The 72,089-nt window shown below is 41.9% G+C and overlaps 1 protein-coding gene and 2 pseudogenes across 2 annotated transcripts; 1 reads left to right on the top strand and 2 right to left on the bottom strand.

Moving 5' to 3' along the window:
- Positions 1-16,583: 16,583 nt before the first annotated feature.
- Positions 16,584-24,772, bottom strand: LOC148665531 (E3 ubiquitin-protein ligase TRIM39-like). Its single transcript, XM_088632384.1, has 5 exons — positions 24,635-24,772; positions 24,101-24,160; positions 23,247-23,279; positions 22,990-23,016; positions 16,584-19,355 (listed from the first exon to the last, which is right to left on the bottom strand). The coding sequence occupies exons 1-5, from the start codon at positions 24,639-24,641 to the stop codon at positions 18,808-18,810; spliced, it is 675 nt and encodes a 224-aa protein (XP_088488510.1). The 5' UTR covers positions 24,642-24,772; the 3' UTR covers positions 16,584-18,807.
- A 16,655-nt stretch (positions 24,773-41,427) lies between these two features.
- LOC148665529 (E3 ubiquitin-protein ligase TRIM39-like) lies at positions 41,428-53,777 on the top strand (annotated as a pseudogene). The gene is made up of 8 exons (XR_015936880.1): positions 41,428-42,107; positions 45,649-45,743; positions 45,886-46,119; positions 46,246-46,405; positions 47,306-47,365; positions 48,686-48,718; positions 49,243-49,269; positions 52,271-53,777. The product of XR_015936880.1 is annotated as an E3 ubiquitin-protein ligase TRIM39-like (transcript).
- Positions 44,294-45,472, bottom strand: LOC148665530 (uncharacterized; annotated as a pseudogene).
- Positions 53,778-72,089: the final 18,312 nt, after the last annotated feature.

The following is a 72,089-nucleotide window of genomic DNA, read 5'->3' as shown; positions in this document are numbered from 1 at the left end:
AAAAATCACAAGCCAAAGAAAAATAGAGGTGAATGGTCTCACTGATTGAGTGCTTGTGACTTTTTTTGGATGTAGCATCTGCTTCGTGGTCTGTCTAGCAGCAGAATAACCAAAAATGAAGCAAGATGTCAAGATGTCAAAGTATGAAACTAAAAGCTGGAGGCTGGCTGGAGGCCGCGCAGATATAAGACCCCGGAGGCCTCTGAGGGTGCCGTGCAGAGATAAGGCCCTTATTGACTTAAAGTTGAAATTGCTGCCAAACACTGTGAGTCAGAAACAGGTACAGCCTCGAGTGCAGATGAGATGGACTGGCGAGCGTCAGTATCTGATGCACTGTCCTGAGGCTGCAGAGACTGCTGCTTAGACCAAAGACTGACTTCATGTGCTGGGCGACGCTGGCGCTGAAAACTTCTGCAGAGCTCAGTGAGAAGAGCTGGATTAAATCCAATACTGCCGAGCAGACCTACGTGCTATACTGAAGCCAAAATATCTGCCAAACAGTTTGCTGGACAGAAACAGGGAGCCCTTGCTACAGGTTCCTGAGAAGTGATAATAATAAACCCGAAAACTAACACTAACCCCAAACTCGTGAACTCCTGAATAAGTAGGCTTGCACTTTCACATTTGTTGACCTGACAGCCTCGGGTGATGTACAGAAGGAGGTGATAAAATTTCCCCTTTTTCATCTTTCTCCATCTCACAGGGTTACAAACACCAACCAGGGGAGGAGTGTAACACAAAGATCAACTACAGAGAAAACACCACCACACAAAGACAACACATGAATGTCTTCACATTTGCCAGTCTGGGGCACAGGCTTTATATTAACACTGACAGGCTGGAGGAACTCAGTCTCTTTAGTCTGAAGGAAGTGTCCCACACTGACAGGATGGAGGAACTGAGTCTCTTTAGTCTGAAGAGAGTGTCCCACATTGACAAGTTTAAAAAACTTTTTGTCTTTACAGCAGGCAGAGCAGAACACAAAAGGAAACATATTTACTCATATTTTCCATTTCTCCACTTCAGGAGAGTTTTAAAGAGCTATACTGTACTAATTAAAACTATATTAACTTCATAATTGATTAAGAACAAACTTATAAATATCTACCCTAAAGTATCTGTCTGTAGGAACAGTAGTTTATAAGTATTAAGTAATAATGAGATTTTTACAATACAATTATTTATGTTTCAAGCATAAGATTTTTAATTAAATATACACTATATACAGTTCCTCTCACGCCTGGAGTTGATGGGATACAGTGTTTTGATCAGGACGTCTCTGAAGAAGGAACACAATTATTACAGGTAGACATGATTAATACTGTAGGTGCCAACTGAACTACACTGGCTACAGGTCTGACAGAACCCACTCATATGAGCAGTTGAGCACAAACAGAAGAGTAGTTACAGTGGATATAAGAAGTCTACACACCCTTATTGAAATTGCAGGTTTTTGTGATGTAAAACCAGAAATCAAGATAAATCATGTCATACATTTTTCCATCTTTAATGTGACCTTGCAAACAAAAAATAGATAAAAGAGAAAAACAAATAGATAATTATTAGGAAAAAAATATTGAAATTAAAAAACCTACAACACCCTGGTGGCATAAGTGTGCACACCCTTTTATAATGGGGGCTGTAGCTGTGTTCAGAGTTAACCAATCACATTTAAAATCATGTCCAAAGGTAAGCAGCATACACCTGCCATCAATGAAAGTGATTCTGATTAACCCCAAATAAAAATCAGCTGTTCCTGTAGGATTTCCTTGAAACTTTCAGGTTGCATCCTACTGGGATAGCCTTGGTCTGCAAGGAGCTGACAAAACATCTACGAGATCTTATTGTTGAAAGGTACCGATCAGGAGAGGGGTATGAAATCTCTCCCACTCCCTCCCATCATATTATGAGGTCTCCTAATGTCTTCCTATACCCACAAGGACTGTACTCCTACACCACTACACACACATGTAAGTCGAAATTGTACTGTCCCCTCGATAGCCCAGTAAAACTGTACCGGTCGAAATATTTATTAATTAACCATACTATTTTTAACCATACTATTTTTGCACTGTTCCAAGAATTACCTTGCACTGTTTTTGTCCTGTTATATTTTCTCTGTTTGCACAGTTTTTGATTACTTTATTACATATTATTTATGTTATGTTATTACACGTTACTGTTATTGCTATTGTGTTACTGTCTATTGTCTTATCTTCTGTCCTATTTATATACTGCACCTGAGTGACTAATGAGGAACACTTTTCATTATACTATGCACCTTTGTAAGTATAATGACAATAAAGTTGAATAAAGTATAAAAGAATATCATAGGCATTGGATGTACCATGCAGCACTGTGAAGACTATCATCAATAAGTGGAGACACAGGGACATTGCCAAGATGAGGATAACCCTCCAAAGTTGATGTTAGGACAAGGAGAAAACTTATCAGGGAGGCTATCAAGAGGCCTACAGCAACATTAAAGGAGCTGCAGGAATTTCTGGGAGGTACTGGTCACTCTTTGCATGTGACAATGATCTCATGTATTATGTACACGTCTGGGCTATGGGGTGGGGTGGCAAGACAGAAGCCATTATTCACAAAAAAGAACATCCAAGCCCATCTAATCACCCCAAACCATGTGGGAAAATGTCTTATGGTCTGATGAGACAAAGGTTTAACTTTCTGGCCTTAATTCTAAAAGATGTGTTTGGTACAAAGACAACACAGCCCATCATCCAAAGAACACCAAACCTATTGTGAAACATGGTGGTGGCAGCATCATGCTCTGGGGCTGCTTCTCTTCAGCTGGGACAGGGGCTCTAGTCAAGATAGATGTGATAATGACTAGCTCCAAATATCAAGATATTTTGGCACAAAACCTGCTGGCCTCTGTCAGAAAGCTGTAGATGAAGTGGAATTTCACCTTCCAACATGATAACGACCCCAAACACACATCCAAGTCAACCAAGGAATGGCTTCAGAAAAAGATCAAAGTCTTGGAATGGCCTAGTCAGAGCCCAGACCTCTATCCCATAGAAAACCTCTGGAATGATCTAAAGAGGGCTGTGCACAGGAGATCTCCTGGCAATTTGAAGGAGCTTGAACTTTTTTTGCAAGGAAGAGTGGCATAAAATCGCAAAGTCCAGGCCTTTACATGATTTATCTTGATTTCTGGCTTTACATCACATAAACCTGCATAATAATATTTCAGAAGGGTGTGTAGACCTTTTATCTCCACTGTACATAACAAATCCCACTTAACCAGTCTGACACCCAACGTGTCTGTTCATGTCAAAAAACAGCTCTCACCTGAGCCAATGGAAATGGGACAGAGAGAAAATGAATTCCAATAAGCACTGAGAGAACTTGAAAGATAAAAGTTATTTTAACCTCAGCATTTGACTAACTTGGTAAAATGTCAACTGAAGTTGCTGATAAAAATTCCCATCTTCTTCCCCCATCTTAAAATGCAGATTTAAATTTTTAACACCTTTTTTAATTTTACTGTGATGACCCCTCCTATCTCAGAGATGAAAAACACCCAACCTTCACCTTCATTAGAAACGCAGATGAGAAATTAGTTTAGATTAGAATTCAATTACAAACTAAATTTCATCAAAGCAGACCAGCTTCCAGAAATTCACAAAAAACAACCATTTGTCTCCAGAAGTGTCTCTACAGGTCTGGGCTCTGAGGACAGTCTCAGGCAGGACTATGCAGAGACACTGCAACACATTCTGCTCAGTTAGTTTTAATCTAAATCTCACTACTTGATTGTTACCAAGAAAACCCCAGCATTCTGACAGCCCAGTGACTTCATCCATCCTGCTTGTGTTTTCTGTTTTTGTAAAGTTCTACTTTCTGTACTTACAGGAATCGCTTCTCCGTGTCTGGAGTCTGGTGTTCACTCCTGAAGAGCTGGGCTCACACTTTCACATTCGTTTACCTCCACAGCCTCTGGTGACGTAGGAGTGTGAACATGTTACTGCAGCTCCTAAAACTTCCCTGACAAGGAACTTCTGCTTCAGGTAAAAGACACCACTCGGTTTGAGCCCCTGTTAATTAACATGAATTATAAGTATTAATACTACGTATTAGCATCCTTCAGCGTTTCCATCTGCTGTTCATGTTTTAACAGTTCAGTGCCAGGGGGGCTAGTTTACTCTGACTGCTTTGTCGGCTCAGTCCCAGACTTGTCCCATTCCACTGTGCCACACAGGTTCTAAAGCACCACTGGAGCCCAGTTGGGCAGGAGGGAGGTGGTTAGGTGGTTTCACTGCTCACAGGGTCTCGGACACCAACCAAGGCAGGAGTGGAAGTAAGGAGATCTGCTACAGGGGAAACACCACCACACGTTTGTGAGCTCCTACCCAGCAGCCCCTCTGGGGAACAGGCTGCATCACCGCCTGCAGTATGCCCGCAGTTCTTGTCTTTCCAAAGGTCTAGAAGGCGATCGAAGATCCTGAAGAGTGCTTGAGCTGGTATCGCTCTAGGTTGAGCCTAGGGGGTTAAGGCCAAGCAGCAGCTGAGCTGGGTGGGATCCGGCAGCAACGTTCTCTCTCTCTGCTCTCTCCTCTCCCCTCCCCCTTTCTCATGCTCCGCCTCCTTGGCCTCTTGGCTGGGAGTAGGTACTCGTGGCCTGCCCGCGGTGCTTGCTTTCTTCCTCGAGACTCGGAAGCGCTATCCGCTCCCTCTCTCTCTCGCTCTCTCTCTCTGCCTCCTTGGCCTCTTGGCTGGGAGTAGGTACTCGTGGCCTGCCCGCGGTGCTTGCTTTCTTCCTCGAGACTCGGAAGCGCTATCTGCTCCCTCTCTCCCTCTCTCTCTCTCTGCCTCCTTACTGCCAAGAGGCCAAGAAGGCAGAGAGAGAGAGAGAGCGAGAGAGAGAGAGGGAGCGGATAGCGCTTCCGAGTCTCGAGGAAGAAAGTGTTTATAAAGTTGATACCCTGACTACTCTGAAGAAATACCCAGATGTCCAGTCTTCTCTTCTAATGTTTTGGGAAACAGCTCTCAGTTGTTGTAAACAGTACAGTGAAGACTGCCTCTGAGAAACACCCAGGTAACAACCATGACTGATAATGTCTGCTGCTGTCATTAACACTCATGTGAACACAACACCATCAGCAAACAGCCATGCTTCACACCCCTGAACACCAACAGTGAGCCACTGGGGTTCATATCACTAAACACCTTCACCGAACAGTCAACATTCACATCACTGAAGACCATCAACAAAAAGCCAGGGTTCACACCATTGAACACTGTCAGGGAACACTCAGTCAGGTTTCACATCACTGAACACCATCAGAAAACAGACAGGGGCACACAGCATTGAACACCGTCAGAGAACAGTCAGGTGTTCATATCACTAAACACAGTTGGCAAACAGTCAGGGTTCACATCACTGAACAGCTTCAGAGAACAAGCAGGGTTCACACCACTGAAGACCATCAGGAAACAGTGTTTGTACATATTAAGTGAAGAATCAAGTTTTACAACTTCTGATTAAAAGCCAGTGAAATATTCACAAATCCACGCACATCAGGTTTTATAGTTTTATGACAGTAGAAACTAAAAGTAAATCAGTTCCCATCTGTCTCCTAGTTCAGACCCCGTGCGTTTAACAGGCACAACAAACTCTAAGCAGACAGAAATAAACTATTCCAGCTGTTGCTGTGCTCTGTGACAGAGAAGAAACCCCCTGTGACTCCCTTTCCAACACTCTGACAGTTAGAACAAGAGAAAACTCACCAGGGCTGAGCACTGAGCTCTCAGATGCCATTTCTCCTTTTTTCCAGTTGATCTGAGCGAGTTGTTTCCCGTCTGCTCTGTGATGCTGGTTTGGCGCCACCTGGTGGAAAAGTAACACTGCTACATAGACTGATGGATAAATTAAATAATAATTCCTTACTCTTACATAGCGCTGTTCTTGACACTTCACTCAAAGTGCTTTACAGGTAATAGGGATACCTAAAGACAGAAATGAATCAATGATTATTATGTAATCAGAATACTGAAGTCATAGCACTTCAGTCGACACCCCTACTCTCACACACAGCATCCTGGATCTGTACTGACCAGCAGTCAGGACACTGGGGTCCACACCCCTACTCTCACACACAATGTCCTGGGATCTGTACTGACCAGCAGTCAGGACACTGGGGTCCACACCCCTACTCTCAAACACAGTGTCCCGGGATCTGTACTTACCAAGCGTGTCTCTGGTTTATAACCTTTCTTATATCCAGACAGATAAGGAAGGGATATTGACTTTTACATAAGAATAAAAGAGGAAAACTGGTGCCAAATCCTGCTCCCACAGCCCAGCGCGAGTCCAGACACTGGCCGTCAGGCTCGAGGAGAGAGCACCGGTTGCTAGGCGACGCTCTGAGTTGGAATATCCCGGACAGAGCGCTCGAGCTCCTCAGTGCTGTTTTATTCCCAGGTGAAGAACTGCGTCTTTCCTGGAAATCCCAGGAATGACTGGGAATCCCCCGCCAGGTCCTTCCAGCGGGAATCTCCTGTTGGCTGGGAGGGATGGTGGAGGCTCTTCCCTGGTGTTTCTGCAGACGAGGGGAGTCCCGCTGCCTGTGTGGCGGCACAGCTGGTAAAAACGCTCCCTGTGCTGTGGGTGTTGTGGGCTGCCGGTGTTTCTGAAAGAAACGGGTTGTTTGTGTGGGAAGATGCTCTTTCTTCAGGAGGGAAAAAGTCCGTCTGGGGCTCAGCTGGAATAACCGAGCGGGAAGGAAAGTTCTGGAAGTGCGCATCTCCTCTCCGTCTGCTTCAGTCCCAGTTACTGCGACACCGGGACAGAACAGGAGTGACGAGCGAGCCTTCTTTCCTACACGGGGTATTAGTGGGTTTTTTTTAGGAAACAGGACAGAGATATATAAAAGGATACCAGTGGGAGAGAGTCCTGAATCTCTCAGTTCTTGTCTTGATCCGGGTTGTACCCAGTTCCAGTTTAAACTGGTTTAATTAACTCTTTAAACTGAGTGTCTTCAGTCATTAACAGATGTCCGTCCAGTTTCTATGTGCTTTATCCAGTACAGGGTCGCGTCTTTCACACTAATGAAATGTAAAGAGTAAAAACTCATTGAAATGAGCAATAAAACCTGGATTTACCAAAGAAACAGGGGAATTTATTAAAACGAGACTGTATTAAATAGGAGTCTACTTCATCAGTGTGAACAACGCTTTCTAATATCACTTCCAGCTTTTTTTAAGCTTCTTTGATCCTGTAGTTTATATATACATATTTATTAATACCTCATATTGTATTTCGGTACCGCAGCAGTGATATGAGCCTGGTATGTTCACCCACGGCTATTTTAAAGAAGAATAGGAGGAGAATAATGGAGCCAGGTAGTTCCCTCTCGTAACCCTGTCTGAACGAGTAACGTGATGAAAGCTTCACTAAGAGACGCTGGCTTGGCAGCACCTTTCAAAATAAAAGTCCACTAAACCTGCCTCAGAAAAAAAAATAGTTCAAACTTATTCTACAGAGCCACAGCTAATAGAAAATCACCATGGTTTTCTCAGATAAATGTCTTTTCTGAAGTTGCTGGGGTTTGTAGAGCACCTCCCATCCTCAGACTGGGACTGTGCAGCCATGGACAGGGAGTGGTCTCACCCCGCTCCCGACCAAACAAACATCTGTGCCTCTTCAAAAATACATCAGATCTATTCTACGGACCCTCAGCTAATAGAAAATAGCCATATGTTTTTCAGATAAGTGTCTTTGCTAAAGCTACTGGGGTTTATCAGACTACTTGCTGTTCCCAGACTGGGACCGTGCAGTGATGGTGCAGGGATTGGTCTCATTCCCCTCCTGACCAAACCAAAATTTGTGCCTCTCCAAAAGTGACTCAGATCTGTTCTACAGACCCCCCAGCTAATGGTATATAACCATGGTTTTGCCAGATGAGCATCCTTTGCCAATGTTGCTGGGGTTTATAGGGGCCTTTTAGCACCCGATACTAGATTTGTCTCGAAGGGCATGTTATCGCAATGTGGGCATTGTTAACACTTCACCAATGGATCATCCTTTCTGGTTTGAAATAAAGTGTCAATTTCACACTTTTTCCCTACTGTCTATGGGATAATTGTTTGGGTTGTAAATGTAAGACATATTATAAAACTTAGGAATTTTGCTATATTAAATTTATTAGAGTGTATTGAAACAGCCAGAATATTGAATAGACCTTCAATGGTGATGTATCTTTTCTGGGAAGGTGGCTCTGCCACAGACATGGTATGCAGCCTTTTTGAGTTGATGTAATGTGGAAACGATGGGTTACATGGTGCCCAAGTACCAGATGATAACTGATCCCCCCCCATGCGTTCCGATAGACTGGGAAGTAAAGATACCTTGCAGGTGTTCTGTATCAAAACACTACACTATGGTATTTTTTCTTAAATCAGGTCAGCTTTTATTATTTCGAGTGTAGAACTACTCAGACAACATTCAAGTGCTGCTTTAGTTATCTGGCCTATTATCCTCTGGACACAAAAATTCTGCAAAGCACAGAGGGGAGGAAAAACCTCATTTAACTGCAAGAAAACCTCCGGGAGTCCACGGCTTGGGAGTCCAATTTTGGATGATAGATGTTTCACAAGAAATTCTCTTATATTAGATTCTATTTCAATTTTACATGGTTCGGCACATATGGGTATTTTTGAAAATCTGAATAGCTTTAGATCCCAGAAAGGTCTTGAAAGTCTTGTGTATTGTTACAGGTAACGCTGCCCGTTTCTTCGTCACTGATTGCAAGCTATTCAAAGACTCTTTCAGTGCCTCTTTACTATGCAGTGGAGTTGATATGTAACTGTTCAGTGGCTCCAGGTTTTTTTGTGTTTCATGAGTATTGACATTCTCAACTGTGAGTACATAGTTTGACCAACATATGTCTCTGTCTGATGCCTCCTTTATTTCCAGAAAACAAACACAACATTAGTTTAGTTTATGCTATGTGTTGGCTGTGTTGTGACGTTTTGATCATTTACTTTAATTCTAAATTTCTGTCCAGTGCACAAAAGTACCGCCCAATAATGTTCACCTCTGTTCATAGACTTTCCTTCATGGCATATTGTTGATTTAATAGTACATTGCACTTTACCAACACCTTCCAATTCCAACTGCAGTTCTCAGTGGAATGTGCTCTGGGAATCAGAATCACAATAGTTTGTGGACAAGAGCTAAATCGTTGCTTCCAGACCACTGTTTAATGATAAGTAGCTTGTTGTGATCATTTGGATGACCATCAATTTTGCATTTATCATTTAGACTAAAAATGTGTGATTATATTGATAGGGGTTTTTTGGAATGAATGCCTGAGATGTTGAGGAATTTTCTTTTCTTGTTCCATTCCTCCTCTTTCACAAGGGCAGGAGACTTACTTATTCTAGACAAATTCAGTCTTATCTTATCACAACATTCCCTTTTATGTGCTTTGTAAAGAGTTCCTAACCTTTCCACACATTCATTTTGAACTTTACCTCAGAAGTTGATGTAGTCCATCCATTCTTTGGTATTGCTGAAATCTGCCTATTAGTATTTCTGTCCATATTGGGATTGATGACAGAATTTCTTTTTACAAAAAAAGGTTTCGAACCAGAATAGGCATTGGGATCTTTGTTCTCCTGTCTGTTTATATCTGCCATTGCCTTAATGTATTTTTTTAAACAGTGAAGAAATTGAATAATTTTAATTCTCTATGCATCCAAAATCAATATCTGAGTCCTCAGCACCTGTAACAGTGGAGACACTGCTAGTGCTCAGCTGTGACACTTGACTTTTGAGATTGGAAATAGACTGGGTGATAAGTGTGTTACTGTATCTACTACCCATGAAAATGCAGGTGTCATCAATATGAGTGGACAGGTCTTTGAATCCCGTGGAATTAACTATGACACTGAAGATATACTGTATATGCCAACATTGTGTCTTTGACGCTTTTGACTAGACTGCTTTTTCACTATTTTGCATCATAACATGTCTTTAACTGGCCCTAACTAAAGTACACCTTAATTCATGGTCAGGTGCAGTCCTTTTGAGATAGCTTTCCATAGTGTCCCCATTGAAAATATTTAGTCATGCTCTGAGCAGCACTATGGAGTGGTCACTTTTAATTTGAAAAGGTAGTGTGTGTAAGATGACCAGAGGAAGGGTCATCCAGGACAGGTATTTCAGGATGAATTGCTCGACATACTCGACTTAGACCTAAGCAGGAGAAACCAGCTGACCCGTGTAGGGAAAGGGCTAGTTCCGAAAAACAACAGGAAACAGGTGTGTCCCATCAGGAAACAAAATATAAATGCCCCGGAAGCGGTGAACCAGTGCGGAAGTCAGAGTAATGTGATGCAAGCTACACTAAGTGACACAGAATTGTATGTCAACAGCTGAATTTCAATCAAAATAAATACCCTTCAGCTACCACAGTAGCTTATGAGGAGTATAGCAACATTAAGCGAAGTGACGGGAGATGAGTAAAAAACAAGGAAGGGCTGGAGTGTCCTTAAGAGGAGGAGTTTACGAACGTGACACAGTTAGCTTTAACAACCCCAGAAACTTCAGCAAAGACACCTATCTGGCAAACCAAGATGATTTTCTATTAGCTATACATCTCTAGAGTAGATCTGAGGTATTTCTGGATAGGCACAAATGTTTGTTTGGCTGAGAGGGGAGGGGTCACTACATGGTCCCAGTCTGGGAACGGCAAGTTTTCTTATAAACCCAAGCAACTTTAGCAAAGACACTTATCTGAGAAAACCATTGTGATTTTCTATTAGCTGTGGGTCTGTAGAAGAGATTTGAGCTACTTTTGGAGAGGCACGATTTTTTTGTCAGAAATTAGACTTTTTCCTGTCTAGAAAAGCACAGCTCTGTGTCCGTTTGCAGGAAGGAAGCAATATAAAAACGATTGCAAGAATTAAAAAATACTTATGAAGAACAGCTATTTCCTATTACCTGTGGGTCTCTTTATCACATTCCACCTAGTTTTGAGGATGGACAAAGTGTTGTGCTATAAATGTGACTTTACCTGGTCCAGGATTATTTTTTCTCAGGCAGGTTTTAGGGGTCTTTTATTTTGAAAGATGCTGCCAAGCCAGCGTCTCTTAATGTAGCATCACGCTACTCCAGGCGAATGCGCTACAATATTAGTATGGAATCTGTAAGTAAGCAGCTAAAATATCACAGGTGGAGATTTTGGTAAAGTTTGACATTCGTTTTGTTTTTTTAAACTTTTTTTGTCCCTGTAGTAGTAATGAGCACTGTAATATAGCAAGCTGCACTCAAAGCGCGATCAGAGCATTACTTTCGGTGTGTTTCTCATATAGCCGAACACATAAAAATACTCCACTATTATGCAGTAGCTTATTATGAACATGTCTCTTTCAGGTTTGAGAAAATCTGTATTTTGCCTTAATCCAAATATCAGCAGCCAGTAATCAGCCAACAATTAAAATTTAGAATTTAAACCTTTAACCCGTGCTGTATATTGCACTGCACAGTATTGCGCAGTCCAAAGATTTACTCTGGGAGGCTGCTGCTGGTAAAACTGGCTCTGGCTTGAGTGTGTGTATCTGGATGAATTGTGATGCGTGATGGTTTTCTGATGGAGGATTTCTTCACGCGTTTCTTTAGGTTAAACAAAGGAGGGAGGAAGGGTTATTTCTGCAATTGCCAGTAACTGGAGAACAGCTTATCAACATGCTGAAACCAACCATAACTGAAGACAGACGGGTTACACCTTTAATAAAACACACTCTGTTTTATTAACAGACACTCCGGCTCAAACCTGTGTCCTACAGTGGGTAATGTCACTCTCATTAATCAACGTGCTTATCACACAAAACCTGCTAAACTAGAAGCGTTGCAGAAGGTGATATACTGTACATGATTTAATGGAGCACTGTTTAATTCAAAGAAGGAAATGAACGCTAAACTCCACCAGGAATCGTGTGTGCTGTTCAGCTATGAACAAGTTTAACTTTAGACAAGGACATGTGCTCTGTTCCCTTTTGTAACAGGGTTATTAGACACAAGAAGAGCAATGTTGGACAATGTTGTGTGGCTCAGGGGGATTTTTTCTCTAAACATAAGAGTTATAGAGGAGACACATTGTGTATCGGGTCTTCTTACACTTGTAAGAATGTTCCAATTTTATTGAGATATGGAAGATATTATTTATGACATTAATAATAAATAATGAATGACAAGCTGGAAAGTGAAGAGTTACAGAGCAGACACGTCGAGTCTCGTCTTTTCAGCTTGGAATTTAACCTCAGAGCGATCCCTTTGGTTTTTATTTCTTACATGGAAAGTAGTGTAGTGCTCACAAAGTAGCTGACAACCAATTATTGCTTGAAGGATTTAAAATCTGTCCTGTAGCTTTATTTAATTGAATAGAAACCCGCCATCCTCTTCCAGCGGCTCTGTTGAGCAGAGTTTGTGTTGAGCAGAGTTGTGAAAGAGTTTTATCACCGTCGTCAGGGCGTGGGGGTGGGCAGAGAGATGGAAGTGAAAGAAAGTGCGCTGTCTGGCAAAACACGTGTTTTATTACCCTGGGAGTATGAAGATTGAGTGTTTATAATGTTTATAATGTTTCTTTATTAGCCCTATACAATTTCTTGCATTAGGAATTCGTCTTTTCGCATACCCCAGCTTTTTCTCCAAGGAGACACAGACACACAGACAGGGAGAGAAGCTTGGGGTCAGAGCGCAGGGTCTGCCTTTGTATGGCACCCCTGGAGCAGTTGGAGTGAGCACGGGGCGCACAGTGACATTAACACACTGAGATCACTGAGATGGACATTGTAGTAAATATGTTGACAAATGTCTGGATTTTGAGTTTCATGAAGCAAGGTAGAATTGTATCCAGCTGTGAATCAGCTACATGACTTTATCCCTGTGAAGTTCTGGTGGGCAGTGCCCCTCACAGTGTCCTGCCCAGAGAGAGTTAGCTTTCATATAACAGTGTATTATTATGACCTTGCAAGTACGTTGTAATCAATTTTTTTTTTTTGCAAATGGCAGTACTAAGAGACCTAACCTTGAAGTTTTGCAGTTTGGATTAAGCATGACTAGGATGAGAAAAGGTGGTGACCAAGTAAAGAATTGTTGCGTGTTTTGTTCCAAGGTAGAGAGAGGAAAACACACGAAAGGAAATATATACACATCCCAAAGTTACAGAAATAATCTGTCAGATAATGATGCTCATCCTGCTGAGTACATGAAATACTGAAGCAGGGCAGTAAACTACCGCTGCAATCTATCTCCATCTCCCACAGGAAAATAACCCCAATAAGAACATAAAACACACAATACAGAATATGCTGATGTAAACCCTGTCTTAAGGGGAGCCGGGTATTAGACTGGCTGTAGCTGCTCAGAGACGCAGCACTGCCTACAAACTACAACACCTATAAACACCCTGAGCCACTTCCTGACAGCTGCATCACAGTCCCTATTCCTCCTGGCTGTGGTGACGTCAGCAGGTCCCTCACCATTCTGGCAGCTTCACAGTCACCGCTGCGCACACGAGAGACTCACACAGGATTTCATTTTAAAAGTTTATTTTCTCAAAAATTAGAAAACAAAACACAGTAGGGTTTCCAGAGATACAGATGCAGCCATTCAAAGTGAGCGGTACAGACACGTACCAGAGGTAATTGGCTGCGGCGTCGCGCATCATGACGCAAGATGACACGGGGTACCGCGGTACGTGATTGGTTGACCGACAGGGGCACTCGTGGTCAGTTGGTCTGTCATAGAAAGATTTACAGTACAGTAAACGTCTTTACTGTGCCCATTGTAGATATTGAATTTTACCACTGAAGGGAAATCTTAGTAGCTGAGCATAAAAAGAATAGGAGCATACTGTAACGTGTGTGAAGGCCATAAACGATATTAATTTTGGAACATAAACATACAGTACTGTATATGGCTGGTATTGGTACTTTAAAGTAAAAAATACACACCAGTATTACATTTCTCCCTAAACATTTTAAGCATCGAAGTCTTTAACTAAAGAGATACCAGAGTCAACAAGCATACTTTTAGAATTTGATTAATAGGGAATATAATATGGAATCGCGTATCTAAAGAATTTAATAACGATATGATTATATTCGTGTACTGCGACAGGGCTGTGTAGGGCTGTTTTGCCTCCCTCTTCATATGACTTCCCCTGTAGCCTACTGGTCTACGTGCCTGACTAGCAACTCACGGGTTGTGTGTTCAAATCCAGCTGGTGCTGGACTTTTCTTTTAACAAACATTTCCTCGAAAAAATAGAATAGCGATATTATGGACAATCAATTGACTTTTATATTTCAAAATATTACAACATGATCGATTTTAAGTCATTTTTGATAACAATCATCAAACAAACATTTCTTTTAAAAAATGAGTTTCCCTTGGTCAGAGATATAAATATATAATATATAAATAAATTTAATTTAACTAACGTGAAATAGCGTGTGAAAAAGTGGTAGTTTTAAGCTTTTCTGCTAATATAATATGGAATCGCGTATCTAAAGAATTTAATAACGATATGATTATATTCATGTACTGCGACAGGGCTGTGTAGGGCTGTTTCGCCTCTCTCTTCATGCGACTGTACCAGGAAGAGGATTTCTTTCTATTTGAAACATGTATTTTAAAAGTTTAAGAAGTAAAAATCTTACAGCGTACACAGATTTCTAAACTGATCAGGATCGTTATCTTTGTCTTATGCATAATAATGTTCACCGCTCTGTCCAGCAAATTAATAATAAACTTTATTTTATATAGCGTTTTAAATGAATAAGTAATTAGATTGCTCATAAACCTAATCACTTGCTTTTTCTTTTTATTTAGGCAAAGATTTCAACTATAGATCGTATTATTAATAACCATAATAACAACCAACCAACAAAAACAACCATACAAACATAATACCAACCAAAAACATAGATAACGACCACAATACAAAATCAAATATATCAAACCATTAAACTCTCGCAAATTCCTCCAATTATCATAATCCCGCCCTTTATGCAAAACCAAACCCTCCTCCCATCCCAGTTTATCCTCTTTATCATAAACAAAATCCACCTCAATTTTCAACATAAAGCATTACTGCTTACTGGGTTTTGAGGGCGGGGGAGGTGTCTTTCGCTGGAAATCTCGCCTGCTTCTACTTTATGAGTACAACTCCCTCTCTGCCGGAGTGCTGGCTGTGACGAATTAAACCGGTTTCACAGGTGTTTTCAAAGTAGGAAGTACAGTGTTAACTGGTAGCTGGGCTCCTCAATGGAATCGCTTTAACATGCTAATGCATTGGTGTAACAGTCCGGGAGTGGCAAGCTTCCAATGTCAACTCGACTCGATTGGAAGACAATGAACGTATTTTAGCCCTAAATGAATTAATAGCAAACATGGTTTACATAAAAGACATTTTTCCAAGAAAGTTTATAATAATACGATCTATAGTTGAAATCTGAGCCTAAATATAAAGGAAAAGCATTTTCAGAGAGCAATCACGCTGTGTTTATGTAGAAAAAGCGATTAGGTTTATGAGCAATCTAATTACCTATTCGCTTAAAACGCTATATAAAATAAAGTTTATTTAGAGATGAATGATCAGTGTCGCAGTTTAAATAATTTTCGTAGGAGGGCTTGGACAGATTCCAAGTGCATTTTTGCAATTTATGTTGCATTGTCCAATGTGCTGTTGTAATACAGTTTAGAATACAGTTAGTCTAAGCTTTATCAGCTTTATTTATGGGTTGCAATTTAGAAAAAGTCAAAAAACCGCACTCAAAATGCAATTTAGAGCTTTCTGGCAAGAGGAGACACCCAAATTATAATGTATCATGCCACTGTTTGTGCATGAACAAAGTTATACTGCAATTTTCCTTAGATACGCGATTAAAAAAAATAATTTTTTTGAATCCCCGGCGGAACACACTCCATAAGAATCAGCGCTTTTATACAGTATGTCGCCTTTGAACACATATATTTAAACACGCGTTAACAATTTAAATCAAAACGCGATTCAAATCAATATAAATGTTTATTTTGTAACGTATAGGTGACTATTCATTGTTATTAAAAAGACTTAAATTCAATCATGTTGTGATATTTAGAAATATAAATTTGTTTGGTGCGAATGAGGTTTTATTTAATCTCTGACCAAGGGAAGCGTTTCATTTTTTCAAATAAATGTTTGTAAAAAAATAAAGTCATAGTTCCATGGGATTCAATCACAGACCATGTGACATGGGACTCAGGAAACTAACACGCAGCGCCACCAGATTTGATAATGCTATAAAAATGCTGTAAAATAATGTGACTAGGCACAGAACAAGTTTACAGCACAGTATAATAATAATTAATGCTGACCATGACTTTAGAAATGTAACGTTGCCATTGCAAAAATGTAAATGTAGTGGCTCTCTGAAGGCACCAGTTCTGTAGGGTTTGGGCATTTACTGAGACAATTATTAATTGTAGCATTAAATCACAAAGTTGATTCTTTTGATGGCTTTAGAATCCAACCATGCGACATAACTCAAACAACGCACACACACAGGTACCAATACACGAGGATACATTTATTAATACATAGAATATGCATATAAACCTAACAGATCTTATCGAGAGGGTTATCAGAATACAAAAGATATATATTCAGTCAGTTACAAAGTGTTAAACCTCAAGAGGACATACGTTCAGTATATCATTCATTAAGACCATTTCCTAAATGAACTTGGTTATAACTTCTACATTAGATACTCAAAACAAGTACATACTGTAACTCTTACGAATTAAATTGATATCAACTGGTTGGGATAACAATTGAATTCTCGAGCTGTAATGCATTGAAGTTGAATACTCATCCAATCTCTGGGGATTCAGATCTCCTGCGGGCACAAAGAAACAGTTGCAGGCTGTTGCTGTCCAATCCGCGCTCTCTGGCTCGGTGCCAGGCTGTGCTGTGCGGCTTACGACGGTGCGCTGCTGATGCTCACTGACCGGCTAGTTAGTGTTGGCTTTAACTAGCAAAGTTTGCGCACAGGAGAAAAGATGACTGTGGGTCCCAGCAGGTCAGGAAGAGGACCAGTTCGTTCCTGATGAAGAGCTAGTTCTGAATAGTGATTCAGCTGTCCACAGTTCCGACCTGTTCACGAGGCTTGCTGCTGGTGCTCACCTCGGGTGGATCCTCTGGTTACTCTCTGGCAACCTCCACTCTAGACTCTTAGAACAAAGGTTGTCCGTTCCGTGGTTGTCCGGGCTGAGTCTCAGGATGGTCAGGAGGAGCGCTGCGAGAATGTCCTGCCCTTGGGAGCCTTCTGCTCTTGGGCTGTCCTGCCCTGGAATTCTCCTTTGAATTCCCTTTAGGAAAGTCCACAGAATTCTCCTGAATCTCTTCTGAATCTCACTGAATCTCTCAGGCTCTCTGTGTTGCCTGTTTTTACCTGGAGGAACTTCAGCTCATTGATTGGCTGAAAGTTCTATGGGCATCAGAGTCCCACGTGGGTTACTCGGCCCTACCAGTCCCTGATTGGTTGATCAAGGTGAGATAGGAGTCACTTACTCCTGACACTTAGGAATGCAGTCCAGATGTCCAACTGGCACTCCCTAGACAGATAGGCACCAATGGATGACCATTGATCATGATAGCCAGGCTTAGCTAAGTGCATCCCCCTTTGGGAGCTGTCCTAGGAAACCTTAAATCAAAGGAAACCTTAAATCAGCCTGCATGAATAATTTCTCTGTGGCTGCACCACAGAGATGAACAGAGAGATGGGGCCTAATTTGGGAAAGCTCAGAAACACTTAATTCTGCCTTATTAATAAGCCTCGCCGCTACAGAAGCATAAATTACCTTACACTCAATTTAAACACAAGCTGTCTTTAGCCCTCTAAGCTGGTTCATACAGAAATGTAGAGATCCAGGCTCAGAACACACAGCTTCATTAGCGAATACATATGCAGGACAACTAGAGAAGACGTTTTACAGAGGATGGATTTTTAGAAACATCCCATCAGTGACATCACTGAAGTCAACTCCTAGGTACTGTAACTGTCGTGTGGATAGTTTCACAAGAATCACACAAAGGTTTAAGCATCGCTTGTTCTAGATAAAACTGCAAAAAAAAAAACAACAACCCATAATGTACTTCTTTGCGGTTCTGTTTGCCCAAATCATATATTCACAACGTGAAATTTAGAAAATAATATTACGTAACCAAAATCTGCAATATGGAAACAGAACCTGTGTAATTGTTGATAGATGATGTACTCGTAACATTTTTACAGGACGAACTACAACATTTAAAAAATGACTTGTATGTACTTGATATCTCTAATCAATCCACGGTGACATTGTTAAAAGTCCCAGCACAAAACAAAACTAAAACGCCCTGGGCATACCGTTTCGCGCTTCTTATTTGTTGCTCAAAAGTAATTTGACCGTATGAAATGCATAATATAAACCTAGAAACATATACGTGAGCAGTATTTACGCACTGTAGTATCGGTGTTAAGACATACCTCTCAAATACTGTAAATCAAGTTAAAAATATCTCAAGACCGATTTTGGTCATAATGAAACCATGTTTCGAGTTATATCTCCCTCTCTCGCACATGTTATTTTCCCTATTTAAAATGTTTACTGTAATTTAACACGTTTAAACGCAACATCGTCATTTCTAAAATGACTATTATATTTATGACATCATCTCACTACCCGCCATTAAACTCGTCTCCCAGTATGAGCAGTGGGACAGAGAGCTGGGAGAGAGTCAGCCTGTGTTCATGAGTCAGAGACGGGTTTAATCTCCACACTGACAGCAGGCAGCAGCTCAAGGTCTTTATCTGAATCCCCAGTACAGAAGACAGGATAGATCTTCTCCCCCTGAGTGAAGACCATGTCAGCGAAAGTGTAGAGATGAGCTCTGGACTCCACTGTGTAAAAGGAGACATTTCTCTGCTCAATATCCACACACACCCCCAGCTTTCTGGGCCGCAGACTGAGGGGGAGAGGGGTCTCAGGATCAGTGAGAGCAGAGAAATAAGGGTAGTAGTCCAGACACCAGTAACCCTGCTGGGGAGAGAAGCTGAACTCTCCTTTCCTCTCTGCAGACTCTCTGGTCACTCCTATTCTCCAGCTGTGATTCAATTCCACCTCCCAGTAGTGTCTCCCTGAGGTGAAGGCCTCCCTGCTTACAACACATTCCCAGTCATTGAATCTGTGAGGATTGTCAGAGAGATCCTGTTCCTCCTCTACCCATCTTACTCTCTTCCCATCCCCAGACAGGCTGAGCTCACAGTGAGCTGTATCAGGGTCCAGAGTCACAGCAGCTGGGGAATAAAACAGCAAACATCACAACAGGCTCCTGCCGATTACATTCCAGTTCAACTCCATTATGCTGTGAAATGTCTTTGTCCCCCAAACACACTGCGTGAGAAAAACAAGTAAATTACTCATTATATAATTTCCCTTCCAGAGAAAGGACATATTCTGTCATTGTTTCACTAAGTATTACACATGGAAGTGATCCCCAATATCCTCTAAATACAAACATTAAACATTTGTTTTCATAGCGATTAAACTTTATTTTTTTACACAACATTATTAATTAAGAATCTACAGCCCGACCACTCGCTTTCAAAAACTTCAAAACCCACCACAACGACCTGTATATTGTAAGAAACTGGACGACCTGTCTTTTAAAATGCTTTATTTCAAATCCCAATTCAGCAGCTCGTTCTTCTCTAAAACCATTTTCCTGATGACACAGAATAAAAAAGTGCTGAATTCAAAGACTGTATAATGGTCAGAAAAATCTAAAGTCAAAAGCAATAATTTGCTGAAATAAAGGACTTCAAACTTACTTTGAAAATGCCAAGAAATATCCAAAGTATTCAATTTAAACCAGAAATAACACATCCAGAAACCCGGAGAGAAAGACGAGAGAAACAGAGGCACTCATACTGACTTCAGACTGCTCGCGCTCAGCTGTCCGCCTCTCTGATAGGAGACACCAGCTGTCAATCAGTGAGCTCTGTCCAATGAGAGACGGGGGCGGGGCTTATACATGTTCAGACTGAATGGGGGTTTTGATCAATTCAATTCAAGAAGCTTTATTCACATGACTAATGAACACTGACTTAATACTCTCTTCATACTTAATACTTCAGTATGAACTCTTAATACTTAATATTGAGTAATACGTCCCTCTGCTTGTCTGCCTGTCAATCTAGTGAAGATCAAAGATATTCTAATCAGCTCTTATTTTTTTTACTCCTGGAGCCTAGGGAGGCTGACACAGCCACCTACATGAATTTATAAAAACACCTGAATTCATTTCTGGACTCAGAGCGCCTTTAGTTCAGTGATGAGAGAGGACGCACTCTTCTGGACACTGCAGCTCTGAAGCCGACACTACTACATCTTCCACTGATATTTCACATTTGTTCTGTGTAGAACAGGACACAGAAGAATATCATCACACTCCTCTTTCTGGAAAACAATAATCTAAAGGAGCATGTGTTCTGTCTTTTGCACACATGAAGTACAGCACTGTGTCAGTGAGTGTTCCCGGGTTAAATGTGTGTCGTTTTTACCATTTCTGTGACAAGTAGAATTGACACAGCTTTCCAAACGTCTGTTCTTCTTGATGTGAAACTGCAGAAACATGTCCTGTACAGGGTGTTTGCTCACTCTTTAAACACTGAACAGAATACATTTACGATTACTTATACCTCCTGTTGGGTTCCTGTCACTGTTACTGTTGGTCCCAGTAAACAGCAAGCCAACAATGGACAAACTGTATAACGGGCTGTGTGCTGTCCTGAATTATTTTTCTTTTTGTCTGTCATTCCTTTATCTCGTCACATTCATCAGCATAAAATACGCAGAAATACTGTTTCTTCTCCCTTCAAATTACACCTCCCCTGCATTTTACTGTGTAATTCCCAATTCAAGTGCATTTGATGTCTGCATACTGTAGTTTAAAAGCGTTTGAGGATTTTGCAAGTGACCAACAATAACATAAGACATTCTTATTTTAGTAGGAAACCAAAAACAACTGAAGGACACCAGAATAAGTTTCCACAGCTGAAAGGTTCTGTTTCTTCTCTTTTCAGCAGGAATAAACCTTTACTTGTAACTTTGCAGCCTACGCATGCTGACACAGCTACCTGCTTGAACTACTAACCAAGAATTTATTACTCTTGACCTACAAATAGTTCCTCAATTCAAACAAAATTTCCTTAACTTTTATTCTTAGACACATAGTCACCGTGTCACACTAAGAAGACACTGAAACACAGAAGCTAAATTTCCTCCTCCTGCCCTGTGAAGACAAACCCAAGTCTGAGGTAAAAACTACAATCATTGCTGACAGTAGTGATTACGATGAACTGATGTTGAAATGACTGATCTATTCTGAGTCAAACACTACACTGAGTCTCTTACTGAACCCACATCACTGCAGCCTGTCTCAGCAGAGCTCACAGCTCTCAGATGTATTCTCCAGCCCAGGAAACAGATTCCTTACTGACAGATAAACACCCCCAGCATCCCTCTCTTACCAGGACTAATAAGACACCTGATGGTCAAGAGCCTCAGACTCTGGAAGAGAAACAGGCCACAGAGTCTCTTACTGACTGGACCTGAGAGCTCTGTCAGGACACACAGATATGCCCCCTGTCCTGGGAAGAGCCCCTCATTCCCAGATAAATACCCCCTGACTGAGAGGCTACAGGCATCTGCCCCAGATCTGTCTGTAACCAGACAGGTGTAGTGACACCAAACCATGAACCTCAAATTACAGCTCTCAGTAAACACATCATGTTAAAATGTGCACATCAGAGTGATCCTCTCCTGGCTCCCAGATTTCCTGCTGTTCCTCTTTAGTAGAAGCATGAACAGTCCAGAACAGGAGAATTCCTCTCAGCTACTCCATGTCTCTCAGATACAATAATCACAAACAGAGACACCCTGGTGTACTGAACTCAGATTAACCCTTTACACCAAGTTTCCCATCTTCACCTAAATCAGTACCGGTCACCTTCCACAATGAGACACAAGTCCTTCACTCTTAAAACAAATTAAGAAGATGCCCTCTCTCCTACTATAAAAGGACACATGATTTTGCTGAGGTGTCCTTTGAAGGTGGCCTTCAGAGAAAATGCGTTTTCTACACTGTCAGTCCCTCCAGGTGTCACGATCTGGATCCCTCCTGTTAAGGGAGCTCTGACCCTTTCATATTTTAGTTGATTATGTGCACCTGCCCCCTGTGTTGTCTCATTATTTAAGCCTGGTATTCTCGCTATTCCAGGCTCAGCATTGGGAGATGGACGCCCGGAAGCCCGCTTACCAGCAGGTCCAGGAGAGACCTGACGGCATAGGCTTCATTATGACATCCTGACCATCGGAGCGCCTGGCCTCGGTATCCTGTTTTTATCTTCCTGGTTCCCTGTCCCTGTTCTGGATCCCGTTACGGATTTTAAATGTGTTTGTTTCGCCCTGGATGGATCCCCTAGTTTTGGACTTTGGACTGCGCCCCAGATTCCCCCTTTTGAACTTCCCTAAAACTGTTTGCCATTGTCACACCCCCCTGTCTGTGAACCTGCCCTGATCCTCTTCGTCTCCTCCACGATGTCCTTCTCCACTTACTTCTGGATTATACCGTCTGCCAGGGTCCTGAACTACACTTCACACACCGGCTCCTGTTACACCAGGACAGACTCTAGCCTTTAGACTGAAACACTGCATGGAGATAGAAATTCCCACCAAGAAACTTTGATTGATCTTCACAGCCCACATGTAGGATGTTACAGAAACATGAGAGTGAAATACATCTCCTTCTGTTTACAGACCATGAACAACCATCTCACATTAAAGAGACCTTCTGGTCTCAAGACCTCAATAACCCCAGACACTAGGGCTTAAAACAGCATCTCTGTCATCAAGAAGAGACAGACCTACCTGCAGCACTGCACAGCCACTGCCATTCTGAAACACAGAGATACAGACACTGTTAATCACAGTCACACACTGGAACACAGAGACACAGACACTGTTAATCACAGACACACTGGAACACAGAGAAACGGACACTGTTAATCACAAATACACACTGGAGCACAGAGACACAGACACTGTTAATCAGAGTCACACACTGGTAATAAGATGTCAGTACAGTCACTGCTGTCAGTCAGCAGAGTTTCACACAGTGTACATACGTGATTTAGGTAGAGGAACTCGCTTCACAGGATCTGCAGAGGAGAAGTAGATCTTTATTGTATTAAAGACCATTCTTGCTTCTTACCTGTTATTATAGCAGAGTTTATACTACAGTCTGAAGTCAGTACATTTCAGGATCCCCAGTCTCCACTGCAGTGTGAATCAGAGTGTCAGTGAGTGTGAGCATCAGTGGCTGTAAGACTGGAGTCTCACTCAATAAGACTGAGCAGCACAAGGCAATAAGACACACAGACACATCACAGGACACCCTGGAGTCCGGTGCTTGAGCCACTGAGAGAGATAAGAAAGAAACACAGTCTGTCCACAACAGCGAGCAGTAATTTCATAAAGAACCAGCGGTGATACTGAGAACTGATCATTGCTCAGCCATCATTGTCCTGTACCCACAGTGACCAGTATCACTGACTGAGTGACCTGTACCCACAGTGACCAGTATCACTGACTGAGTGACCTGTACCCACAGTGACCAGTATCACTGACGAAGTGACCTGTACCCACAGTGACCAGTATCACTGACTGAGTGACCTGTACCCACAGTGACCAGTAACACTGACTGAGTGCAGGACACATTGCTGTATTAAAGTGCATTTTCTTACAAAAATGACGCCCACTGGATTTTCTGTCTGTGTCCATCTGAATGTTTCTTATACAGTGTGTCTCTGATCCACACACAGTGACTGTCTGCAAGCTTGACTTTCTGAATTCGGACGTGTATCAGAGTGTGAGTCAGAGTGTGTGTCAGAGTGTGTATCAGTTTATGTATCACTGTTCCTGCTGTGTGTTTGAGCTCCAGGTATATTTCAGGGGGGAGCTGTTGTGAAAACAGACTCACAGTGTAAAAGCTCTGCTCTGGACCCGGGCTCTGGAGTCAGCAGACTGTAGACTTCAGTCACTGGGGAGACACACAGAGAAAGGGCTACAGTAACAGAGTAACAGGAATAACAGAGCTGTTCTACTGTACTGGGACTGTAGTTCCTATTGTAGCAGGACTGATCTACTGTACTGAAACTGTGGCTCCTATTGTAACAGACTGTTCTACTGTACTGGGGCTGTAGATCCTATTGTAACAGGACTGAATCTACTGTACTGAAACTGTAGCTACTATTGTAACAGACTGGTCTACTATACTAAGCCTGTAGCTCCTATTAAAATGTTCTTGTTAAGCTATATACAGCACAATATAACAATACTGTTACTGTCATAAAGATTTGTGAGACTAGAGCTTTTAAGATGTTTCACCTTGAAACTGACTGATAAGCTGCTCTGATAAATGCAGTCACTGCACAAAAAATCTATAAACAATATAAGAGAAAAAAAGGAAATTTATAAGCTATTCAGAAAGACATCAGTGTGTTTCTCCACCAACCTGTCATGGAAATCTTTATTGATTCCTTATTGCAGAGATCCTCCAGTCGCTCTTACAGTCCAGAGACAGCTCTCCTCACTGCCTCAGGGGAGAAGTGTGGACTGACAGGGATGCTGGGTGAGTCTCCAGCTCCAGGAGGGACACAGACAGATTGGAAATTCTGCAGTAGGGGAGAGAAAGAGGAGTTTCCAGTCAAACACAACACACATTCCTGGGGAGAAGCCAGAAGCAGCTCTGTGTGAGAGACACCCTTCTGTACTGCAGAGTCACAGAGCAGTGATGTTACCTGGAGGAAATGGATGTGATCCTCTGTGTGTGAGAGCTGGTTCAGCTCAGCATCTCTCTTCTTCAGCTCAGTGATCTCCTTATCCAGTCGCTCTAGAAGTCCTTCAGCCTGACTCACTGCAGCCCTCTCTTGAGCTCTGATCAGCTCTGTGACCTCAGATCGTTTTCTCTCAATGGAGTGGATCAGTTCAGTAAAGATCCTGTCAGTGTCCTGTACTGCTGTGTGTGCAGAGCTCTGAGGGAGGAGACACACACTGGATTATTACACAGGAAAACTCTCAAACTACATTATGTTTTATGCTTTGTTTCCAAAGGGTACGGTCCAATGTCTAGCTGGGGCAATGTGTGTCAGTGTGTCCACTCCTCTGGTCAATACTCACTCTGAGTGACTTCACAGCCTGTCTCAGCTTCTGCAGCTCCTTCTCTCTCTCCTGGAGTCTTTGCTGGGTTTGTGTCTGTGTCGCCCCCAGCTGCTTCTGTGGAGAAACAGACACTCAGGACATTTCTGCTGTAAGAGAATCACATCACAGAGACACTCCTTAGAGTCACCCTGGAAAATTCACACTCTGTATCCCTGATGTCTTATCCACATGAGATGTGTTTCCTGGTCCTGTCTGACACGCTCCTGTTTCTTGTCTAATCTACACCGGCAGCATGTGCAGCGCAGCAGAGCATGAGTCTCCACCTCCTGCTCAAGTTTTACACCTCACACCTGGGTCTGCACATCTGTATGTGAAGTGAAATGTTAAAATGAGATAATTGTGATTCTAATTATATATAAAACATAATCTAGAGATTTCAGATTTCATTCATCTCAATATGACCGGTCTTGGCATCTCCAAACAGAGGATTTCAGCACTACTGATGAGCCCGGTTGCTACTAGTTTCTCCTGCAGTCAGTGGAGACCCTGTGGCTGACGTGCTTGACTGCTGGATGAGGTTCTGGACCAGTAAGACCATGTGTCCGACCACATCTCACATCCTGTCTGCTTCTGGGAAAATTCAGATCATTTCAGAGGAGAAAAGGGAACATGTTCTGTGTCAGACCTGACTCCAGCTGAGCCCAGCGTGAGTCTTGTATTTAATAGCGCATGTGAAGGTATTATACCACAGTTTACAACTGGTTTTTGTGTCTGAGATAAACCACCTGCCTATTAGATCCCCTTCCCAGCACTTTATTTCAATCCTGTTTCTCTGCTTTCTACCCCATAGTCCTCAATATGATAAATGAATCCTTGAGCACTGATATCGTACCAGTGGCCTTCACAACTGCTGCTTTTAACCCTGTGTGAGAAAAAGAATCATGGCTCTGGACAACCTGAACAACTTTCACCCTCTATCCAACTTTCATACCCTTTAATTACCTTTTCAAGCAAAATGTTTAGAATGTGCTGTTAGATTTCAGATAATAATCCTTTTGAACTCCAATCTGGTTTCAGACAACTTCACAGCACAGAAAGTGCCCTGACTTCACAGCACAGAAAGTGCCCTTGTCAAAGTCACTAACGATCTTCTAATGGCTCCTGATTCTTGTTCTCTTTCTGTCCTCATTCTTACTGAACTCAGTGCTGCTTTCAACACTGTCAGCCATAACATCACACTTTCTTGTCTTGAGACTGTGTTTGGAGTTTCTGACACTGCTCTTCAATGGTTCCAGTCTTACCTCACTGATCACTTTCACTTTGTCTCTCTCTGATTTTAGCTCTGAAATTGGACCTGTTAAGGAGTCACAGTCAAAATTGAAGAACTTGGGGGTGATATCTAATCCAGGCTTGACATGTCCAACAGATTGCCTAAACATCATTCTTCTACCTCAGAAATACCACCAGGCTGCATCCTACAGCCTCCAGAATTTGGCAGCCAGAATTCTGACCACGTCTAATGCAAGTGATCACATTACTCCTGTCCTGGAGTCCCTGCACTGACTTCCTATCAGGTTTCATGTTGATTTCAAAGTCCTCATGCTCCCCTAAAAGCCTCTCCATGGTTTGATACTTCTGTACCTGTCAGAGTTACTATCATCCTACTCCCCATCTCACAACCTTCACTTTTCTAATTTTGGTCTCCTGTCTGTCCCCCAAGCCAGCACTCTGGGTGACAGGGCTGCTCTGCTGCAGCCCAGAGCTCTGGAATTCTATCCCTATGGATATCATAGAGTCACATTCCCTGAGCTCTTTCAAATCCAGACTCACAATCTTCTATTCATTAAGAGCTTTAATTTAACTGGGTCTGTTTCTGCCCCTTTGCTTTTCTGCTGTTTTATCAAACCCCTTTCTACCTTCGGTGTTCTGTAAAGTGTTTTGAGAAGCCATTTTAAAGATACCATACCTCCTTTCTCTGTGCATTTGTTGTGCTGTAAATTGCTTTGCCACTTTTAAAGATACTATATAAAATAAAGTTTATTATTAATAATAATACTATTGAGGTGAAATTAAAGCATGACTTCATTAATGAGGGTGCAGTCTGTACTAGAGGTGTTGAGTTTGCTGTGCAGTTGTACAGGTTCAGTGGTGCTACATGAGGACAGTAAAGAGGGAAACAGTGAAGTTGAGGAGGAGGAGATAATGAACAACAGACAGAAGAACAAGAGACACTTCAGAGACACAACAGTGTGGATCACAGCTGAGTACATGAGCAGGACTCAGCAGTGGAGAGATACAGCATTATGGATACAGTAAATACAGTCAGGAGATCAGTTAGAGCCCCAAATATCCTAAATATCCATTTTACATCTTGTGCTAGACACTCAATACAGACTGAAATTCCTCACCTGTTTCTCTGTCCTTCCTGCTGCAGCTGAGACAGTATCATGGCTTCTGTGTTCATCCATTACACAAAGATAACAAACACACTTCTGGTCAGTACGGCAATAGAACTCCAGCAGTTTTTCATGAGTGGAGCAGATCTTCTCCTGCAGTTGTCCTGTGGCATCAACCAGCTTGTGTTTCTTCAATGGAGCAGCTTCATAGTGAGGCTGGAGGTGAGGCTGACAGTAAGAGGCCAAACACACCAGACAGGATTTCACAGCTCCCCTCTGTTTCCCAGTGCAGACATCACACAGCACATCTCCAGGGCCAGCAGGACTGTGAGCAGGAGGAGGTCCACTGAGCCCTGTCTCCTTCAGTTTCTCCACCACTTCAGCCAGGATGGTGTTTCTGTGAAGATCAGGCCTTGGAGTGAAGGTCTGTCTGCACTGGGGGCAGCTGTAGTTCCCAGTCTGATCTTCCTGATCTCAGCAGTTATTAATACAGCCCATACAGTAACTGTGTCCACAGAGCAGAGCCACTGGATCCTTCAGCAAATCCAGACACACTGAGCAGCTGAACTGGTCCTGAGAAAATGGAAAAGTACCTTCTGCCATTTTTCTGACAAGTAAAAACTGCACAGAGAGGAGCAGTAGAGACAGAGCTGCAGTGAGGCTGTTTCTAGTGAAACGAAACTGATCTCTGAGTTTCACTTCCTGGATCTGCACAGAGCTCCAGGGGTGTGAGTGTTAGGGGGTGTGATTGTTAGGGGTGTGATTAAGGATTTTAGAGGCAGTGGTTTAGAAACAGCTGTGATTTCTTTGGTGGTTGTTGTTTCAAAGAAGGTGTGTTGCTGTGGGGGATGTGAATCACTGTGTCATTTTGTGTCAGCCTGACAGAGGGAAGTTTTTTTAATAAACCTGGATGTTAGTAACTGCTCGTGTGAAGTCAATCCAGTGGTTTGTGTTCCCAATAATCAAGACAATAAAATACTAACTCACTCACACACCATGAGAAGATCAGAGCATGATGGTGACAGACAAGAGGAGGCCAGCTGGCCCATCCAGCTATTTAATCATTGGGAGTTATTTGGCTCCAGGATCTCCTCTAGCTGTGTTTTGGCAGAGGGGTGTCACAGCTCCACATGGTGCAGACGATTTCACTGTCCTGGTGTGAGCTCTTACTGCGAACAGTCCAGCCTGTTGTGTCTCTCTCTCCAGGCCAGTGAGCCCAGCCTGCTGCCTGGCTCTGCCCTGCAGCGTGTGGGCCAGCAGGGTACGTCCGGGGCTTCCTGCTTCACCTGCGCAGTGACCCCCTGTGTGAGCTGCACAGACCTGCAGAGCGCTGCAGAGAATCACAAGCTCATCTCTACACAATTAAAGAGCTCAGGAGTTTTAGAAATGCAGCAGGTGTTTCTTTGAAATGAGCAAACAGAAAAAAGCAAATCATGACCAGACATAGTGCAGAGGAGGAATGCAGGACCACCTGTTAAAGCTTAGGTATACAAAAAATCACAGAAAGCTGTGTTATAAAAGAACATTATGAACACTGTTCGGTGTTTATTGAAATGAGATAAACATATTTGAATTGTATTTTAATGGAAACGTATAGAATGTAAAAGTATTTTAGATGTTGTGTGGTTGTTAGCATTGAACTGTGTTGGATGCACAGAACCAGAAGCAGTAAGCAAACATACAGTATCTGATCCTGATCCATGGAGCCAGCATCTCAAGATGTTCATATTCAGAGGTAGATTGTTTAAACAACAAACTAGCTGTGGATACTGATGTCCCAGAGAGGTGGAAAGGCTGTTGCCTTAAGCCAGCTCTTTAAAATTTATCCTCAGTGAGTAACTGCTGCCATCTCATAGTGAGTTTCTTTTTTTATAATCTTTTCACATGTGATGTCATTAAGAACAATAAGCTCCCGCTTTGTTTAACGAGTGTTTCAAAATAAAACTAACTTTTATGGAAACTCTGCTTTAGGATAATTAATAGGCGTGAAGTTAAAAGCAATTATTTATGTTGCTTGATTAATTTTAAAAACTAAGATATGGAAAAGAGCTCAGACTAAAGCTCTGAGTGTCCCTGTCCTGCTCACTGTACTGTCTCTGGAACAGAGCTCAGACCACAGCTCTGAGTGTCCCTGTCCTGCTCACTGTACTGTCTCTGGAAAAGAGCTCAGACCAAAGCTCTGAGTGTCCCTGTCCTGCTCACTGCACTGTCTCTTGAAAAGAGCTCAGACCACAGCTCTGAGTGTCCCTGTCCTGCTCACTGTACTGTCTCTTGAAAAGAGCTCAGACCACAGCTCTGAGTGTCCCTGTCCACTGTCCTGTCAGTGTGATGGCGGGTGAACAGAAAGTTTGAGGGGCTGCTGTTTTGATTGTACTGAGCTGTGTTTGCAGATCTTGTTAGCACAGGGTCAGGAGCTGTCAGAAGAGTCACATGAGGTCCATAGTAACATAAAGGGCATCAATGGCACAGATTAACTTCAGGCAACTGAAGATTAAACACAACTTTCATATAACTGAAATGATCAACAACTTTCTGACCAAAATGAATAAAAAACAATTAAAGAGACAGTAAAAGAAAACAAGTTTCAAACTCTGTTCACACCTGCTCTCCTGCTCTTGTTCACTGCTCAGACACAGACTCAGCTCAGTGGGAATGTTGCTATGCAGGCTGGGTGAGTTTGTGCTGAAAGAACAGGTCTGTGCAGGTAAAGTGAAAGAAGGAAGAGAACTGTGTGCCTGTAGCAGTGAACAGCAGTTACAGTATGTGTCCTGTTAAAACATAACCAGCCCCTGTATGTTCAGGCAAGGCGCAAGGCAGGTGGACATTTGCTGTGATTATAACGAGGTGCGTACCAGCCCTCAAAATTTGTGGGATTCCATCCCTGCACTTTAACTGTTTCTCCATAAGGCTGCGTTAAGTTACCTCCCTTTACATTGGCATACATGTTCAGAGTAGTTCTATGTGTCCAATCTAGTCTGCCTAGATGGTCGTTCATATTAAAAGGAATGACCCCCAAGGGCAGCCCTCCTTGTAACGTGTAACGTGGTATGGCAATACATACCCAGCACGAGGTCTGATTATTCCTTACTGACAGAAATAGCTTTTCTCCCTGATCCCTATGTTTTTCTGGGTCCCCCATTGGACCCGCTTCTCTTACATCAAACAGCAAAATGGCAGAATACAAAAGTTGTAGCTGGTCAAATCTGCTTCTCTTGGAGAAGCTCGCTTACAGTGAGTGACGTGGATCCAGCAGTCTTTCCCCTCCAGCCTGACAGCCGATCCAGTTGTCAGTAGCACTTGGAACGGTCCTTCCCAACGGGGCTGCATGGTGCTTGAAGGAAACCTCTTGACCCAAACCCACTCGCCACAGAGCAGATCATGTCCTCCTTCTGGTTGTGTCCCCAGGCCTCCAGCACCCGGTCTCTGACAAGAGCTGTACTTACTGCCACAGACAATCAGTAATTCAACTCAAAGTTACTTTGGTTAAGTCTGGGCTGCCCAGCAGCCTCATGGGCTGCCCTGTGTCCTGACAGCGCTAGAGCCCATCGTCTCACAGGCCCGAGGAGCCTCCTGTAATTCTTGCAGCCATTTGCCAGCATGCACCATCCTGACGTAGGCCTCACCTTCTCTGTCCTGTTCTCCAGGCCTTAAGGCTGCCTTTCTTCGGCTAGGGCATTCCCCTTAGCCACCAGTGAATCACTTTTACAATGTCCCTTACAGTTATCTATCAGCTGACAACTGTATTTACTGCACAGGACCTCCCACTGGTCATGTTAATGGTCTGTCTTTGATGGTGTTGAGGTGCTGTATCCCCTGTGTGTTTAGGAAAGGAGAAGGAGGAGAGCTCAGTGGCTCACAGGACACTTCCAGGAGAGAAGCTGTGCAGGATGTTGCTCTGAGTTTTGCTGGCTGTTTTTCTGTTCACCAATAAATAAACCAAATAAATACAGCATCACATACATGATATAAAAAGCAGTCCACCATACGTTGACATTTTTTCCTACCATAATTAACTACCTCTGTTAATATTTTTTAAATAGTTCATTACCTGTGCATGTGGTCTGTTTTTCTCAGGTAATTGCACTGACCAAAATGTCTGAGAGGAGCTTAGAAACACCTTCTGTACAGTATCTCAAACACTGGCTTTAGGGCCTTGATAAAAGGTCAGTTTACAAGGGTCCGCAAACAATATTGTGACAGAATCTCGCTCATTTTAATTTGTGTTGGCAAACTAGCTTTATCATGTACCTGCCTCTGCATGCGTTTTTCACAATATAATATACTATATATATAGAAATATAAAGATTTTTAATTCAGTGTCAGTAGCAGGATGAACTTAGGACTCAGCAGCTTTCAGGTTGCAGAGTTGGTGCAAGATGTTAGTGAAAACAGGTATTTCAAGAAGGAGAAGATTCCGGGTAATTATATATCTAACAGGATAGGGAAAGCACAGAACATACTGTAGGTACAGTTACATTGTTCATTTTAGTATGCAAAGCCATTTAGCAAAGAGGGGATGAGAAGAGTGACAAACTAGTATACTTTAGATTTTTTTTTTCTGAACCAGGGAAAATCTGATCATGTTTCTCTATAACAATAATAAAACACTTTATTTTATATAGCACATATCCAAGCATCTCAAAGCAATAGAGTGGGTATAAAAACAGTTATAAGGACCACAGATTACAAAGTAAATACATATAAGAAAGACAAGCAGTTCGAAGTGCTGCCAAATTTAGAAAATGAAATAGATACAGACACTAAATAACCTGAAAAGAAAGGTTTTGAAGTTAGATTTAAATGCACTCAGAGTAGGTGCCTCTGATATCACTTGGGATATGAATCCAGAGCTCTGGGGTGCAGCTAGAGAAGGTCCTGTCACCCACAGAAAGTAGATGCTCTTGAGGACAGCTAGAAGACCAGAGTCAGACAGACAGAGGTTGCAAGGTGGGGAGCAGACAGGTAATAAACCAGATAGGGACTGAATGTGGATGAGGATTTTGAAGTTGACTCGAAAACTGATAGGAAGCCAGTGCCACGACTTGAAGGCAGGTGTAATGCAACCCCATCAGGATTCTGGCTGTCAAATTCTGAAAATATTGGAGATTGCTCAGTGTGGATTTAATTACCCAGTGAACAGGGTGTGCAGTCATTAATTCTAGAAAAAAGCTTTTCTTATTTCACCAGTACCCTTTAAAAGAAACTAAATCAGTGTTAGTAACAGCGTGTTTTTACAATAACAACAACGACAACAAAAAAAAAAACAACGTATGCAAAATAATGGCATACCGGTAATTAGAAATAAATATCAGGTACTGTATACAGATCTTCAAGGTATGGTCAGAATAGGAGATGCCAGATCGCAGACACTGAAAGAGGAGGCTAGAAAGATTGAAAAAGAAGCAAGGGAGGATGTATGGACAAAAGATCTACTAGTGGTAGAAGAAAGTTAAGAAAGTAAGAGAAACTTGAACAGTGAGAAAAACACATAGAAGCTGGAATGTGGACCTGAAACATCCTGTAGTAAGTGTAAAGGTGAAATGAGGAAAGAAGAGAAGCTGGGATAGGGATGAAAATTACAATGGCGTTTTCAGTTTTTCAAAGTTTTTCTAAAAAGCTAGAATAACTGACTGACTTAAAAAAGTGTTATCTGCAGGCCACAAGAAATGGTAGTACGATTAGACAAAGATTGTCTGGCACCATCAGAACATGTAGTAGAAGAAAAGGCACAGGCTAAAAGTAAGTTTTAATGGAGCATGTTAAGTCTAGAGATGTAGGTAGGAAAAAGATCATTTTGGGAAAGTTGAGGAATACACAGACGACACGAACACTTCTAAGAGGCTTTTGACAAATAGATATGAGATGTTGTGGGCTGCAGAGGAAGATGAAGTGAACAGACTCACTGAATATCCACTGTTGAATGTTTAAGTAGATACTGAAATGAGGATTATATTTTAGATTTTGTGTAGTTGCTACCATTGAACTGTGTGTTGGATGCACATAAATTGAAGGAATGGGCAAACATAGCAGATGCTGATCCACGGAGCCAGCATCTGAAGATATTTGTTTAAATACAGACTAGTTATGGATACTGATGTCCCAGAGAGGTGGAAAGGCTGTTTCCTTAAACCAGCACTATAAAATAATTTATCCTCAGCTCACATGCATCTCAAAGTGGGTTTCTAACACTGTGTATGCAATAGTGTCTTTAGTTCCATGCATTTTCTAATCTCTTTACAGAGTAGCTGGAGTCTTTCCCAGCAAGAAGCAGATGCAAGGCAGAATACGTCATGGACATAGTGTCAGTCCATCACAGGGCATACAAACATACACAAACACACACACTCACACAAGTGTCAGTATTCCCATAAGCCAATTAACCTAACAGTATGTTTTGGACTGCAAGAGGAAATTAGATTACCTGGAGAAAACCCACATGAACCCAGAGAGAACATGCAAACTCCAGACATACAATACCTCAGGAATTGAACCTAGGGCCTCAGCAATGCTAACCACTGCGTCACCATTAGAAATGGATGGATATCTTTCTAGTTCAATGATTTCCATGGAGCCACGGAGACATCTGGTGCTCCTGTTGTATTTATGAAAAAACATACAGAAAGCATGCAAACCACTGTGCCATCCTATTCCTTAGATAATACATTTAATTTTTCTAAACAGGTAAGACTATTATTAATTGTTGATTGTTAGAAAATATTTTAAATTATATCATACCCTAATTTTTTGTTAATTTCACATTAATTTCACATTTTACATATTGTCTCATAGTCTGATTTAACATACCTTTGAACAATGGTTTGGAAATTAATATTTTTACAAGATGCAGGAAAAGTGCGACAATTTATTAGTGCTAATTTTAACATTATTGATTACTAATAGTTTATATTCACACCTGACTTTCTTATTTAGATGTATTTAAAATCATTAACTAAGTGTGACATAACATTCAGAAATCGAGAATAGTTTTGTGGCATTTGTATAGATGGTACTTCGCTAAAATTAATAAAATTAAAAATGATTAAAATCTATAATCTTTCCACGTGTGATGGCATTAGGAACTACAATACGCTCCTCCTTTGTTTAACGATGGTATGAAAAAGAAATCTAAATGATGAGAAAGCTATGCTTAAAGTTAATTAAGGGACTTAGAAGACAAAGATAATTTACTATACGTTGCAGTGGGCGGGATTCTATTCTCACAGCCTCTGATTGGGGAAAAACAGACCAGCCGATCTGTCCGACACAACAGGAAGAGAGGAGAATGTGATTTTTTTTCTGTATGAAAGTGTTTCGTTTATGAAATTTCTAGTATTTTAAACATTTAATTAAAAAGTAAAAATCTTACAGCGTACACAGACATTCTAAACTGATCACGAGGAAGAAAAATCACCCATTTGTAGCGCATAAAAAGTGGTTTTTAACTATCTAAACCATTTTTTTACAGCTTTTAAAGTCATGCAATGTTTACGTTAGGCAGGGACACCTCATTGTATCTTATTTATTTTATTTAAAAAAATAATTTGCACATCATGTTAACAAGCTGTTCTCCGATTACTAGCAATTGTAAATAATAACCCTTCCCCCCTCATTTATCTTAAAGATTTCCGTGAAGAAATCCTTAAACACAAAACAATCACGTATAATTCGCCGGAATTCAGTACAGTCGCCGGAACCAATTTTTCCAGAAACAACCTCCCAGACCAAATCAGGTACTTTGACTGAGGTCTCCTTCAGCCCAGGCAGCTGGTTCCCTGTTGATGCTGAAAGACTGGGTTCAATCCCTGGTGGTTTACTATATAGTAGTTTTTTATTATTATTCCAAGTTTAATTGTTGGCTGATGACATTTGGAGTAAGACAAAATATAGATTTTCTCAATTCAGGTGTAAACTTGAAAGAGACACATCATGTTCACAATTAGCTATAATAGTGGACTATTTTTATGCATTCGGCTCTGATCGCGCTTTGAACCGCCTGGGTGCAGCTTGCTACATTACAGTGCTCATTACCACTACAAGGAGGACAGAAGTTTTTTTTAAAAAAGAAACGAATGTGAAAATGTTTCCAAAACGTCCACTTGTGATACTTTAGCTGCTTAGTTATACAATTCCATATTAATATTGTAGTGCTCTCAGGTTCACGTGGGTATTCGCCCTCGCTGCTGCCGCCTCAGGTAAGCCCCCCACCTTCGGGGACTCGAGAAACTCTTCATGTATTTTCTGTTTTTCCTCAAATAAGAATAAACTACTTATGAAATTATTTTGAAAGGAGGAAAGATGTTCTGTGCTCAATAACTTTTATCACCACAGCACGCATTATGCTACATTTTTTATACATCTGTAAAAGCATTATAAAGTCTCTCAAAAACATAAAAAGTTAACATTCTACTGTACTTTAAAGAAAATAAAAAATAAGAAACAATAACGTGTCCCTGCCTAAAATATTGTATGACTATAGAAAACAGGTTTAGATAAACAACTTATTATGCACGAAAAGAGGGTGATTTTCATTCATCGTGATCAGCTTAGAATCTGCGTGAAAGCTATGAAAATGAAAGCTACAGTACAGTCAGACAGATTTTAAACTCTTTAAGCAAAATTAACTTTGTCAAAATTAGCTAATTTGCAAGCGGTACATGATTTCTCAAAATATACCTTTTTTCTCTCGTGCAAACTCAACAAAGGTTTATTTTTTTATAATTTCAAAACTTGGACTCATACATAGTATAATCAAAACCCCCAGCTGGGTCTCATCTCCAGCTGTTCCACACGCCAATCCCATGAAGTCAGATACACAGATATACCGAAACATTCGCGCACACGGCAATGAATGGCAGTGTGATTGTATGTAAGTTATATATACAGTATATAAGTGTAATACAGCATGATACTGTATGGTTTTAAAGCCACTACAGTAAAGTATGTGTGACATATTTTTCATAACCAAAATTTGAAGTTAATTGCTGATTTCTCATTGCTGAAATTTGAATTAATACAAAATATAGACAATGTAAAAATTACAGCCAAAGGGATCACTCTGACCAGGATCTGAACTACTTTGCCCAGAAGGAAGACTAGTAGTCTTAACTGCTATGCTAAACTGCCACTAGTGTGTAAGGTTCTACATTACTGTCTATCAGCTTTTCTATGTCCATTACCACTCTAAGGACAATAAAAAAATACAATTTTTTTTCCAAAATATCCATAAATTATATTTTTATCTTCCAATTTTTTTAAAGGGGAAATTTCAAACTAATGTAACTTTAGGGTTCGTGCGATGGAGGTTAAACACTCTGCAGGTATGGATGGGAACTGGATGGAGACAGATATATACAGTATATATTTTTGTAGTTTATTATCGAACAGCCACCTGTACTACTCCACATCCTCTCCTACTCCGGTCACGTTCTCCCCGTAAACCTCTCCAGCACCTGAACCAGAGAACTGCACACAGCTCGCAAACATCTCAAACTGCTCAGCTGAACAAAACCACAACAGGACCTCATTTCAAACTAATAAGGTAAGATAGGATCACTTTACTGGCCATATACAATTTCTTGCATTAGGAATTTGTCTTTTCACAGACCCCAGCTTGATCTCCATGAGACACACAGACAGGGAGAGAAGCTGGGCGTCAGAGCACAGGGTCAGCCATTTATACAGCGCCCCTGGAGCAGTTGGGGTTAAGGGCCTTGCTCAGGGGCCCATCAAAGTAGGATTTCTCTGCCAGCCACAGAATTTGAACTGGCAACATTCCAGCCACAGGCACAGACCCTGAGACACAGAGCCACCGCTCCGCCTCTGTGGAATAATATTCCCTATAGTGTGGTATTAAATCAGCATTGCACCTTTTTTTACAACAATAACAGCAAGTGTTTTTATTATGTATCCTTCAAAAATAATAAAAAATATACCTTTTTATAAAGTATATACATTTTATACAGTTAGAACAAGCACATCAACACTTTTCCAAAATAAACACCGCAAGTTACATAGTTAAAGACTTTGATGCATAAATATTTATGAAGATGACATAATACTGTGTATAATTTGTATTTTTTATATTTAGCTACTTCTAACATCTACTGCATGAACAGGAGGTATAGATAGATAGATAGATAGATAGATAGATAGATAGATAGATAGATAGATAGATAGATAGATAGATACTTAATTGATCCCGTGAGGGAAATTGCAGTGCAACAGCAGCTTTTCACAGACAACACTGCCACAGTGGAACGGATGCTACAATAATAATAGTACGATACATACAATACAATCAGTACAGTGAGGGGTGCACTAAAAGAGTTACTCACAGTCCGGACACACAAAGAACAAACTAGTACAGAACAGTACGCAGAAAAATCGTAAAACACATATGAATATAAATATAAATATAAATATAAATATAAATGTATTGCACGGGTCCCTGGCATATATTGCACAAAAAACGGTTGTAAACAGGGAAAAGAAAAAGAACAGATGTAGCAGTAGATGTGTTCAGTCCAGAAACAGGTGACTGTTAATGTTGCCTCTGCCCAGACACACAGTGGGTGAGTTGTACAGTCTTACGGCAGAAGGCAAGAATGACCTCATGTGGCGCTCCCTGTCGCACCGGGGATGAATCATTCTACTGCTGAACGTGCTCTTCATTTCTACAAGCCTGTCATAGAGGGGATAGGAGAATTTGTCTATGATGGCCTCTAGTTTGGACACCATTCTCCTCTCAGCCACTATCTCCAGGGGGTCCAGGTCAGACACAATGACGGAACTTGCTCTCCTGATGAGCATGTTCACCCTTTTAGAATCCACTGCTCTAATCCCAGGGCCCCAGCATACCACTGCATAGAAAATGGTGCTCGCTACCACCGACTGATAGAACATATGTAGCATCTTACTACACACATTGAAGGACTTCCTCAAGAAGTAAAGTCGGCTCTGACCCTTCTTGTAGACGGCCTCAACATTCTTAGACCATTCCAGTCTATCATCGATGTGCACTCCCAGGTACTTGTACGAGTCCACCATCTCCATGCCACTCCCATGGATGTAGACAGGAGTAGGTTTGACCCTTTTCCTCCTGAAATCTACCACCAGTTCCTTTGTCTTTGTTACATTCAGTTCCAACTGGTTCTACCCACACCACTCCACAAAGCTGCTGACCCGTCCTCTGTACTCCTCCTCCTGCTCACCCTTGATACATCCCACAATTGCAAAATCATCTGAGAACTTCTGCAGGTGGCATGACTTTGAGTTATACTTAAAGTCTGAAGTATAGAAGGTGAAGAGGAATGGAGAAAGAACCGTCCCCTGAGGAGCCCCTGTGTTACTCACTACCTGTTCAGACACACAGTTCTGAAGTCTCACAGACTGTGGTCTGCCTGTCAGGTAGTCAGTGATCCACGAGGTCATGAAGGAAACAACTTGCATCTCCTCCAGCTTCCTCCTTAGAAGTAAGGGCTGGATGGTATTGAAGGCACTGGAGAAGTAAAAAAACATGATCCTTACAGTGTTGCCAGCCCTGTCCATGTGTGAGTAGGCCCTTTGCAGCATGTAGATGATCGCATCCTCCACACCAACACTGGGCTGGTAGGCGAACTGTAGGGTGTCCAGTGATGAGCTAACCAGGGGTCTCAGGTGGGATAAGACCAGCCTCTCCAGTGTCTTCATGACATGAGAAGTCAGTGCAACTGGTCTGTAGTCATTGAGAACAGGCGCCCTTTCTTTGGTACCGGGACCAGGCATGATGTCTTCCAGAGCACAGGGACTCTCTCCAAGTGCAGGCTCAGGTTGCACAGTCGCTGGAGCACTCCGCTGAGCTGATCAGCACAGGCCCTCAGAACTCTGGGACAGATGTCGTCTGGTCCTGTGGCCTTACCCTGGTGCAGCCTCTTCAGCTCCTTCTTTACCTGGTCAGCTGTAATGGTCAGCCTGGCTTGGGGGATGGTGCTCATAGCACTGTCAGTGCTTCAGGTGTTAATGGTGGAGGTGTTGGGGAATGGCAGCTGTGGGGGATGGGGGGGTGAGTAGCTGTTGGGGGTCTTAGCTGTAGGCGGCCATGATTGTGAGGGGATGGAGGAGGTGTTGGGCAGTCGCAGGTGTGAAGGGTTAGGGAGCGTGTGGCTGTGGGGGGATGGGTGTTGGCCATCTCCAAGTTCCCCTCCATTGCACCCCTAGCCTGTTTGAAGCCAGTGATCTCTCTCATGCTGCTCCATACATCTCTCACCCTATTCCTTTGCAGCTTGTCCTCCACCTTCTTCCTGTAGGCGTCCTTGCTCTCTCTTAACTTCTGCTTTAGTTCCCTCTGTACACGCTTGACCTCTTCCTTATTCCCCCTCCCAAAGGCTTTCTTCTTGTCATTCAGAAGAGCCTTCAGGTTGCTGGTGATCCAGGGTTTGGTATTGGAAAATCAGTGTACGTCTTTGGTGGGGATGGTGTTGTCTTTAGAGCCACTACAGTACAGTATGTGTGAAATTGATTTTTATAATAAAAATGTAAAGTTAAATTGTTTCCTGATTACTTGTTGCTGAAATTTGCATTACATTAGGTATATATTATGTTATACTTTTTATTTTCATCCACCAAAATTTCCCTTAAATTGTAAATTCCACATTAATATTCCATATGAAGTGGATTTAAACATGCACAGTAGAGATACAGATTAAATGACAAAATTGTTTCACTAACATCTAATGCAGCACAAGTGCCACTTATTGATCATCTTTGGCCAGGTAAATGCATACCGCAACACACCACACGACCTTTACTGTATTAGGAAGAAATACTGCACGTTTTAAGTGCCTGCATCTGGAGTCAGGGGTCTTTTGTCTGAGATTTGAAAGTCTGGTTTTTGTGATGGCTTGTCTTGGACTCTTAAAAAGGACAAAGTGAGTAATCCTGCAGTTTGGTGTTTGTATTAAAGATTCAATTTTATTGTATTTTTCTTCTTAAAAGAGGGAGCTTGCTTGTGTTTTTGGATGCCTTTGTTGTAAAACACTTAAGGACAAAATCCTGGCTTTCCTCCAGAAGTACAGCCTTGAGATTCCAGTTGGTTGTGACCAGACAACCTCTGAAAATGTCACACTGAACACCAGTGAATCTCAGCTGTAGGAGATTCAGGAGGGACTTACTGTATCCAGACTGATTAACTTCTCAGAGGTGTTGACAAGAAAGTGGGTTTCCATCACAGCACAGGATTACTACTTTACACAAACAGTGGTGGGAGTGTGAAACAGGTTCCACAACATTTTAGAGTAACATGAGATGAGATAGTTAGATTAATTAGCTTCTAATAATACTCAGACACACAGGATGTTGTCAATCTCACACAGAGATCAGGGGTTTGTTAAAACAGCTGGATGGGCCAGCTGGCCTCCTCTTGTCTGTCCCCATCAGGGTCTGATCTTCTCATGCTGTGTGAGTGAGTTAGTATTTTATTGTTTTAATTATTGTGAACACAAACCACTAGATTGACTTCACATTAATCTCTGTACATGAGCAGCTACTGACATCTTAAAAAATCATAAAAAACCTCTCTCTGTCAGCCTGAGTCCAAAATGACACCAAACGTCACCTCCCCTACAACACCACCTCCTTCTTTTAAACAACAACCCCCAAAGAAATCACAGCTGTTTCTAAACCACTCCCCCTAATAATCTTAATCACACCCCTAACAACGACACCCCCTAGCACTCACAGCCCCGCAGCTCTGTGCAGATCCAGGAAGTGAAACTCAGAGATCAGTTTCGTTTCACTTGAAACAGCCTCACTGCAGCTCCGTCTCTACTGCTCCTCTCTGTGCAGTTTTTACTTGTCAGAAAAATGGCAGATGGCAATATTTCAGTTTCTCAGGACCAGTTCAGTTGCTCAGTGTGTCTGGATTTGCTGAAGGATCCAGTGACTCTGCTCTGTGGACACAGTTACTGTATGGGCTGTATTAATAACTGCTGGGATCAGAAAGATCAGACTGGGATCTACAGCTGCCCCCAGTGCAGACAGACCTTCACCCCAAGACCTGATCTTCACAGAAACACCATCCTGGCTGAAGTCGTGGAGAAACTGAAGAAGAAAGAACTCAGTGGTCCTCCTCCTGCTCACAGTCCTGCTTGCCCTGGAGATGTGCTGTGTGATGTCTGCACTGGGAGAAAGAGGGGAGCTGTGAAATCCTGTCTGGTGTGTCTTGCCTCTTACTGTCAGACTCACCTCCAGCCTCACTATGAAGCTGTTCCATTAAAGAGACACAAGCTGGCTGATGCCACAGGGCAACCGCAGGAGAAGATCTGCTCCACTCATCACAAACTGCTGGAGTTCTATTGCCGTACTGACCAGAAGTGTGTTTGTTATGCTTGTGTAATGGATGAACACAGAGACCATGATACTGTCTCAGCTGCAGCAGTAAGGACTGAGAAACAGGTGAGTCTGTATTTATTTTCTAGTACAAGATGTAAAATTGATATTTAGGATATCTCGGGCTCTAACTGATCTCTGAACTGTATTTACTGTTTCTGTAATGCTATATCTCTCCACTGGTGAGTCCTGCTCATGTACTCAGCTGTGATCCACACTGGTTGTGTCTCTGAAGTGTCTCCTGTTCTTCTGTCTGTTGTTTATTATCTCCTCCTCCTCCAAACATGTTGAGTGATTATCAAAGACTGGTATGTATTTAGCCAAGATACTAGTTTTGAAACCATTTCAAATTTTGCAAGTTGCCACATATTTACAGTGCCTTGCGAAAGTATTCGGCCCCCTTGAACTTTTCAACCTTTTGCCACATTTCAGGCTTCAAACATAGAGATATAAAATTTTTATTTTATGTGAAGAATCACCAACAAGTGGGACACAATTGTGAAGTGGAACGAAATCTATTGGATTTTTGAAACTTTTTTAACTAATAAAAAAATGAAAAGTGGGGCGTGCAAAATTATTCGGCCCCTTTACTTTCAGTGCAGCAAACTCACTCCAGAAGTTCAGCGAGGATCTCTGAATGATCCAATGTTGTCCTAAATGACTGATGGTGATAAATAGAATCCACCTGTGTGTAATCAAGTCTCTGTATAAATGCACCTGCTCTGTGATAGTCTCAAGGTTCTGTTGAAAGCGCAGAGAGCATCATGAAGACCAAGGAACACACCAGGCAGGTCCGTAATACTGTTGTGGAGAAGTTTAAAGCCGGATTTGGATACAAAAAGATTTCCCAAGCTTCAAACATCCCAAGGAGCACTGTGCAAGCGATCATCTTGAAATGGAAGGAGTATCAGACCACTGCAAATCTACCAAGACCTGGCCGTCCCTCTAAACTTTCAGCTCAGACAAGTAGAAGACTGATCAGAGATGCAGCCAAGAGGCCCATGATCACTCTGGATGAACTGCAGAGAACTACAGCTGAGGTGGGAGAGTCTGTCCATAGGACAACAATCAGTCTTACACTGCACAAATCTGGCCTTTATGGAAGAGTGGCAAGAAGAAAGCCATTTCTCAAAGATATCCATAAAAAGTCTCGTCTCAAGTTTGCCACAAGCCACCTGGGAGACACCCCAAACATGTGGAAGAAGGTGCTCTGGTCAGATGAAACCAAAATCGAACTTTTTGGCCACAATGCAAAACGATATGTTTGGCGTAAAAGCAACACAGCTCATCACCCTCAACACACCATCCCCACTGTCAAACAAGGTGGTGGCAGCATCATGGTTTGGGCCTGCTTTTCTTCAGCAGGGACAGGGAAGATGGTTAAAATTGAGGGGAAGATGGATGCAGCCAAATACAGGACCATTCTGGATGAAAACCTGTTGGAGTCTGCAAAAGACCTGAAACTGGGACGGAGATTTATCTTCCAACAAGACAATGATCCCAAACAGACAGCAAAATCTACAAAGGAATGGTTCACAAATAAACATATCCAGGTGTTTGAATGGCCAAGTCAAAGTCCAGACCTGAATCCAATCGAGAATCTGTGGAAAGAGCTGAACACTGCTGTTCACAAACGCTCTCCATCCAACCTCACTGAGGTCGAGCTGTTTTGCAAGGAAGAATGGGCAAGAATTTCAGTCTCTCGATGTGCAAAACTGATAGAGACATACCCCAAGCGACTTGCAGCTGTAATCGCAGCAAAAGGTGGCTCTACAAAGTATTAACGCAAGGGGGCCGAATAATTTTGCACGCCCCACTTTTCATTTTTTTATTAGTTAAAAAAGTTTCAAAAATCCAATAGATTTCGTTCCACTTCACAATTGTGTCCCACTTGTTGGTGATTCTTCACATAAAATAAAAAAATTATATCTTTATGTTTGAAGCCTGAAATGTGGCAAAAGGTTGAAAAGTTCAAGGGGGCCGAATACTTTCGCAAGACACTCTACTTCTGTTACGTTTCCAGTCAAAACTGACCTTATGATTTTATCTACAAAGAAAAGACAGTGAGTAAAAAATTGTGTTCAAATGACACTTTATTTTGCAAACATCACAAATTCAACTAGCCTTTCAGATAAAATGAACAGTCCCATTTGCGTGCGTGCGTGCGTGCGTGCGTGTGTTCACGCACATGAGTGCAGCAGGTGGTAATGATGGAGTGTCTTTGTGGTTTACGATGCTGGTTTTTACATCCCTTAGGACACAGAGCTGTCTGTTCTTCTGTCGGGGGCAGCTGCTGGGGAGGTAACCCAGATCTTTATGCCATATTTGCCTGGTTTACTCACCATGTATTGTTGGGAAGGACAGTTGTAACAAGTTCAAGTGATGAATTAGTAGAATCCTATGATGACGAGAGAGAGTAGAGGCAGAAACAACACAGGTGTCCAATCTGAATCGACAGGCGAGTTCATGGTCAAGAGCAAAGGTAAGTTCAAAAAGCTGAAAGTAGTCGTACAAGAGAGGTTTCCAGAAAAGGAGCGAGGTAGGAGCTCACTAGGAGAGAAGTCAATAGCGAGCAGTTAGTAGCCAGTTTAGAGGGTTTAAATAGAGCTGAGTGCAGAACGGTACTGCGGGTGGTGATGGTTTAACACATGCAGCGGCGGTGGTGCTTGTTGTGATTAGTCTGCTGCTGGAACTGGTCTGTGGTTTGTGGATCGATCTCTGATGACTGGTGGTCATGACAACAGCGACCTCTCAGGGGGACCAGGTGCTCATCCAGAGTGACTTCTGGGCCGAGACTGTAGATGAGTGGCAGGCGCTTGTCCCAGACATCTCCAGTGCAGCGAATTCGTCTTGTTGACGTCGGGCAGGTCTTGTGTCCCGCTTGTCAAAGCAAATGGCTCTTGAGAGAATATGAAAGGATTGACACATTAGCCTGAAATATGGCCCAACCAGACTCGGCATGCCAAAAGCTGGTGGTGGCCTCATTCCTTGATCTGTATACGCCAGACAGAATCAACAGACCCACGTATGTTTGAGAGTCTATTCAGTCCACCTCCCTCCAGCTATCGCTATGCACAAGTCTCCCCTCCAGGTTTGTCACATCTAGGGCTGTCCTTTCAATAGCATTTGGCAGAAACAATTTAAAGCTGGACTTTATATCTTCAACATGGGACACGGTATACCTTTTGGCCCCGGGGCCATCCTGAAACTTGCAGCCACTGGGCTCATCAGCACTGCTGAAATCCCTTGTTGTGAGGAGCAGAGAGCAGTCAGGACACAGTATTGAGCTGTAAGAATGAAAAGCGAAGTCTCTAGATTGTGTTTCAGATATAACTTCTGTGTTTTCACTTCACATACAGATGTGCAGACCCAGGTGCGAGGAGTAAAAGTCGAGCAGGAGGTGGAGACTCGTGGTCTGCTGCGCTGCACATGCTGCCGGTGTAGATTAGACACGAAACAGGAGTGTGTCAGACAGGACCAGGAAACACAGCTCATGTGGATAAGACATCAGGGATACAGAGTGTCAATTGTCCTGGGTGACTCTAACGGGCGTCTCTGTGATGTGATTCTCTTACAGCAGAAATGCCCTGTCTCTGTTTCTCCACAGAATCAGCTAGGGGCGACACAGACACAAACCCAGCAGAGACTCCAGAGAGAGAGAAGGAGCTTCAGGAGCTGACACAGGCTGTGGAATCACTCGGAGTGGGTATTGACCAGAGAAGTGGACACACTGACACACATTTCCAAAGCTGAACACTGGACAGTACCCTTTGGAAACACAACATACAGCATAATGTAGTTTGAGAGTTTTCCTGTGTAATAATCTGTGTGTTTCCTCCCTCAGAGCTCTGCACACACAGCGGTACAGGACACTGACAGGATCTTTACTGAGCTGATCCGCTCCATTGAGAGAACACGCTCTGAGGTTACAGAGCTGATCAGAGCTCAAGAGAGGGCTGCTGTGAGTCAGGCTGAAGGACTTCTAGAGCGACTGGAGAAGGAGATCACTGAGCTGAAGAGGAGAGATGCTGAGTTGAACCAGCTCTCACACACAGAGGATCACATCCATTTCCTCCAGGTAACATCACTGCTCTGTGACTCTGCAGTACAGAAGGGTGTCTCTCACACAGACCTGCTCCTGGCTTCTCCTAAGGAATGTGTGTTGTGTTTGACTGGAAACTCCTCTTTCTCTTCCCTGCTGCAGAATTTCCAGTCTGTCTGTGTCCCTCCTGGAGATGGACACTCACCCAGCATCCCTGTCCGTCCACATTTCTCTCCTGAGGCAGTGAGGAGAGCTGTCTCTGGACTGAAAGAACGACTGGAGGACGTCTGCAAGAAGGAATCAATAAAGATTTCCATGACAGGTTAGTGGTGAAACACACTGATGTCTTTCTGGATAGCCCATGAATTTCTCTTATATTGTTAATAGATTTTCTGTTCAGTGATTGTATTTATCAGAGCAGCTTACCAGTCAATGATTCAAATTCTAGGTGAAATATCTTTAAAGTTTTAGTCTCACAAATCTTTATGACAGTAACTGTATTGTTATATTGTGCTGTATGTAGTTTAACAAGAATGTTTTAATAGGAGCGACAGTCCCTGTATAGTAGAACCATAGGTGTAATGAACAGTTCTTTCTGGACTCTATGCGGACAACACAATCCGAAGAAGTGGGAATCACTAGGAAAACTTGCAGGGATACGGGGCTGAAAACAGGGTGTCCAAAGTGCGCTGGTGCACGGGGAAGGTGTGGCCGAGGCAAACAATCCAAAAAACAATCCATAGAGGGAATCCAAACCACAAGAATAAGTCCATTGGCAGGTGATCCATCCAAACAAAGAATTAAAACCAGAAACCGGGTCGGAACCGGCGGACAGGGAACAGGAACAAAGATTAAAACCTTAACGGGACCAGGCGCTTCCAGGTCCCGGACTCGCACGGTGCGGAAACCAGATGCAGAGCCAGGATGAGCGTCAGCGCCTGGCTTTTAAGGTGGGCTGGGAAAAGGGATCAGGTGCACAGAATTAAGTCTAAAGTGAAAGGGCTGGAGCACCCTTAAGGAGGGGGGACTATAATCGTGAGAATAGGGGCTACAGTCTCAGTCCAGTAGATCAGTCCTGTTACAATAGGAGCTACAGTCCCAGTACAGTAGAACAGTCCTGTTACAATAGGATCTACAGCCCAAGTGAAGCAGAATAGCTCTGTTATTCCTGTTAATCTGTTACTGCAGCCCTGATGAAACATTTCTCTGTGTGTGTCCCCAGTTACTGAAGTCTATAGTCTGCTGACTCCAGAACCCGGGTCCAGAGCAGAGCTTTTACACTGTGAGTCTGTTTTCACAACAGCTCCCCCTTGAAATATACCTGGAGCTCAAACACAAAGCAGAAACAGTGATACATAAACTGATACACACTCTGACACACACACTGGTTCACACTCTGATACTTGCTGATGCACGTCTGAATTCAGAAAGTCAAGCTTGCAGACAGTCATTCTGTGTGGATCAGAGTCACACTGTGTAAGAAACACACAGATGGACAGAGACAGAAAATCCAGTGGGGGTCATTTTTTAAGAAAATGCACTTTATTACAACAATGTGTACAGCACACTTCTTACAAAAAATACAATTATAAAAACAACACTTCAACAGAATTTAAATCGGCTCTAAGAGAGTGATTGTTCATTATCAAACTTTCCATTTCGCAAGTGGTCAGTGTGGCTGGTTCACACAATAAGAGCACCTCCAAGCCTCCTGGGTGTTACCACTGGCTGCAGTCCTGGCTCTGAAACTGCGATTGTCCAGTTCTCAACAGGAGCACTAAGGAACAGGTTTTCTGGGTTTTCTTCAGCCCCTTTACAGAGCTCTCTGTCCTGTCCAGTGCACTTTTAACATGGAGAATCCCCACCAGGCTACCTAGTTAAATAGCTTCATCCTAAATGCCTCCGTTATGCTTCGTGAGCTGGAGGTTCCAGCTGACGGATCGCTGTTCCACCCCACACGTCTGGTCACTATTGATGATGTGGGGCAGGATGGTCCTCAGTCTGCTGGCCAGTAGCTTGGACAGGATCATTGACACCTCTCACTGTCTAGCTGATGTCCAGAGATCAGGCAGTGTGTCCAGTGAGCAGGACATCTCTATCTCAGTCAGTGATACTGGTCAATGTGGGTACAGGTCAATCAGTCAGTGATACTGGTTACTGTGGGAACAGGTCACTCAGACAATGTTACTGGTCACTGTTGGTAAAGGTCACTCATGCTGTGAGAGATCACACAACAATGAGAAGCATATGACTGAGCATTGATCAGTTCTCAGTATCACTGCTGGTTCTTTATGAAATCACTGCTCACTGCTGTGGACAGACTGTGTTTCTTATCTTTCTCAATGGCTCAAGCACCGGACTAAAGGGGGTCCTGTGATGTGTCTGTGTGTCTTATTGCCTTGTGCTGCTCAGTCTTATTGAGTGAGACTCCAGTCTTACAGCCACTGCAGCTCACCCTCACTGACTCTGATCCACACTGCAGTGGAGACTGGGGATCCTGAAATGAACTGACTGCAGACTGTAGTATAAACTCTGGTATAATAACAGGTATGAAGCAATAACAGTCTTTAGTACAATAAAGATCTACTCTCTCTCTCTGCAGATCCTGTGAAGCAAGCTCCTATCCCTAAATCACGTATGTACACTGTGTGAAACTCTGCTGACTGACAGTACTGACTTTACTGACGTGTTATTACCAGTGAGCGACTGTGATTAACAGTGTCTGTATCTCTGTGTTCCAGTGTGTGTCTGTGATTAACAGTGTCTGTATCTCTGTGTTCCAGTGTGTGTCTGTGATTAACAGTGTCTGTATCTCTGTGTCCCAGTGTGTGACTGTGATTAACAGTGTCTGTATCTCTGTGTTCCAGTGCGTGACTGTGATTAACAGTGTCTGTATCTCTGTGTCCCAGTGTGTGACTGTGATTAACAGTGTCTGTCTCTGTGTTCCAGTGTGTGACTGTGATTAACAATGTCTGTGTCTCTGTGTTCCAGTGTGTGACTGTGATTAACAATGTCTGTGTCTCTGTGTTCCAGTGTGAGACTGTGATTAACAGTGTCTGTATCTCTGTGTCCCAGTGTGTGACTGTGATTAACAGTGTCTGTGTCTCTGTGTTCCAGTGTGAGACTGTGATTATTAGTGTCTGTATCTCTGTGTTTCAGAATGGCAGTGGTTGTGCAGTGCTGCAGGTAGGTCTGTCTCTTCTTGAAGACAGAGGTGTTGTTTTAAGCCGTAGTGTCTGAGGTTATTGAGGTCTTGAGTCCAGAAGGTCTCTTTAGTGTGATATGGTCTGTAAACAGAAGGAGATGTATTTCAATCACATGTTTCTGTAACCTCCTACATGTGGGCTGTGAAGATCAATCAAAGTTTCATGGTGGGAATTTCTATCTCCGTCCTGTGTTTCAATCTAATGGCCAGTATGAGTCTCTCCAGGACTGACAGTATAGAAAACTCATTTTCCCTGAAGGCCACGTGCTCTGGTCTCTGCTCACTCCTGAATGAGGGTCTACAGACTGAATGTGGCAGAACCAGTGACTGGAAAAACTGTGGAATATCAGGAGAATTCAGGAGCAGAGCCAGTCTCATATTAACAAGCTATTCAAATCCTAAGGAGAAACACTGTTAAAGTTTGTGGAAAAAAGGATGGTATAATAACAGTATTCACCCCCTCCAGTTTCACAGACACACAGCCTCTTGTGAGAGGCAGCAGTGGGACTCTGGTACAGGGGCTCTTCTGGGGCCTGTAGGCCTCTCTCTTGTCTGAGAAATGGCTGCTTCTCTTCACATGTCAACCAGGCTGATGGGTCAGCAAGAAGAAACATATGAGAGTTTATATTTATAAAATCACCTTTTCTTCATCTGTTTCCCTCTTTCCTCTGAATGTGTTATTAGGATGTTCATACAAACACAGTACAGGCAGGATGGACTTCTATATAGAGTACGTTCAGGCTGAGGGAATAATAAACATTATCAGGCAGATAAACGTTATTGCTAAACAGCTCATGTTGTTGCTTTTTGTGTTTAAAATCATGATACAGTCAGGATGTTGAACCTCTTTAACCCCCAGCTCCTCAAAGGTCATTTCCACTTGGAGTGTTTGTGGCCTGAACATCTTGCAATATCTTGGACAGTATAGCAAGTCCAGGCCTGGTTCAGGGTCTGAATTCAAGGGACCATCTGGACATCAAGTCTGAAACATCAGATTTATATATATCTTACTCAGTACACACTCTAGGAGGAAATATCCGCCACCCCAAAAAAACACATTTCATTTCTTCAAAAATGATTATTCAAATTATAGCACATATAGATACCTATTGTTCCAGGCCATGCCCAATATATGTCTACTATTTATACTGGATAGGCTCTTTTTTACAGCCTTTCTATTCTCCAGGAGTAAAAACATAAGAACTGAGAAGAATCTCTTCACTGGACTGACCAGCAGACAATAGAAGGAGAGTTTTTATTAAGTATTAAGAGTTTGTATTTAAGTATTAAATATCAGGAGAGTATTAAGTCAGTGTTCATTGGTCATGCGAATAAAGCCTCTTGAATTGAATTGATCAAAACCCCCATTCACGATGAACCTGTATAAGCCCCGCCCCCCGTCTCTCAGTGGTCAGAGCTCACTGATTGAGAGCTGGTGTCAGAGAGGCAGACAGCTGAGCGCGAACAGTCTGAACTCAGTATGAGCGCCTCTGTTTCTTTTTTTTCACAAAAGTTTTTTTTTATTAAACAAATAGAATTTACAAATACAACTACAACCAGAGGATCAGAAACAGGTACAAGAGAAAAAAGCACAACAGAAAAAAAACATTTAACCACCAGAGGTAATGAAGTAAATTATGTGATCAAATTGTATTTTTTACATATATCATGTTTCCCTTGCTTTATTATTTCTCAATTATTTATAGAATTTAAATAGTGTTTCAACATGCATGCGTTTCCTGTATAAAATAAAAATCAGCACTCACTTTTTTACAAAACAAAAAAAAAACACTTTTCTTTTTAAACACTTCGAGTACCTCTGGCATTCAGGAAAAATACATACACAAAAGCAGATAACTTACTCTTAGATTGTCTAAATTATTGAGTTTTTCAAGAACCAGAACTATAACAGTCCTTAATACATAACTACAACATTCCAAACTAACACTAAATAAACATTAGTATATACTGCTATAACAAATTAAACCAAACATAATCATTACCTGAGCAGTCACTGGGAGCGAATCTCCTTCCTGTCCACAGAGGCCCTCGCTCCCACAAAGTAGGCTCTCCTCCCCTCTCTTCTGGCAGCTTCAACCTGGGGCCACAGCTGGTTCCTGGTGCTCCTGTCTGGGGCGGACAGGTCCTCTGCAAATCTCAGTTTGTTCTCATTCAAATACTCATTCCCCCTCGCCGCTCGCCACAGCATATCCCTCACCGTCCTCTTGGTGAACTGTATTATAATCGTTCTAGGGCGCACTTGCCCAGACATGTTAGCTCTCCCGAGCCTGTGAACAGTGTTGATGGCTGAAATCACGCCCTCCTGGTCCGGCAGGGTCCTTCTACAGATACTCTTCACTGTTGCAACAATGTCCTTATTTTTCTGTAGTCAAAAAAAGCAAAAGAATAACATTCAGGTCATGAAAAACTCAAAACAACTCCTCAGCCTCTAAACTTTACCTCCCACCTGAATGCCATCTTGAATGCTGCGCCTCTGTTTCTCTCTGGGTTTCTGGATGTGTTATTTCTGGTTTAAATTGAATACTTTGGATATTTCTTTACATTTTCAAAGTAAGTGTGAAGGTTTTCTTATATTTTAGCAAGATTTTGGTTTTGTAATTATATTGTTTTTGTGTAAAAACGGGCATTATACAGTCTTTGAATTCAGCACTGTTTTATTCTGCGTCATCAGGAAAATGGTCTTAGAGAAGATGAACGAGCTGCTAAACTGTGATTTGAAATAAACCGTTTTAACAGACAGGCGCATCTCCAGTACTCTTTCCACGTCCCCTCCAGCTGCTTCACTTTTCTCTTTAGTTGGCATCAATTTTTTGTAGTACCATATAAATACGATTGAGGTATCTTAGACTTCTCCTTTGAAGACCCAGCACTCCTAAATAAAGACATTTCACAGTATAATGGAGTTGAGTTGGAATGTAATCGGCAGGAGCCTGTTGTGATGTTTGCTGTTTTATTCCCCAGCTGCTGTGACTCTGGACCCTGATACAGCTCACTGTGTTCTTAGCCTGTCTGAGGATGGGAAGAGAGTGAGACAGGGACAGGGGAAGAGTCTCTCTGACAATCCTCACAGATTTGATCACTGGTCCTGTGTCGTGAGCAGGGAGGCCTTCACCTCAGGGAGACACTACTGGGAGGTGGAGGTGAATGACTGGTGGACAATAGGAGTGACCAGAGAGTCTGCAGAGAGGCAAGGGGGGTTCAGCTTCTCTCCCCAGCAGGGTTACTGGTGTCTGAGCTCTTACCTCTCTGTTTTATCTGCTCTCACTGACCCTGTGACCCATCTTACCCACAGTCTGCAGCCCAGGAAGCTGGGGGTGTGTGTGGATATTGAGGAGAGGAAGGTCTCCTTTTACACAGTGGAGTCCAGAGCTCATCTCTACACTTTCACTGACATGGTCTTCACTCAGGGAGAGAAGATCTATCCTGTCTTCAGGACTGTGGATCGTAATAAAGACCTTGAGCTGCTGCCTGCTGTCAGTGTGGAGATTAAACCCGTCACTAACTCATGAACACAGGCTGACTCTCTCCCAGCTCTCTGCCCCACTGCTTATACTGGGAGACGGGTTTAACGGCGGGTAGTGAGATGACGTCAAAAATCTAATAGTAATTTAAGATGATGTCGATGTTGTGTTGTGTTTAAACATGTTATTTTACAGTAAAAGATTTAAACAGGAAAATAACATATACGAGAGAGGGAGATATTCCTCGCTACCAGCCTGCTGTACTCCTGACTTGTAAATATCTCTGGAAACCCTCTTGTGTTTTTTTTTCAAATTTTGAGAAAATAAACTGAAATGAATTAAAAATGAAATCCCATGTGAGTCTCTTCTGCACGCTCCGGTGACTGTAAAGCTGCCTGAACTGGGAGGGACCCGCTGACGTCATCAGCCAGGCGGAATAGGCACTGTGATGCCATCAGAAAGTGGCTCAGGGTGTTTATGGGAGTTGTAGTTTGTAAGATGTTTAGTTCCTAATAAATTGATATAATCACCCAGTGAAAGCTCTGTTTACCTTCATATGAAAGCCCAAAACACTAAACTGAACCCAAGATTTTACATCTGTTTGGTGGCAGGGGCAAGTTTTTTTCTTCACAGACAGAAACTTGGGCTACTTGTCAGTCTTGTCTTCTGTCCTAGGCTATGGGCTATTTAATTATTTACTTTTTTCGATAGCCTGAAATTTCATTCAGATCTGTCCATGTAATGTCATACATTTTACTGCCCTTGTGTGTGTTTAACCCTTGTCGAATGGGTTGTAAATGTCTCTTCCCTGAGTACTGGCTGACACTGAAAAAAGGCTACAGGAGCTCTGTAAATGAAGATTTGTGTGTGCGCTACCCAACACACTTAGTTGCAGCAGTGTGGGTGTTTAAATGCTATTGGCTCATGAACAGCATCCCCCTATCCCAGTGCATTGCCTGTCTAATAGTGCCACATTCAATAAAACCAATAGAGAAAGAGATTCACAATGCAAAGCTGTGTCAATCTTCTGTGTAAAATATTGGTTTGTAAAAATTCGCTCTTAATCTAGACTGTAATTAACACATACCGTTTGTATAAAAACAGGTGAGTGTAAATCTGCTTTGTTATTGTTGAGCTGTGTAAGAAGACAAGAAACATATATTTCCAAACCTTTAATTCAGTATGATATGTTTAGTACTGCAGAGATCAATGACAATGTATGTATAGAAAAAAGGTGAGTGTGAATCTGGTATGTTATTGTCCATCTGTAAAAGGAGACAGGAAACCCTGCTATACTGTAGTTCAGAGTCATTTGTTTTCTCCGGTTTTCATAACCTTCGCTTATTAAAATGACTGTTTTTGAGACCACGATTTTTCAGATGTCAATAACTTTGCGAAAATTACAAAGAGCCTTCAAATCACACGCGTTTAAGAGATCGCGATTTGTGAAAAGTGTCGCAGCTTTTATTTAAACAATATCCAGTACCTGGCTGCATATTTAGAAAACGTAGTTTGAATAAAGCAGATCCCAGGTGTAAGTGAGTTCATAACGTGAGAACACATGATGCTACATTTTTATGCATCAGTTGAAGCCTTCTGATGTCTCTCAAAAACATAAAAATATAACATGATTGTAAATGTAACCTCTATGACTAAAGAGCGAAGAGGAATGGCTTAAGAAAAAGCCGAACAGAGCCGAAAAGGTCTGGTGCCGTTTTCTCTGCTTTAAAGGTACTGTCCTCGCAAAAGAATTTTCACGCCGAACGTTTGCCCACCAGCACGCAGACAAACCGAATAACAATACAGGATGTATTTTGCAAGAATAGCAATAACAGACGTTTAAAAACCGTACATGCAAGATCACAGTAATCCACTGATATAATAAAACTAACACTCTATGGGCACCACACCGCGACTTCACAGGGGCAGCGTCACGTAGCTAAATCACGGCTGGATACAATTTTATCTTCCCTCCTGAAACCGAAAATCCAGACATATAAACAAAATCCAGACATATCAACATTACTAAATTTACTAAATTTATCCATCTCAGTAATCTCACTGTGCTTGAACACTGTAACTGGAGCAGTCTGTTGCTAAAGGTGAGGCCCAATAACAGTCCCATGAAGTGGATGAGAGGTGCTGTTCATGATGGCTGTGAGCTTGGTCAGCATTCTCCTCTCAGCCACCATCTCCAGGGGGTCATGACTCAGCCCCAACACAGAGCCAGCCTTCTTGGTGAGTTTATTGAGCCAATTTGCATCTCTAGTCATGATGTTGCTGTCCCAGCACACAACAGCATAGAAGATGGCCGCCACCACCACTGATTCATAAAAAATGTGTAGCAGTGTTCCACACACACCAAAGGACCTGAGCCTCCTAAGAAAATAGAGTCGGCTCTGACCTTTCTTGTACAGGGCGTCAGTGTTACCACACCTACTTGTAGGACTGCACCCCCTCTATGTCCTCGTCCTGGATGGAAACAGGGTTCAGCGGAGACTTATTTCTTCGAAAGTCCATGACCATTTCTTTTGTCTTGCTGGTGTTTAGCTGGAGATGGTTAAGATGACACCACTCCAGAGTTGGTAATCAAGCTCCTATATTCCTCCTCCCTCCCCTCTCTAATACACCCCACAATTGCAGAGTCATCTGAAAACTTCTGCAGATGACATGCCTCAGAGTTGTACCTGAAGTCAGAGGTGTAAAAGGTGAACAGGAATGGAGCAAGGACAGTCCCCTGTGGAGCTCCAGTACTGCTAACAACCTGTTCAGACACACAGCTCTGTAGCCGTACATACTGTGGCCTGCAGGTCAGATAGTCTATAATCCAGGACACCAGGGGAGTATCCACCTGCGCCGCCCTTAGCTTATCTCTCAGTAATGGTGGATGGATGGTGTTAAAGGCACTGGAAAAGTCAAAGAACATAACTCTCACAATGCTCCCCGTCTTCTCCAGGTGAGAGTTAGTTCTGTGTAGCAGATAGATGACTGCATCCTCCACTCCAAAGTGTGACCAGTAGGCAAACTGCAGGGGGTCCAGGTCTGTACTCACCAGGGTTCTGAGTTGGTCCAGTACAAGCCTTTCCAAAGTTTTCATTAGGTGTGATGTCAGTGCCACTGGTCTGTAGTCATTCAAGACTTTAGGGTGCCCCTTTTTGGGCACTGGCACCAGGCAAGATGTCTTCCAGAGCATAGGAACCTTTTCTAATCTCAGGCTGAGGTTGAAGATGTACTGCAGCACTGAACCCAGTTGCTCCGCACAGATCTTTAGCACCCTGGAGCTGACACTGTCAGGACCCGCTGCCTTCCCTGCATGGAGTCTCCTCAACTCCCTTCTGACCTGGTCAGCTGTGATGGATAGGCCGTGGAGGGCAGGGGAAGATGGAGTAGGAGTAAGAGGGATCACATGATGGGGTGACTGAGGACATGAAGAGGGTATCTGGGGTGAAGGCCTGTGAGGTGAATGGACAGTGGACCCTGTATCGAATCTGTTGAAGAAAAGATTCATCTCATTGGCCCTCTCCAGGCCTCCCTCACTCTGTTGGCCGCCGGACAACTTGTATCCGGAGATCTTCCTCATGCCATTCCACACTTCTCTCACATTGCTCTCCCTCAGCCTGTCCTCCATTTTCCTCCCATAAGCCACCTTGCTCTCCCTAACTCTCACTTTCAGCTCTTTCTGTGTTCGCTTCAGCTCCCCCTTGTCACCTGCCTGGAAAGCCCTCTTTTTCCTATTTAGGTTGGCCTTCAGATCACTGGTGACCAAGGGTTTATTATTGGAGAAGCAGCGCACTTTCCTGGTGGGCACTGCACTGTCAACACAGAAGTTTATGTAGCCAGTGATGCAGTGGGTAAGACCGTCAATGTCATCTCCATAAGGCTCACATAGTATCTCCCAGTCCATTGTTTCAAAACAGTCCATCAGTGCATCATGAGCCTCAGCTGATCATCTTCTCACTGTCCTGGTGGTTACTGGTTGCTGTAGTACAAGAGGCTTGTACAGAGATAGGAGGTGAACAAGGTTGTGGTCAGATCTGCCGGGGGGGGGGGGGGGGGAGTGATGAGGAGCTGTAGGCATTCTTGACATTAGCATACAGCAAGTCCAAAGTCTTGTTATCTCTAGTAGGGCATTTAACAAACTGACTAAAAGTAGGCTGGGTAGAGGAGAGGGAAACATGATTAAAATCACCAGTTATCAAGAACATGGCTTGTGGGTGACGAGTCTGTAGTCTGGCTGTAACAGTGTGTATGACGTCACACGCTGAGGCTACACCGGCAGAGGGCGGGACATATACCAACACAACAATAACCTGCTAGAACTCCCTAGGTAGGTAATATGGCCGCAGGCTAACTGCTAGTAGCTCAATGTCCGGGGTGCAGAGCTGTTCTTTTACAGTAATATGATTAAAGTTACACCATCTGTTACTCACAAACACTGCTAGCCCTCCTCCTCTCTTTTTACCGCTCTCCTTTATTTTCCAACCCGCACACACCATCTGAAAACCCTCTATTTTAGCGTTAGCGTCGGGAACCAGTTCGTTCAACCAAGTCTCTGTGAAGCACATAATAGAGGACTCACGATATTCCCACTGGCTCCTCATCAGCGCTGCTAGCTCCTCCATCTTGTTGGCAAGAGATCTTACACTCCCCATTATGATGGAGGGTAAAGAAGGTACACAAATATATGAGAGAGGTCTACTGAGACGAGAAGAGCACTGAAGACTTGAAAAAGCTCTCGCATTAGATTCTGTGTTTTTGTTGTTCCCCAGATTTGTTTTAATTGTTCTTTTTCTTTTGAAGTTGTTGTGCTTGGTTGTTTTTTTTTCATAGTTGTTAGACTACTACAGGGATTTACCTAGGTTCCCGTAAGACTTCTCGTTTTGTGTTTGTTGTGTTTTCGGGTTACAACAATTTTATTTCTATTGATAGGACCACACGCATTATTATGGGAGTAGTTAACTTTAGTTCTTACATTGTACCTGAAATTACCACATAAACTACTACTCTGTTTCTCTTTTTTTTAAAAAGGCACAAGTGAAGTTTATTTTCCCTTGCTACTGATTGGTAGCTACAATGGGTCAATTGCAATAAACGAATATACAATAAACTCTGCTGAAATTTGTCAGCAGCTCTGTACTAAACCTGTTCTCAATTGCAACAAACCTTAAATAACAGCTGCTGCCCATGAGATGTTACTGCATTAGGAGTCTAGCTTAAACCACCTCTTCATAGGTTTTTAGCAACTCAGTAGCGGACTTAGCAGAACAATTGATCACATTAGAACTATCTTGAATGTAATGGAAATAATGTACTCATTAAGTAACAAGCTTATGCACCACTTGCTTTAAAATTATTATTATATTTAACTAAAATTGCTTTCCAGACACCACAAATATTCACAATTAATGTTATCATTACACGTATTTATTAATAAAAGTGTTATTTATTAATAATTAAGTTCCATGTATATCTTTATTAGTATCTGTATTACAAGTAATGCATATACAGTCTTTATTATAGTTAGTTTTCAGTTGTCCTGGGGAGGGAAGATAATGGAAATTAAGGAAATAAAAATTTAAAGGGCTTTTAAGTCTTCAATCTGTTCTGTCATAGCTGTGTGTTGTCATATCTGGGTGTTAATTTAGTATATTTGTTGTATTATTTATTGTGATTTGACACTACACTTGTGTTTCTCAGGAGAAAGCAGTAAGATTTTTTTTTATTTGAGGGTACAGAAAATTGTATTGTACGGCCAAATGTAAGGTTACGTTAAGAAAGCCTTATTGTTACCTTTTGCAACGTTATTTATTTAAGACGGGTATTCGGAATAGTGTCCCTTACGTATCTGTGACTGTAGTCCAACATTAATGGTGCTGAAATAGCTGGAATGTGTGGGAAGAAGATGGAGATGGAACAGGAAGCTTATTCAGTCGATAGAAAGGTTGTGTAGGACTGAACACACTACGGTTATGGTATTGGGTTTAAGAGCATTACGGTCCTACAGTTTCCTGATCCGTAATCAGACGCGTTATCCAATGCACCACTGGCCCTTGTACCGCATTCCTCAAGTGCACCACTGTGAGCTTGCGCCGCTACAATAATACATCGCCCCTGTCCAAATTTTCTCAATTAGGTGCACGTTTTCTATGTGAATTTAGTTAATAAGTCTTTCATTTTGTCTGTTTTAAAAATTGCATCTCTTTAAAACAGACAAACGAGTTTATGTGTCGCGCTGAAATTCACACATGAGGGAATTCAAACGAAAGAAATCACAGAAAAGATATCGCGCTTAAAAAGAAATCCAGAGTGGAGATGCTGGTGATAGAAAACAGAGCTTCATACGATGCATGAGATTCTTTACCTCTGAACTAAACTCGGCTCTTTAATTGTGTTAGGAAGAGTGAATAGCCAACAGTGTACATTTTAAAAATCAAAGCAAGACAATGAGACACGAAGAGAATTCGGAACACGAGCCTCTCCTTCATTGTTTAATGAGCTTTTAAGGAACACCTAAGTGAAAGACAAATTCACTATTTTCACTTTGTGATTAAAAAACACTTTTATCACATGTTAAGCACTCCTGATGGCGTCGAATAGTTATCTTTTCTACCCTCATCATTTGAGGATCCCCAGCTAAAATATCTTTTTAAACTACAACAAAATTGCAATATTTTGAATACTATTTAAGTTTACATAGTCACATTCCCGGTGATATTGACTTAGGCGCTCAACTATTAACTTCTTGTAGTTTGACTTGTGCCAAAAGTTTGAAATCTCTGCAACTATCAGGATGCTTAAGGACATCCAAAGAAACCCCATCACATTTAGGGGAGACGGTGTTGAGGTCAGATTAATTTGAAATGCGTCTCTGGGGACTTTTGATTTACCAACGTTATGTTTAACTGAAGGATACGCTGACTGACTGTGCCATAGAAACTAACGCACATCACCTTTCTTCTACATTCACAGGTTTTTGGCTAAAGACAAAAAAAATCGTTTTAGTTTCCTTGCCAGCTGGCAGTAATTCCTCTGCACTGACAAACCAGATAAGTATTTTATCTTTCGCAATTTGTATGGATTTTTTTAAAAACAAGTTGTTCCAAAAATTAAATGAACACTTCCATTAAATTTAATGTAGAAGCATGTTGCTGTCCATAATGATGAACTGTGTGACAAGACAGGCACCACTGGGATTCAACCCCAGAATCTCCTGTTTACTTGGCAGGCACTTTAACCAACTAAGCCACAACATTCTCTTATCCTAGTGTTAATCCCGCATCAGCAGGGTCAGTTTGTCAGCACGCCCATCTCCATTTGGTGGTTTGAGCTGATGTTGCCGTGACGTTGCCATTAAATGCGACCGAGAATACTCCAACCGGCGCTCCGCTACGCCTGCTGTCGTAGAACTAAGCCATGGCACTGGCATCAAATATCCCTTTTACAGCCACTTGGACACATCTCAATTGCTCTGAGACACCTGCATTCAGTGTGCGCTGAGCCTGCTTGCTGGGCAAGTGACGAGAAATGACTTATGTCCAAGGAGCTCAATATGCTTTTTATGTTCAACGGGGTGTCCACTACACCTAACACTGAAGCGCAGCACGGGCTCTGTGGTTTGACATCTCCCAAGGTAAATGTTGAAATTGTAGGTGGAAGAGGAAAATTACCCTTGAGTATGGGGAAAGTAGCCAACTCATGTCCGGAGGGGGATAAAGCGTGTATGGAGGTGGCCTAGTGGTAAAGGCAATAACCTCTTAATACATTATATTCTGCACAAGTAGGTTCGAACCCCATCCTCCTCGAGGAAGGGCTTTGACACATTTTGACCTTTTTAAACTTGGTGTGCTTTTGTTTCGTTTGTTCGCTCCTGTACTACAGCAGTAATATTTCTATAGGTGTATGATCATGGTAGGCTGACAGCAGGAACATGTGGCCCACAAGCAGTGACAATATCAGAGGTGTCTGCAGTGTGTTGGTTTGTGAGCAACGATAAAATAACTTGACATGGAAGCAGGTGTGCCTGCATTAATACAGCTCCATTGAGAGGAAAAAGTAACACAAGAACCAACTTAAATTCTGCAGCTGAAAACGGAACCTACTCCACGTGATGATTGAGCTCACAACCTTGGTATGACTCCACTACAAAAGCACCACACCCTGACCAATTGCGCTACTGGAGCAGCACAGCACAGTAGCACATTTTCCTCAGTGCACTCAAACAGTGCTTCTTCCCTAGCCTACCAGCTTCAAGACTTTTTTAAATCAATCAAAGATTAATTGGAAAAGGTTTGTAGATGGGTCAGGTGGGAATCACACCCGGATTCACTGCTTGCAAGGCAGCTATGTTCATCATTATACCCAGGACTGGCGCCAGTGGAATGATCTGTAGGGGGGGGGTCTGAAATCCTGAGGGGGGCAGTGATATTTTGGTTTAAACGGAGCCGTTGCAACCATCCAAGTGAATTCTCGCAAGCATGCCACCAATTAGTATTTCATGTTAGAAGATAACGACAAGCAATCTGGTATTTAGTGATGAAGAACAGTTCCACGTTCATCAGAACTCACGTGATTATTTTTGCCTGGAGCATCAACCATATGTGTTCATTTTTGCAACAACATCAACGGTAACGAGGATCTGAATCATTAAGAAATCATTGTAAAACCAACAGAAAGTAACAACTTCTATAACTACAGTCCTTGTTATATAACGATTGTAAGTATGAGGATAAACTACTGCAAGGCATTGGTCCACCTGAGCAAATAAGGTCATAATAATGTTAACACCCCAAAACATAGACACTATGTAATGTGCTGTTCCTGGATGGATAGCTCTCCTGCACATCAAACAGTCTGATGTAGTAACTGTGAATTCGGGGTTAGTGTAGTTATCTGACCATTGACAAAGTACAACTATTTTTTACGGCTCAAGTTAAGTAAGTGAAAGTGTTCAAAAACTTTTTATCCAAACCTATTATCCAAAACTGAGGGGGGTGGGACTGTTCAGTTGAGGGGGCGATATTGGCATGCCAGTAACATTTTCACAAAACGTCCAATAGTTACGAAAACACTTACTTTGTGTATAAAGTACATTGTGTACACGCTGTAAGTTCAGAACGCGAGAAATACTGCTCAATATGCGATCCTGTCCAGGAATATCAGGGCTGTAAGGGGGTCAGATCTATAGATGTAGTAAACACATTAGTGGAGACAGTGTGTCTGCTCTCTGTGTGAGAGCCAGACAGGAAGAATAATCTGTGGTCTGGGAAGAAGAGACCCTCGTTGGAAGAGCGGCGCTTCTCACAGGAGAGAATGAAAAAAAAATCTTTTTCAGGGACGCTGATTTTTCTCCTTGGGGGAATTAAAAGCACTTATGGGGAGTGACCTCGTGGTGCAACGGTAGTGAATCTGATACCACATCAAAAGGTTGTATGTTCAAATCATGTCGAGATTGGCTGATGTATGTTCAGGTTCAGCTGGTGCCGAACCCAGAAATTAGACCATGTAATTTGGTTTTATCTGTACACCACATAGATAATCTAAATGAAATAACAGAGCAGTACAGGACAGGCATTCAGGAAATTACACAGCAAGTCATTTTGAACATGACAAGAGAAAAGGCACACTGCACATCCGTGAAACATCACGTCCGACTTTAGAGACAGTTACATCACAGAATGGAAGTTTCAGGCCCCTTTTTCATTACAGGTTCAAACTAACCTGAAAGTTACAGAGTTTTAGGTCAGTTTTGTGTTAAAAAGTGTCTGAAGCCTGTAAATATAATTTGCCGTTTTTTAAATTGTGGATGAAATCCAATAAAAAATATATTGCCATACCTGAAGCCAACTCCAGTATCACTCAGGGCTTTGAAGAAAGGTGTGCGTAAAAATGCACAAGACCTTACAGTATATTCATGTTAATTAAAATGACTAACGCTATTGGACATTAGCTGGTGCTTTTTGTAACGATTTGCTATTTCATGCTGGAAAGAATTAAACCCAACCAACGTTTGCTTTCAGGTGCGGTTCATTCACACAATGGACATCTATTTCTGAGGACCCTGATTTAAAAACACACGAACCCGGTAGAAGTCGAACCTACAATCTCATGATGCAAAATCAGACGTGTTATCCATTAAACCACTGGCCAATCATGTAACTATATTGCACCATGGTGAGTTCAGCGCTGCAACTAGTAATACACCATCCCATCTAAAATTTCTAAGTGAGAAACGTGTTTTCTACATTTTTATCAGTTTTAAAATATCATCTCTTTAATACAGACAAAGGGTTTGTGTGTCACTTTGAAATTCTGATTGATTTAGAATTCAAAGAAAAAGATGTTTTCTTCAACAACGCAGTGCAATTATGACATCTTTCACTCTACTTCTCTCTTGTAGTAAAGCAGACCTTGCAGTGTGAGCATTTACTCTAGTAAATTAGGTCATGTATCATGTTAAATCACTTCTTCAAAACAAAACATTTCCTGGTGCACGTTTTCTCCATGAAAAAAATACATTTTTCCCTTACATGATTTCTCTTTTTTTTTTTTTCCATCAGAGTACAGAAAGAAGAAAAAAGGGAAAAGCAGTGTCGCAAAAAAACTCCATCGCCCTTGGGAGATGTCAAGCTCATCGGATATGAAAAGTGCCCAATAAAAGCAATTTCTTTTCATTTATCTTAGCGTCGGGGCTGCTATTGTGTGTAGAGGAGGCAACTTGCTCAGCCAGCAGACTCACCGCTTACTGAATACAGGTATGTTTTGAGTGTCATGCTGATCGTCTTATAAATGCAAAAGAAACTTTTAAAGCTGATAAAGTTTTCCATTGTAATTTGCATGTAGCTACAACGTCCCTGGAAGAGAGATTTTATCAGTTGCACGTAATCAGTATTTTTTACTTTTTGTTTAGTACTGGAAATATATTTTTTAAAATTTTTCTAAAGAAGATCTCAAGAAGTATTGCCAGGACCTACCTTTAGCACTCAATAGCGATATTAATGGAGTAGAAATGTAAGGTAAATTGGTGATCTGAGCTAAAATAGTCCTTACACGCCTCCTGGAACAGTGTTCATATGTTACGATCCCTGCCTCCCGGCAACGGAGGAGGCAGAAGTAGGCGTAGCCCCTATCCATCAGTTCACCTATCAGTTTTCCCATTCACCACCACACCCCCGTCTCATCCTACTTAAACACCTGTCCTTCCCTACCTCGTTGCTCAGTATTGGTTTTCCTTTTCGAGCTTCCTGGTTGCGCTACTTCTACTCTGTGTTCGTCTTGGCTTTCGGTTTGCGGTTTTTCCCTTTGGACTTCGGCTTTTCGGATCTCGGCTTGGATTGGTTACTTTCGCTCTGTTTTGGATTACTGGCTACCCCTGGATTCTCGGATTGCTCTACGGACTACGACTTCGGATCTCGCATCGGCTTCGGTACTCGTTCCCTTTCGGATTTCTGGCTTCCCCTGGACTCTCGGCTCGTTCCTACGATTATGGTTTGCTTTCGGATTACGACTTGGTTTTGTTCGCTCCTGCAAGTGGGTTCACTCACTGGTTCGGTCCCTCGTACCGAATCCCTAACATCGTATTCATAGCAAGTTATATTCTTTTTCAACCCCAAACGTTGCTATTGCATTAAGCTTTGTGTGACCATTAGAGGTTTCGGTAGCTTCTGGAGAGCGCACTTTTCCAAACTGAAACCTATAAGAACATTATTCAAGACGCACCATGTCCCAGAATCATTCATCGGGACTAGGATTAATATCAATGGAAAGTACTTCAAAATAAAAGATTTAACTGAAATATTAAAAGAGTAGGAAAGCATTTAAAGTAGAAAAAAATCAGTTCAGATGATATTTAATTTTTTGAGAAATGCGCACATACATCAGCTCAGTGAGCAGTGCGAGGTGCTCTCCTGGAGATGATGTTAAATTAGTTAAAATCATGTGAAAGTTAAAAAAGCTTAATACTTAGTGAAACAGCCAGCACAAATGGTTGCGTTTGTGATTATGTCACATCTCCACTACAGCTACTACAGACCCTCTGAAAGCAGTAAAGCTCTGCACAACTGAATTCGTTGCTATTTGGAGAAATCCACAAACTCGTGTTTTTCATGTGCTTTAAAAGACAGCCATACTCACCGACAAAATAAAGACACTGCTGCTGATTTTTTCCAAAGCACAGTTGACCTTTCTGAGCCAATTGATGAAGCTCACCCAATGAATACTATAGCAGAAGGTGGAGGAAAGTGCAACTTTGTAACTATCGCAACCACAGGAACAACTGCAAGAAGCAGAATCAATTTCCCATCGAATGGTGGTGTTGTCTGAGGTACCCGATGTGAACGTGTAGAGAGAATCCCACAATCTCTTCAAAACTTGGACAAAGTATTTATGATGGAGCGCTGTGCGCAAAGATTGAATAAGCTTTGCTCCTGCCGATGATTCTGCGTGAAAAAGCACAGCATTCAAGTTTCACAGACAAATGCACCATGCCTACAAAACCAATTTTAAAAACGATTGCGGCACACTACGATTCACACTGACTCAAAAGTGATCACGGCAGATGTTGTTCCCTGCATAATGCTGAAGGGACCAAAGAGCATTGCTGTTGGGAACAAAGAATGAGGCTTTTTTATGCCTTGATGATAAGCTGACAAAGACTATCTTGAAACACCTAGTTCAGTCTCTTGACAGACTGTCAAGCAAAGCTTTTACCCATCGAACTCGCAATAGAAGGAAGGTCTTAACCCACCAACACTTAGCAGTGGCAAGATTCAAACCTAACCCAGCGAAGAAAATGGAGCACAAACCCAGCACTTAGACCACCCAGCCACACTCCCAACACCTTACTCTTTTGGAGAATGTCGGGTGTCAACAGAGAACACAGTTGAAATCGCTGAACTGCCTAGCGGACACTTTGTCGCCTTCTTCTGACCTGTATTTAATGCGATTCCCTGAAAACTTGGCACGTTATATCTGTGCTACCTTTATGGAGGGCACAATCATAAGAATCATAGGGTCAATCACAAGCATCTAAAAATGAGCATGAGAAAATGACATCACGCTATAAGGCTGAATGGCACAAATTCTCCTGTGACTTCTGCAGCAAATGTGTGTTTTTTGCTTCTTAACACTGAGATAGTTGGAGATATTTGGCAGCAGTGGGGTTCCAACTCACACCCCCAAAGAGACTAGAGCTTTAATCCAGCTCTAAATTAAAATCTGGTTGACTTGTAAGGGCTGGTAGGAGAGGAAAGGAATAAATGCTTCTTTTTTGGACAAATTTAATTTTGTTTGGACAGATTTAATAAAAAAATAAATCTTTTTTTATTTTTTGGATAAAGTATACTATCTACTAAAAGAAGGAAAGAAATATTTGATTATTATTTTTTCACCAGTTGTTTTGATCAAATTATTGTAACGCAGTGCCATATTAAGGTATAATATGTACATGAACGTCATGTCTGAGTAGATGATGGCAGCTGAGTATCGCTGGAGGACAGTTCATCATGAGTGGGTAAGCGTGCATAATGAGGGAGAAGAGATCAGCCTCTCTGATGCAGTGTCTAATGACACTAACCTTCTGTCCTACTGTTCTCTGCAAATGTAGAGGGTGAATGTAAGGTTTCATTCTTGTTTCCGAGCACTTTTTTTGTTGCTGAAAATTAATCTTTTAATTTTCATTTGAATGAATTCCGATATTGTCACCTAATTCTATACATTGTTTCATCAGACTAGAACATTTAGAGGAGCTCAATTGCATTTATGAATTGCATAGTGATAGTATTTCTTTCCGTTTAAATACTTCAGTCAAAAATGTAGAGAAGGTGCTCCTGTTTTCACCATTATAAGAACTGTGATGCACCAGTAATATTTACTCACACAAAAGGGTGGAGCAGTGTCTCTGTGGCTCAGGATCTGTGCCTGTGACTGGAAGGTTGCCAGTTCAAATCCTGCAGGCGGCAGAGAAATCCTACTCCGTTGGGCCCCTGAGCAACGCCCTTAACCCCAACTGCTCCAGGGGTGCTGTACAATGCAGACCCTGCGCTCTGACCCCCAGCTTCTCTCCCTGTCTGTGTGTCTGTGTCTCCTTGGAGAAAAGCTGGGGTATGTGAAAAGATGAATTCCTAATGCAAGAAATTATATAGGGCTAATAAAGAAACATTAACATTACAAGTACATTAAAAGCATTGTAATCATATTGTTCTGTTCTGTAACAATCTTGAGTGACACAAACCTTCTGTTTTACTGCACTACACTTCTCCAGAGACCAGTACAGCACACAAGGATCCTCAGTCAAACAAACACTGCAATCGCTTGATAAACGCCATTTCTCATCCTTTCTCTTTGTGTCGGTGGTACTATTGTATGCAAAGGAGGCGACTTGACAATGAAATCTTAAAGAGAGTCTTCATGAAGGTGTGCGTTGGCAAGCTCTCCACTGGCAATTGACTGGGCTTGTGAAGAAACCAATCTCATTCAACAACCATACAAATTGCACAGCTTAAGGCACATGAAGCGAAATCTGTGAGCTGATTGACACAAAACAATGTCACTTCACATTATCTGCAAAGTTGTTTTGCTTGTCTGACCACCTCTTCCTACTTTACAGTGAGCACATATATTTCAGTTTCTTTCCCCCATGTGGAGATGTATCCACTGCCAAAACTGCTGTCTGATTATTTAAATTATCTGTAAAACTGTTACATGACTTCATCTAATTGTAAATTTATAAGACGGTCTGTGAGACATTTGTGAGAGTAGCTGAATCCCAGGGCTGGTATGGAATCTTCTGTGTGATCTGAGTCCCACTGCTCAGAGCTACAGACTGGTCAAATGGTCACTATTGTAGACACGACCATTGGACCATTGGCTACAAATAATCAATATACTGATCATAGTGTCACTACTGGTGTTTATTACATAAATACTGTATATAAATAATAAGATAATTCCACACTCATAAAACATTTATAAACATTTTGGGAGGCTGACATACAATAAAGAAAGTAATACTGAAGGGCTGGAAGTCCTGGAAAGCGTTAATAGAACCTTCTTGCTTTCGACCTGGAACAGAGCCCACAACTGCCAGATCAGTGACCCCTGAGCCCAGTTCACAGAGAGGAGAACCAGGAGCTCTTTTATGTCTCTAAGAGGGCTGGGAGGAAAGATAAAAGGGGGAAATGTGACATGAGTCCAGGCTGTTCTGTCTGATATTGTTCATGTAGCAGAACTGATTGTCTGAATATCTTCTGGTTCTGGATTGTGAGGATAGAGAGCAGTACGGAGTTGAGATCCTGTCTGAGTGTGAGTCTGGGCTGTGAATCTGACTGAGAAGAGAATAATGATTTTTTATTCTGCCTGAGAATTTTCCTGAGAATTTTTACTGAGAATTTTTCTTCTTTTCCAAGTGGTGTTACATCCCCTTCAGATACTCTGCACAGACTGCCAGAGAGAAGAGGAGAGAGAGATGGACAGATAAGAGCACACACAGCAAGAGACACCTACGTCTTGATTTACTTTGAAGCAAGTGTTCATTTCTTTTCTGGAACAAGTTGTTTCTGAACTTCAAGAAATTCATACAACTTCTGAAAGATAAAATACAAATCTTGCTTCTCAGGACAGAAGAAATGCTGCAAAAAAATGCCAGTGATTTTTTCTCCTTTTAACGAAAAGTGGAGAAAAACAACAACAGTGCATCTCCGTCGGCTTGATTTAGCTTAATACAAGTATTCACTTCCTTTTCTGTAGATTACAGCCTGCGAAAGATGAAATGAAGTTCTTGGTTACTCTTGGTCAGTGCAGAAGAAATACTGCCAGCTGGCAGGAAAATGACAGTATTTTATTTTCTTTAACTACAAACATGTGAGTTGTGAAAAGCAACGGGAATGTGTCCCTGTGCAGCTGTTAAACAAAGGGCTGGTGGGTCAAACGTACTCAGGGACGTGCTTCAGATTGTGATGATGTAAACATAATCTCCGCTAAAAATTGAAGGGATTTCTTCGCAAACCCTCTTGAATGTGGCAGGAAATCTTCGTGTTTTACTCATGTGCAACTACAACAAGTAAACAAATAAGTACCTAAGTCAATGTCCAAGAAAACCATCTTCACGTGTGGAATTTTTCTTTAACTGGCTGTTGGGAGAATTCATTTATACACCCGTTGTATCCTTAGCAAAAATATTTTAAAATTAGAACACAGATTTGTTGGAGAACTTGACAATCCTTGACAATCATTATTAAATGAGCATTATACAAATGTGCGTTGATATTTTTAATATGTACCTTAATTGTAATATATATATACATAATTGCTTTGATATGGATGTTCATTTGAAGGAATTGAGGAAACTACGAAGGATCGCAGAACAACCAAAGATACATTTGGGCATCTGCTATTGGTAAAGATGAAAGAGTACCTTAAGTGTGAAGCTTTCATACACACGAGAGAAAAAATCAGTTTTAATGCACTTCATTAAACTGATGGTATGCTTATCAATCGTGCATAAAGTGTACATAGCAGAGGATGGTTTCAATCCATCGACCTCTGGGTTATGGGCCCAGCACGCTTCCACTGCACCACTCTGCTGACAGCTGTCATAATGTGATTCAACACAACTGCTCTATCTTTGCTTTCTAAAAGTGCGCCCGAGATGAAAAGTCTAAACGGTAAACGCAGACGTCACTTTGAGCACTTGGTCTTTTATAGCACGAATCATCACCCGCTGCTCTACATGGGCGTGTCTTCAATATCGTTGAGAACCAAACCTTCTGCTTTCCGAGGCAACTGATTCTTTCGTCGTTAATTCCCAAATCTTCAATGAAAATCAGTGAAACGAAAATCAAACACATGTACACACTCGCGTCCTAACCTGAAAGAAAAATCTACACCCACTTTATAATACCGAAAATGATTCAGGAAGTACAGCAAAGTTCTAAAACCAGCGAATGCATCTGCATACATAAAATGTCAATTTTTCAAAAGTAAAATCTTCAGCTTTGAAAGATTACCATCCATATATTTTCGTTTTTCTCTTTTTTACATAACACGCTTTCGAGAAACAAACTGTCTTTTATTTAAGGCTTCATTAGAAAATGTGTATCTTGGCTTGCCAAGTTAAAATCGGCACATCCCAGTGGGCAAAAGATGTAGAATATACGACTATTAAACGCATACCAGACGTGTAAATGTGCCCCGTAACTGGTCTAGAATGAAATTCTAATATACGTATATCGTTATACGTCAATTAGACATCTATGATTATATGTTTATTATACATAAATGGTTGGAGTTCTATTATACGGATACATTAAGAAGACTATTCTACGTATATAGTTAAAGGTCTATTATACATCAAAGAAAGATTTTTATAGGTGTAGAAACTAGTAAATAAAGCCAATGATTTATTTTAGAAATTTATTCTTAAAATATACAATTATTCACACCTGAAAAATATGTAATTCAAATTATACATTATATACAATATTGTAATCAACAAATGTCTAACCATCATAAAAAAACTCAACTAGTAAACCTCAGTTACAAATTCTAGTAACATGGCAATATATATAGTAATGACAAACACAAACTAATTACATGAACACGCTAATATTTAACTCAAAACCACATTTCGATTCAAATATAAATTTTAAAATTTACAACTTCTTTATTTCCACGAAAATATTATTAATGTAGCACAAACGCTACTTTCTAATAAAGACAGAAAGAAACTGTTTGTTTTGTGTCTCATGGTGATCTCGATACTAATGAATTGTTTAATATGATCCATCGAGAAAAAAAAGGAGTCAATTTCCGACTGGAATGATTGATGCCCCATCAAACATTTTGTAATATCCCTGGACGTTTATACAGTAGAATCCTGGTTTGTGGCTTAAATTCAAGGTAAACAAGACTAAGGAAACGAGTTGGAAACTTGATGTCGAAGTGGGATTTAAATTACCCGGAACATTTCACTACATTGGGCAGTATGTGCCAGAGAGCCTACTGCCATCCCTTCGATAGTTCAGTTGGTCGAGCGGAGGAGTGTAGTGGAATCAGCAGGGAGTCCTTAGGTCGCTGGATTGAAGGAAGGTGCTTTTTGTGTACTTTAATCAAAGAGTTAAAAAAGCGAATCTGTTTCATTCAGACATTGATCAAAAGCTCAATAAACGACGAAGTAGATGTTCCTGTTCCGAATTCAGCTCACACCTGATTTTCTTGTTTTGGCCAAGATCTGAACTTTGAAATCAGCGACTACTTGGTCTGCTTTGTAATTCAAATGTAGATACGAATGTCACGTTTTTATTGTAGATATAAAGGTGTTCTCTGTTTTCAAAGGATAGTTACTTAATTGGCATAATGATTTGATATTGATTTTGTATCGTTGTATTATAAAGTTTGTGCTTTCTGTGTTTTTATCGTATTGTGAACTTATTTTTTAAACAAATGCTTACAAAGGCAAACACGGCACACATCTGTTTATACCAGTGGTGAATTGTACATTTTTATTAAGTACAAGCTACTGTGCACTTCTGGGAGTATAACAGGTTTGATATAAAGTGGCAAAAATATAAAAGGGGAAAATACCCCAGACTGCGTGTAAAGCCCTCTGTTACGATCCCTGCCTCCCGGCAACGGAGGAGGCAGAAGTAGGCGTAGCCCCTATCCATCAGTTTCCCCATTCACCACCACACCCTCGTCTCATCCTACTTAAACACCTGTCCTTCCCTACCTCAATGCTCAGTATTGGTTTTCCCTTTCGAGCTTCCTGGTTGCGCTACTTCTACTCTGTGTTCGTCTTGGCTTTCGGTTTGCGGTTTTTCCCTTTGGACTTCGGCTTTTCGGATCTCGGCTTGGATTGGTTACTTTCGCTCTGTTTTGAATTACTGGCTACCCCTGGATTCTCGGATTGCTCTACGGACTACGACTTCGGATCTCGCTTCGGCTTCGGTACTCGTTCCCTTTCGGATTTCTGGCTTCCCCTGGACTCTCGGCTCGTTCCTACGATTACGGTTTGCTTTCGGATTACGACTTGGTTTTTGTTCGCTCCTGCAAGTGGGTTCACTCACTGGTTCGGTCCCTATTACCGAACCCATAACACCCTCGTTGTGACTGTTTTAGATTAAAATGGCGTACTGTGCACGAAATGTTGCAGAAACACAATCTGATATTTTGATAATTATTATTTTAATAATTTGATCAAATTGAGGCCCAGGATCCAAATCTTCAGTTCTGATTTTTTTAAGTGATATCTTACCTTCCTGTCGTGGAAATCACACGATGTGAGCAATTGTTTTTTTTTTTACGTTACGATCCAAAGAGCCTCAGAC

This window comes from Lepisosteus platostomus, chromosome 5 (assembly GCF_059453375.1).
Source record: "Lepisosteus platostomus isolate fLepPlt1 chromosome 5, fLepPlt1.hap1, whole genome shotgun sequence".
Taxonomy (NCBI): Eukaryota; Metazoa; Chordata; class Actinopteri; order Semionotiformes; family Lepisosteidae; genus Lepisosteus; species Lepisosteus platostomus.
The sequence above is the reverse complement of the archived record's forward strand: the minus strand, read 5'-3'. Positions and strand labels throughout refer to the sequence as shown.

Bases quoted from the DNA above. Each gene is read 5' to 3' on its own strand.
- LOC148665531 (XM_088632384.1), bottom strand. The intron at 23,280-24,100 runs GTGAGTCTGTTT...TCTCCTCTGCAG, and splicing joins CAGAGCAGAGCTTTTACACT to ATCCTGTGAAGCGAGTTCCT. The intron at 23,017-23,246 runs GTATGTACACTG...TCTGTGTTTCAG, and splicing joins AGTTCCTCTACCTAAATCAC to AATGGCAGTGGCTGTGCAGT.